The sequence below is a fragment of the Zingiber officinale genome, chromosome 2A (assembly GCF_018446385.1).
Source record: "Zingiber officinale cultivar Zhangliang chromosome 2A, Zo_v1.1, whole genome shotgun sequence".
Classification (NCBI taxonomy): Eukaryota; Viridiplantae; Streptophyta; class Magnoliopsida; order Zingiberales; family Zingiberaceae; genus Zingiber; species Zingiber officinale.
Window position 1 is genome coordinate 177,692,028 of NC_055988.1, and position 72,089 is coordinate 177,764,116.

The window sequence follows — 72,089 nt, forward strand, 5'->3', positions numbered from 1 at the left end:
ACATCTTGAGCGAGTATGTGACAGGTGGGGTGAGTTGCACAGGGACCGGGGATTTACGCCCCGGCTACCCCGAGTTTTGACCCTGCGACCTCATGTGGCAAGCATCTCACCACATATCAACTCGAATGACCTATGGAGTCGAGAACGAGGCTTTTATGGTCATATAATATGTTTACTTTTTTTCCCTATGGGATGGATATTATTAATAGATATCTGAATGAATGAGTGGGAAAGTTGGAAAGATAAAGTTTGAAGGAATAATTGAAGCGTGTGTATAATTGAAGTGTGTGTGGGGGGGACTATCAAAATAATTGAAGCGTGTGTATAATTGAAGTGTGTGTGGGGGACTATCATTGAAGTGTGTGTGTGGGAACTCTAAACACACTTCAAATCGCACTGATAAGAAATTATTATTATTATTATTATTATTATTATTATATAGAGAGAGATTATGTTGGTTGACATTTTCTATATGACTGTGAGTAATAGTCAAATTTTAATTTTTTTAATTTATCTTTTATCTGTATACAATAGTTTTCTCTTTTTCTTCTTAAATTAAAATAAAATTTTATCTTCTCATCTAACAAATTACTTTGCAAGTGCGTGCAATCATAAAAGAGAGAAATGATAATTTTATTTTAATTTTAAAAAAAAGAAAGATAAATTATTTTTAAGAAGAAAGAGAGAAAAATTATTGCATATAGATAAAAGGAGATTAAAAAAATTAAATTTTCATCGCGGTCGCATAGAAAGTTTGGGAGCATATCATCTCTATATATATGGGATATATCAAAATCAAATAGCATTCAAAACACACTAATAAGAAATTATTATATATACGATAATTTTATATATATGGTCAGAATTTGGTCAGAAAATTAATTAAATATTATTAATAATATTTATATATAATAAATTACTAATTAGTCCTTGATGGTCTCTTACGGTCGGTAAGAGGGAGGTGAATTACTCTGGACAATAAAAATAAACAAAATACTTTTCTCGAAACTTATAGCTTTATTAAAATAAACACTTGTAAGAAAAAGAAATAAATTAACTAAAGTCAGAGACACAGAAGAAATTAATTGGTTTGCAATCAGAGGATTGCTAATCCAAAGTAATTAAAGTTCACTATCAAAATCTCCTTTAGGTGGAGAAGCATCTTACATCGTTGACAGCTCACACAGTAGTAGAACAGAGAAAAAAATCGTACGCTGATTCGGACGGTTGGAAGGGTTTCGGGTATTTGGGGATGGATAAAATTTTGCTAGTGCGGGCAAAAGATAAGTTTGCTAGTGCGGGCACCTAGACCAGATCAGGGTGCCCCGACTGGGCTGAACCACCCTCGTCCAAGGCGTACATCGGGGGCGCCCTAGCTGCCCCAGGTGATCCGAGCGCCAGGAGCAGAGTGAACTTCCAGTTGACTTTCTGTCCCGATCTTTCACTTCGGTTTCGCTCGTTTGGGTGATTTCGGCCATCCGGAATAAGCTCACTCGAACTCATTTTTCGACCTTCTCGAGCAATCTTCCACTCCAGCTTCTCGTCCCTCGAAAATGCCATGCACCTCCTTCTCATCCGCCAGCGTACTCTTCCGCAACACCTCGTCCCTCAGATGTACTAACCCCATCGACTCTCTCTCGTACCTTTCTTTTCGCTAGCTACGTCTTTTGTTCGACTTCCTGTGCTCCTAAATTTCTGCACATTTAGACATAAGGCATCAAAAGATAACATGACATAACTTGACTTGGTTGATCACATCAAAACTACCACAGGGTACTTACAATTTTCCCCTTTTTGATGTGAGCAATCCCAAATTAAGTTTGGATAAATCAAACACAAATAATAAAGAACTTGCAAGTAGACCTGACCACGGTTCAGAACCGCCGATTCGACGATTCCAGGCAGGTCGACCCTTAACCTTAACCGCCCAAGACGGTTACGGTTCACGGTTCGGTTCACGGTTCAAGATTAATATGTTAAAAAAAATTAAAAATTAAAAATTAAAAATTAAACATTAAACATTAAAAATTAGAAATTAAAATTTATTAAAAAAAGGGCTTGCACTTATTTAAGTTGCCTACGTATCCCTTTAGGGGAATCAAAGCCCACGTATTTTTTTTACATTTTTATCCTTTTACATTTTCATTCACTTCCATTTCCTGTTCCTGTCGTATTTGTTCCTTCAGTATCAAAATCTTCAACTTCGTCATCTGAAAGTTGCATTCCTTGGATTCTTTTCTCCGCTCTGGTCCAATCGTCCAGTAATGCTTGGGCTTCCAATGAGTCGGGAGACAAAGTTGATCGTCGTTCATCTAATATGTTGCCGCCGGCACTGAACGTCTCTCATAACAACAATTGACACTGGACAAGCTAAAATTTCTTTTGCGATCACGGAGAGAACAGGAAAGCTTTGAGCCTTCATGACCACCACTTTAAGATATCGAAGTTTTAGCTATCTGCTTCATTAAAATCAAAAAGTCGTAAAATAATTCTCAAGTTCCTGTGTGGAACTTGAGGATCCCATGGACGTTTTGTCCGTTCTTTTAATAAGAGTTGTGCTTTTGTAAGTTTTAAATTACTACTAGTAGTTTGTTGAATTTCAGAAATATTAATTTGTGTTCCATATTTTGCATAATATTGATTATAAATATCATATAAATAAATTCTAACATTATATATAATATTAATTGGATCAGGGGAAGAAGAATCTTTAATTGGAATTAAAGCGTCATAATATAAAGTTAACATTTCTTGTAAAACTTCTAATTTAAATCTAGGATCTAAAGCAAATGCAATTAAATAAATTTCAGGAATTAAATAAAAATATTTTTCCCATTTAGTTTTCATAGCTAAGATGCAAGGAGATAAAGATTCATTATTAATATGTTCATTTAAAACTAATACTATATTAGAAAAATTTTCTAAAACTAATTGAGCAGTGGGATAATAAACACCGGAAAGTTGTTCGGTTACATCATTAAATACTTTTAAAATTTCACAAATACTACTACAAATATTCCATTGTTGTGAAAATAAATATATATTAGTATTAATGTTTTGTGCAAAAAATGAACATAATAATTCTTTATATTGAAATGAATCTTGTAATAATTGGTATGTTGAATTCCAACGTGTTGGTACATCACGTGAAAATTTTTTAGGTCTCATTCCATTAATTTTACAAAACCTACCCCATTGTTTCATTATAGATGGATGAGACCATAAATAAGAAATTGCAATTCTAATTGGTTTAATATAACTTTTTAAAATTTTTAAACCATCTTGAACACATAAATTTAAAACATGACATACACAACGAATATGAAAAAATAAACCTCCAATAATAGGTTGACAAACAAATTTTAGATCATCTATACAAGCGGTATTAGAGCTAGCATTATCTAATGATATTGAAAATATTTTATGAGTTAAACCATATTCTTCTAAAATTAAACATAATAATTGTGCGATATTATGAGCATTATGTGATTCATCAAAAACTCTATAAGCTAATAATCTTTTTTGGAGGTTCCAAGAGTTATCGATCCAATGACAAGTCACACTCATATACGAATGTGTTTGCCAATGATCACTCCAAATATCGGAACATAAAGAAACTTTATTATCTAATTTACTAAATTCATCAATTAAATTCTTTTTCCTTCTTTTACTAATTTTTTAATTGTACGAGTAAGTGTAGTCCTAGGAACACGTTTAGCACATGTGATCCTGTCCGAACGCTGACTCAACGGACGCTGGGCACGTGGCGCTCTCCGGTGGTCGATGTAGATCTCCGGCTAGGCTCGCGAAGCTCCAGCGAACCTGCACAGAAGTCGGGCCGGGAAGGGGTTCCCGGCGACGACCCTCCGACGCTCAAGTCAGGCTAGCAAGTGGTAAAGAAAGGGGCTCCCAAGCTAGTAGAATGCATACCTCCGGCGAAATCTGCAACTCTTTATATACAGTGATGAAAGAACCCCTACACGCCTACCGAGGCACGTACGTGTCCTCAACCCATGCCTCGGTACGTACTTGTCAGAAAGCTTACCTGACGCCATACTGCAACAGTCCCATCGCGCCTTCGATGGGACAACAAGACACCCCGTTGTCAGACTAGGAGTATGACTTAGCCGTATGACTTGACTGCTGTCAGAAGATGTTCCTGTTCTCCTTTACCCACCGCCGGCCGGGACGTACGTCCGTCCGGCTGGACGGAGACCATCATCCGGATGGCCTTCACCCCCTGCGCCGTCCGGACGGCACGCCCCTCGCGTCTCGCCTGTCGTTCTGGGCGAGGGCCTTCCGCTCGGCTCTTAGACATTGTTTCATTGAGCGTCGGAACCCCAACTTTAGTCGGGGCGCCTATTGCCTCAGCTATTCCCAACTTGATCCGCCTATCCGGTCGGCCACTTGGCATTTTGCCTCCAGTGTGGCAGGGACCCCTCAAAATGGGGGTCCCCCGTTCTAACCACCGGATCACTTGCCTCCCCCTCGAGTCTAGTCGAAGGAGGCGAAGTCCGACTGACTGGACTGCCGATCTGATCGAACAATGATCACGGCATTAAGCCGCTCGGCCAGGCATGGGGATACTCATCCGTTCGGCGGTATCTTGTCCACGCCTTGTGTTTTCTTGGAATTCATGCCCGATGCTCTCCCTTACTACCCATCACGTGCGCTGCGCACGGTAGGGGTAGCTCATTAAATGCGGCCAATGTCCTGCTGACACGTGGCGATCGTGCGTTTGTCAGCGTATGGCGGTGGCGTCACTTCCGATGGGACAGGCGCCGTTTGAAATGAACGGCTGGATGATGATCTCGTTATCAACGACCTGGATCGGATGGTGGAGGTTGCTCCCGGGTGGCGATATAAAGCCCACGACTCCGTTTCCGCCGCATTATTGCTTCCTCCTCCTCCGGCGCTCCTCTGCCCGTCTTTTTCTCCGGCGACCTTGCTCCTCAACTCTTCGGCAACCCCAGGCCCCTGTCGATCATCTTTCTTGCTTGTAAGACCCTCTTTCTCTTTTCCAACGTTTTCTTCTTGCTGTTAATCGTTTCCTTCAGTCGGTTTTCCTCCATTCCTTGCTTGAACCTTCCCCTTTTGTCCCGCATTCCTGTCTTTCGATCATGACCAGTACTTCGCAGTCAACCGGTGGTGCTCCGGGTCTCTGGTATTCGTCCATGGAAAGTCGTTTTGACGAGGAGGACGCGTTGCGCCTCGCTCGGACTTACGATATTCCTTCCGACTACCAAATAGTATTAGCCACACCAGCCGATCGGCCTCATGAACCGCCGATCGGCAAAGTTCTTTTTTTCCGAGACCAATTTCTGGCCGGACTACGCTTCCCACCCCATGAATTTTTCTTGCAAGTCTGCAATTACTTCCGCATTCCGCTCGGCCAGGTAGTTCCCAACTCTATCAGGCTGCTGAGCGGAGTAATAGTTTTGTTCAAACTGAAAGGCATCCCCTTAGACCCAAAAAATTTCCACTACTTCTACTATCCCAAGCAGGCCGAGTGGGGAACTTTTGTTTTTCAATCTAGGATAGGTTTCGTCCTCTTCGACGGCATGCCGAGCTCCAACAAACATTGGAAGGAGCATTTCTTCTATATACGTTTTCTTGAGCATTTCTTCCGAGCTCGAGATGATGCACCTCCGCGGCCTCCTTCCATTGTAATTGAAAATTGAAAACGAAAGCGTGTAGAGATTAGAAAATACGAAAATGAGATTAAGAGTAGAGAAGATGTGTGTGAAAAATGATGAAATGAGCTCTCTATTTATAGAGTTTTGATAGTAACGGACACTAAATCATAGCCATTTGATCCATCAGAGTTGACATAGACATAAAGTCTTGACAGATCAAGGTTGATCAAATATTATATAATAAGAAAATTCTTATAAAGTAAACTTTTGAAAGTTATAACTTTTAACTCAGATATCAGAATAAGATGATTTTGGTACAAAATGGAGCTCGTCCAGATATCTATATTTTTACTTGGTCAACTGACTATACCAATCGATTGATAGCTTATTTTCAGTGAACAAAATACTTTCGAATCAATTAATTGGTAAGGTAAAAAAATAGCAGTTCTGAAGGTTTAAACGATCGGATCCAAGAATGGAGAATTTTTTGATGGGAAGCTTTAAGTATTGGAAATCAAGAATGAAGAATTTTTTGATGATAGATATAAAGCAATTGTTTACTCTAATGTAAAGATTTGAAGCTCTAATAAATACAAAAGGAAAACTTCTTCGAAGGATCAAATGGAGTGAGGAACAAGTTCAAAATGATAGGATTTGTAAAATCTAAGCCGCATAATCTCTAGAAACCGAATAAGAACTTAGGAAATACAATAATAAGTATGGATCTTGTTTAATCAATAAAATGACATAGCATAATGAAAGTCGATGGTAGTTGGGTTTTTTTTTCTCATACACTTAATAAGACTTCATTCGACTTTTCTCTTCAGTCGAACATAAAGGATGGACATCTTATAGTAATCGAATTTACCTTGAATGGTGTATTGGATTCTCCTGAGCAATATAGTTGAATTTACTTCTTGGAGGATGAATGTAGCCGGGCAATACCCTCGAAGTTTGCAAGGCAATATTACTTAGAGTTAGTAGAGCAATCTTATGAGGTTCGATAGACGACATCCTCGAAACCTACAGAGAAATTTACAAAGAATCGTCGAGCAATAACTCTGTGTTCCGTAGAGCAATCCTACAAATGATCGCCCAACAATAACTCTGCATTCCATAATCTTACAAGGACTGCCGAGCAATAAGTTTGCAATCTGCAGAACAATATTATGAAGGATTGCTGAGCAATAACTTAGAGTTCCACATATTGACCTTAAGGTATGCACCGAGTAATAACTTTGTGTTTCACAGAGCAATCTTATGAAGGATTTTCGATCAATATTATTAGGTTAGTAAGGCTAAGAACTCACAGGGCAATAACATAGGGCTCCATAGAGCAATATGGCTAAACAAGTGCTTCATCATCAAACTTTTAATTATCAATACATGATGATAATTGAATGGAGGAATGTTAGAGATGGTTCCCTTGATTCCTTCTTCAGAATACGTGGTAATTTGTGAATGGTGGATGAACATTTGTCAGAGATTGTCTCCTTGAAACCCTCTTCATCTTATGTGTCAGTCATGGATTGGGTGCATGATAACAAACCATCACAACTGCATCTTCACTGACTTAGGTGAGAATAAGTGGAAATTCACAAAGATAGGTGACGTGGAGATTCCTTTTCTGACAGCTATATAAACACATCGGATGGTAACTTCTAAGTACGATAGTCTTCTTCTTCTAACTAGTAGAGACAACTCTTTCTTCTTCGAATCCTTCCTCCTTTACCGCTTTCTCTCGTTCTCTTTTTTGATCGATTACGGACTTGAGCATCGGAGAGGGCGCACCGAAGGAGCCGGCCTGACTCTAACCTATGTTATCATCTCATATCCATTCGTCCACATGAAAGAGGAAGACTTATGGAGAAGGAGTTTGAGCTAGTAGAAAAAGGAGTCATCAAATTGGTGTCGTCTGTGGGAAATTCCAATAAAAAGCTACTATGACTCAATTCGGCTAAGCAACAATGGGAGATCAGCTGAAATACTCGGTTGGGTCTTCTCAACCTTCCTTGCCTAACCCCAACGAAGACAGTTAGGATTCTAAACTACGTAAGAAGATCTCTTGATTGGTGGCAACAATTTTAGAATTAAGAGGTTCGACGACCAGAGAAGGATCTCTGCCCATTTGAAGGAAGAGAAGCATTATGAGTTTACTACTTTGTTCTTAAGGCATTTCGCCAGTTCTAAGAGATATGCTCCAACTCCACACAGTTTATTTAATCTCAAACAAAGACCTCAAGAGACTTTGAGAAAATATGTTCAATGCTACACTTATATGACCTGGGAGATTCCTTTCAATGGTTCCTAAAATATTAATGGGAGCTTTTGCAAAGGGTTTAGAGAGGGAGATTTTTTTTCATTCTCTCTTGAAAAAACCTTTGGCAGATTATGATGCACTCCTAGTACAGGTAGAAAAGTATATAAATGTCGAAGATGCTCAATGAGATAAGCAAGAATAGAGAACCGGGGGGGGGGCTCACCTTGAAAATTTACACCTTGAAAATGTAAATGAACAACCACCGAAGAAAGAAGAAGAAATTGAAATCTTGAGCCCTCCAATATTAACAAGTCTTACCAAAGTCGGATTCTCATTATGTCCGATATCCATTTGACCTCAACTTGTAAGGACTTCTTTTGCCCGACTCCGATCAACGTTGATCCACTAAGACTTATTCGTTGCTTAATATCTGATCAATCTTGACATGTTGGGACTTCTCATTGTTTAGCACCTAGTCAATCTTGACCTATTGAGACTTCACGTCTCATGTCAACTCATTATTGGACTTTTGACCACCAAGTGTTCGGTCAACCGTGACCTACTTGGACTTTCCGTCTTATGCTAACTCCATATTAGACTTCCAACTGTAAGTCAACAATGATCCACTTAGACTTTTCCACTATCAAATATCTGTAATTTTTACATACTTAATTCTTTCATAACTAACTAATATATTGATCAATTTTCAAGTATTCTATCAACTTTAACTTAAGTCTTACTCAACCAACTAATATATTAATTGAATATCAAAATATCAATTCAAATCAATTTACGCTAAGTCAACTATATTACAAATAACTACTTGATAAAAAAAAATATATCCTTAGTCAACTAGATCAGATTGTACCAATAACTACTTGATAAAAAAATTATCCTAAGAAAAAAAATAATAAATATTAACTATTCATAACGTCAATGAAGGTTGGTAGGCTAGATTGTTGATACAAGCTCATAGCATATTGTCAAACAAGTGGATGCAACAATTACTGAGTGAAATTTATTATTATAATAAAAGATTGATTATTTTAATACTAAGTGTCTCGGTCTTTAAATTATATAAAGGCGTAAATTATTCGATCAATTTATCAAATAATTAAGGGCGCAAAAAAAATTTCTCTGAAAATATATAGAAAAATCGATCATTCTTTAATTAACTGGCATTCCATGAAAATTTAATCATTGAATCTTGCCAGAAAAAATGGTGCTATAGTCTTCTTAGAAAGCCATTAAATCTTATATGAAAAAGTGAACAAAAAATTTGTCCCAGGACTTAATCCTTGATTAGTAGTGTGATAGAAGGATAGAAATAGAAATTCACGAATTTCAAAAAAAAATAATAAAATAATAAAAAATATTATTAAAAAATATTAAAAAAATATTATTTCAAATTTTACCAAATTCGATATTTTATCAATACTAATAAACCGTGAAAAAATGAAAATGAATTTTTTGAAAATAATTTTGGAGGGAAAAAATGAAAGGCAGTTGTACCTATATGAGCGAGAAAACGACAAAAAAAATGCTTGAATGGTAGTTGTTCCAATTAAGAGCAACCCCGCTCTGATACCAATTATTGGATCGAAAGCGCTAGAAGGGGGGTGAATAGCGCTCGTGACTTTCACTCGTTTCAGATTTGTAAAACTCGAGTAATGACGCAGCGGAAATAAAATAATCACATAGAGAGACACGATGAGTTACTTGGTTCGGGCCTGTGGCGACTCCTACTCCAAGGTCTGCGATCGTTGATCGCTTTCAGTGGGCAACAACTATAGTATCGTAAATTCAGTACAATTTGATATTACAACTAAGAGTACTTAGAAATAATGATACCGACAACAAAGAAAAGTAGAATCGCATCTCCTGGTTGTCGGGGCGTAGCTATAGCACTCCAAGGTCGTCTCTTGAGCAGCCAACAGTCAAAGGATAGCTTTTTAATTGATTATTCAACCTGCTGCTCGAAGCCTCCTTTTAAAGCCTATTGGAGGTGCCTCCAAGACCATCCAAGGCGCCTCCAGGCCTCCGAGTCACCCGCGTGGATCACTGCTGAACTCATCGCACCTTATCAGCTTGAAGGCGCCTTCAAGCTACTCCAAGGCGCCTCCAGCTCCATATAAAGCGCCTCTAGCACGGCTTCGCGGCCAGCTCATATTCTGCATTCGAGGCGCCTCCAAGCTCTATGGAAGCGCCTCGGACACTATTCATCCGAGGCTTGCCTTGCTCATTTGTCCCTGCAAAGTATGTTAGTTCACCCAACATACACATACCCTGCAAGACAAAGTTAGCACACATAAAATATGACAAATTAAGTGATTTGATAGTCATCGGACTATCCGGGTCTGATTTCGGATTTTCGACCGGAAACCCTAGGTCGACCCGACGCCTATTGTTCCCTCTACGGGGAGCGCGCTCTCACCTACTCTCCTCAGGAAAGATTACCTGGTGCCTGTCTGGTCCTCCAGACCGACTGGACTTTCCGCCTAGGGTTACCACCCCCTAGGACCTAGGGTTACCGCCCCCTAGGGTTTTTCTCCACTTAAGGTTACCGCCCCCTAGGACCTAGGGTTACCACCCCCTAGGGTTTTCCTCCACCTAGGGTTACCACCTCCTAGGACCTGAGGTTACCGCCCCTTAGGATTTTCCTTATGACTAGACATGTGGTTCTCTGGGTGATTTCTCATTTGATCAGACTGTGTTTGGTCCCTAGTATCTGATCGACAAACGTCGTTTGGTCGGTATCTAACCATGTCAAATAGACGGTCGGTTCTATGACCCACTCTCTGTGCCGATCGAGACGATAAGCCGCAATACTTTGGAGAATTTTCAAAATGTGCTTCTTCGGTCGGCTACGATCGCCGTCGACATCATCCATATTTCTCGAAGCTCATGCAAATCCTTGACAATTATGGCCAAGCACGCGACCATCCCTTTTTAATTAAGTCCATTAAATGTTGCCTGGTAACAGCATGCCACATGTCTCACTTTCTACCGCTGCACGCTTGACAAGATAGGCGGATATCTTCTGCTGACGTGACTAGGGCCTTTTCGAATTCAACGGTCAGATTTTCTCCTAGGTTTTCGAAACCTTGGATCGGACGGTTGAGATCGATCGACCGTAAGGTTTATAAGCCTCGCGTGTACCTTTGTCTTCATCACTTCGTGCCTTCATCTACAAGTCTCGCCACCACGATAGTCCGCTTCATCTCCGGTGATCTCCATTGTAGGCTCCTTCAAACGCTTTCGTGTTGGTGCAGTGAGCACCATGATGATCGAACCTGAGTTTTGATTATGATAAAGGGTTTAAAGTTAAACTGTGGTGTTATCTAACAAGGTTCATAGAGCTTGCAGGAAAGTCCTAAGTGATACTTAGGTAAAAGTCCTAGCTGCGGTTCAGCAAGGTGAAAATCCTAAGGGGCGGTAACCTTAGGTCCTAGGGGGTGGTAACCCTAGGTGGAGGAAAACCCTAAGGGGTGGTAACCCTAGGTGAAGGAAAATCCTAAGGGGCGGTAACCTTAGGTCCTAGGAGGTGGTAACCCTAGGTGGAGGAAAACCCAAGGGGGTGGTAACGCTAGGTCAATCAAACTTACAACCTCCTTCGACTAGATTTGAAGGGGAGGCTTGTGATGCCGCGGTAAGGAAGAGCCTACCTGACACGAGTCAATTGCTACGGTGTAGGTCAAAATCAAGGCGGTCAACAATAGGGAAGCGACTCATCAGTCGATCAGAGAGGCTCTTGTCCGATCGGCCATCTGAGTATATAGTATAATTAGTCCAGTTGGCTGGAGAACAAGCTACGCGGGCCGGGAGCCCGAGTCGAGCAAACCACTCGTCGAGCTCGAAGAATGACATTAGCATATACACTTAATGAAGCAATAAAATGGATAATTAAATAAAAGAGAAAATCAAATAGAACACTTCATCTATCATTAAATAAGAAGAAGTCAAGACAAATATATCCTCTGTCAGTAATCAATATCATTAAATAGGGAAAGATGGAGGGTCATCAGAAAATGTATAAAAAGAGCACGCCGGGTATGAAGAAGGCAAACAAATCTTTATCCTGAGTACTTGCTATTTTCCTCCTCTATTTCTGACTTGAACAGAGGGCCAACGCCAGAGACCCCTTCCCTGATTTTAGTTTTGTTTTACAGATAACGAGTTCTTCATCTAGAAAACAAGGTCTTCATCTAGTTAGCAAAACTACCACCTCCTCAGCTATCTAGATTCTTGTCTTCGGACAGGATCAATTATGAACCATGATAAGAAGGATTTATATTTTATGAATAATTAAATGAAAAATTAATTATTTAGCTCCTCGTGAGAAAAAGACCCTTCTAATTCCTTAATGCGGTTTTGAAATAATAATAATAATAATAATTAATCTAGCTAGTCCTGGGATGATCAAGGAAGTGTTCACGATGGACGGTCAAGAAATTTAGTATCCTTTAGTTGCGTATCCTATTTGGATCAAAAAATCTTGTAAATTCATTATAGCTGGAGATTAAATTATGAGTATCTGGATGATAATTTAGATGTTCTACCATTGTACTATAGCTCCGGGGTTAATGTGGTTTTGACCAGATAAATATGGATAAGGTTAATAAAAATTAAATTTGAGAAATATTGATAACAATAACAAATGTGCACATTTTTAACTAATGATTAAGCCCATTGATTAATTGTTAAAAAATATGAATAGACTTAAGAGAGATGGATGGAAAGGTCTCTTATGTGCATGAGAGTTTAATCTCACATCGGGCAATGAGTGCGGCTGATTTATATTGAATGATAACTATTGAATTTTTTTTTTTTATCATAACCATTGAAGTTGTGAACGTTTACGAGGAGAAATTATCCATTGTGTGCGAGCCAAGCTGCAAATCTAGCATTCATACGGTACTCAACCAAGATGACTTATATGTAAGTATAATTTTATTAGTATAATTATTCTCGGGTGAAGATTATCAATTTAATTAAACTCGAGTTACTTCGAGCTTGAGTCTTGATTTTTGACAATATAAGAGAGTTGGAAAAGTCCTAACTAGAAGTTAGAAAATGAAAAATTAATTATAATTGGTGATTAGATAAAGGAAAGTTTAAGTGGATCAAAACGGATCACATGTTGATAAAGAAAAGCTCTAATTATGGTTAGACAAAGGAAATCTCTAACTAAGGTTAGGTAGGGTGGAAGTCTACCGAGTGATTAGTCTTAACTGAGGTTATGCAAAGTTAAATTCAAGTGGGTCAAGGAGGATCACATATTGGTAAAGGAAAGTCTTAACTGAGATTAGACAGGATGGGAAGTCTACCGAATGACTAGCCATAACTGAAGGTTAGACAATAGGAAACTCCAAGTTGGTCAAGAAGGATCGTACTAGGTGATCGAAAGTCTAATGATAAGTTGACAAAGGGAAGTCCAAGTGGGTCATGGAAGATCAGACACTTGGTGAAAAAGTTCTGGCGGGTCAAGATTGATCAAATATTTAGACAATATTGGAAAGCCCTAACAGGTCATGATTGATCAGATGTTGGACCAGGGAATCCTAGACTCGAATCAAGTGAGTAAGGATTAAACAATCGATTAAGATAATTAATTAGCCCTAAGCCAATTAATTAAGGTAATCGATGGGCCCATCCAATCAATTAAGGTAATCGATTGACCCATCAATCGATTGGAGTGTTATTTTTGTGAAGTACAATGGCTTTCGTGCGAGAGTGTTGAATCGATTGGAAAGGTGTCCAATCGATTATGCTGTATATCGCAAAGAACATAGGCTTGGTGAATTGATTTAGGCAATCAATTCAGCCTTTCTCAATCGATTGAGGCTTTTGTCGTGAGATAACAGAGTTTGGAAATTGATTAGGCAATCGATTAAGTTACTTTCTCTTGCAAATCGAAAGCTTCTGAATTAATTGGGATAATCAATTAGAAATTGCTAAATCGATTGGTACGACTGATCAATCGATTACAAATTTGAAAAAAAGTTGTTCTGCAGGCTAAATAGTCGCATGATGATGTGGCAATTGATTGGGAAGAAAAACTAATCGATTGGGAGGTGAAAAGTAGGTTAAACAACATCCATATAAAGGAGAGTTCGTCTAGGATTTTCACCGCCGATTCTTGGGTTTTTTTTAGAAGAAGTGTTGCTGTATTTTCCATCACCAAGAGGCAATCTAAAGCAAGAAAAGAGTAAGTAAAGAAAGGTTATTGTTGTAAAATCGTTTTCGATTTCATTTGTAACTTAGTTTACGTTTCTTGTGTGTATTCTCGTGTTTGACCTTGTACGAAGCTTCTTCACCTCTAGGAAGGAGGTTTTTATAGTGCATATGTGATTGAGAAGTGGACCCTTAGATTAGTCATCTCAAGGAGATGGATACCAAGTAAAATTAATGTATTAACATTGCTTCAAGTTTTCTCCTACAAATCATCAAAGAAGCAATTGAAGTTATGCTCTCCCTCTAGCTCTCTATGTGTCCTAACAGACTTGTGCGCTATGAGCATGACCTGTAGCATCAAATGATGGATTGATTAAAGCAAAAATTTATCCAAACGGATCAACCTTCATATTGCTGCCCGATCCATTTTGCTTCCTACATTAATGCTCATTTAATTCGATAAGAACAATCAGTGCTTAGATGTCCAGCATAATCTTGAAACACATGCCTCACGTCTCTCTTTTCCACTTGACTCGACAATCAATAACTCAGTCAAGTCGGCACTCAGGGAGCTCGAAACTCGGTTGATTTAGTAGCTCAATCATCCCAAGCAACTCATTCTTTCTTACTTGACAATTTGAGATTATTAGTTCAAGTCATCTAAAAAGTTAAAATTGAAAGTAAATTCTCTATATATGAGACAATTTCTTGAACAATCTTAAAACAAACTTGTTCTGTTAAGATGATCATAGAAAATGTTAATGCTCAACATGTGAAGCCCCCTTCTCCCGATTGAAAATGTTTCAATCAATCACGGGACGACGCCAGAGAAGTTCATTGGGTTGAACTTTGAGCGGTGGCAACATAAGATGTTCTTCTATATATTTGACCACGCAAACCTGGCCTGATCTTGATGGAGGGGTCTCCCAAGCTTACTAAGGATACTAATAATGTCAAGAGTCCAGCTGGTTATTAGTATAGTGGAAGCATGGAATCATTCTGAGTTTTTATGTTGAAACTACTTCTTTCACTATCTTGCTGACTCGATGTACGTTTGGTATAGTATGAAGAGAATGACTAAAAAAATGTGAGAGTCATTGGACAAGATATATAAGATGACGGAGGATGTATGGGTCGATTCTTAAATTAAACTACAAATGATTGACTTCAAAACGATGATCAATCATGTCCAAAAGTATCATATGTCGATCTTACTCGAGATTCACTCAGAAGGCATGGTACTGAGTGAAACCTTCTACGCGTGACAACTATCATTATAAAGCTAACTGGAACCACATCAAGAGCTACTTGAAACATAAGCGGGATGAATAAATGTCAAGAAACTTGTCGTTAGATTTCGCATTAAGAAAGATATATAACAATTGTTTAGAAAAAAAATTGTTGATCTCGATCTAATGTGAAAGCTAACATGATCGAATATGGTCAAAATTCGAAACGGAAGACCCCGAATCTTAATTCCTAACTAATTACATGCATGTTTATTCTTAATCAATCCATTTTATTATTAATAACTCGATAATGTAAACATGCTCACGAGAAATTGAGTTGCAGATTAGACATTTCACTTTCACTCCATTGAGAAAAGAAGAGACGATCGATTAATGCGCGACATAAGCATTGTACTCGACGATAAAGTGTCCCGCCGGAGCACCACTCACGAATGTAGTAATGGCGTAGCCCCTCGCCATTCGAAATTTTCCGGTGCCGCCGATGATGCTACGCTCGGTGGCTCCCTCCAGCGTCGCCCGACACACCACCGCGAGTGAGCTACCGTTGTACTCTCCGTCCGTAAAGACGAAGTTGAGCAGTCCGAGCCAAGCCATCTGGCTGCTAAGCGACACCTCGGGAGCTATGCCTTGGGCCCGCCCAATGAGCTTCGAGTCGGCAGTCGAGCCTTCTCGTAGTTCGTCGTCGAAGACCCCAATGCTGCCAAAGCCGCCGGGGTTGCTAGTGGTGGACTTTACGACGGTGATAGCGGTAGCGTTGGGGCTGTTGTCGTTCTCGTGGACGAAGAAATGGAGGTGAGTGGTGAAGTCTCTTGCCTGAGCCTGAGAGGTGGCCACAAAGAAAAGGAGAAAGAGGAGCGAAGCTTGGAATGACCAATAATAAGCCATATCTTGTAAATATGCACAAGTTGAGAATTAGAAAATGACTGATATTGTGTATATGTATATATATATATAATTAAATAGTGCATGCCAACTATCATGTATAAAAATTATATATATTTTGACTTTATACTTTTGAAATATAATTCTAATCAACTTGTATATATGTTTAATTATGTAGTTGGTGGGGAGTCCTATATAAATATAAATATTAATTATTTTGAAGTTGGTGAGGTTTTTTTTGTATATTTTAATTCCAACCTGTGGTAGAAGACTTATTATTATAATTTTTTTATAATGTCTAGATGCCTTTGACTATTTAGTGTCAACTTGTTAAAATAACCCTATTGATAGCAACACAACAACTAAGGATTTAAGGTTAAAATGCTCTTGCATATGACTATAAATATGTGTTTAATTTAAATTATCATGTATAATATTGATTATATGATTATCTGGTAATCACATAATCAAGATTATGAGGAATAAAATATAACCAAATGTTGTTTGGTTCAACCTAAGTAATGCAATAAAAATTTATTTGTTTGAAGGTTTTAATGAATACCTTAGTTTAATATTTTACCGTATTACCCTCAGTTACAAAATTAACTATATATTATTATTATTATTATTATTATTATTATTATTTATTATGTTTTTTTACTTTTCTTTTTCTTGTATATTTTTTTACTATTTTATGTGTTTTTTAATTTTTTTTTAATGTTTTTATATTTTTTATATTATTTATATTATTTATATTTATATTTTTTATTTTTTTTACATTTTTTAAATTTTAAATTTTATTTAATTTTCAAATTTTTATAAATTTTTTATTTTTAAAAAAAAATTAAAATTTTTAATTTTTAAAAATTTTTTAAAAAAATTAAAATTTTAAAATTTTAAAAAAAATTTTAAAACTTTTAAAATTTTTAAAAATTTAAATTTGTTATTTTTTAAATTTATATTTTTTTAAAATTTTTTTAATTTTTTAAATTATTTATTTTTAAAAATTTTAAAATTTTTTAAACATTTTTTTTATTTTTTATTTTACATTTTTTAATATTTTTGTACATTTTTTCTCTTTTTTCCATATTTTTTCTTATCGGAGGGAATTTTTCGTAAAAAAAATTCGTTAATCCCGGAATCAAGAAAAACCTTAATTTTCTGAAGTTTTTCGATTCCAGGCTGTATGATCCTTTTGCTGACATGTCGGGTATGGAACATTACTCGGAAATCATCGAATATCTAAATCAAACAAGGTTTTTGTTGATAACCTTGGATGGATAACCAAGATTATCAAGAATAACCCCGAACCAAATACACCCTAAGAGGTACGGATTAATAAGTCAGTACACATAATTGATATGGTATAATAATAGTTAGGTAAGCTGGAATGCTAGATTACTGATGTTAATTAAAGAATTAATAAGTCATCAAAGTTATGATTTTTTTAAAAGGCAAAAAATAATTGATGAATCTATTTTAATTAGACAAGCTAAGTGATTTAATTTTTACATTTCAAATTTGACATAAGCACGTACGGACGGACTTTAAAATAACAACAACAAAAAATAGCTACTAATTATATGTTTATAGCCAATCAATCCATCTTATTATTAATAATTAGATCATGTAAACACGCTAGCTGATCATAAGAAAAGAAATTGAGATAGCAACCACACCAACACACTTGGCTTTATTGTGAACAAAAAACAAGAGAGCTAGACATGTATAATCAATGCATGGTATAAGCATCGCACTCGATGATAATTAGGTTTCCTGTTGGAGTGCCACTCAGCAATGTATTGACGGTGTAGTCTCTCGCCGATCGAAATATTCCAATGCCGTCGATGTTGGCTTAGAAACTATTGATATCACATCCAAAGACACGTACACATACTAATGTGAAAAGTGAATAGAGCGAGGAGGAAAATAACTGTTATAATACTTTCTTATAGTCACCATAAACTAACACCATTGACTCGTGAAAATAGGAAAGACTAATTCCACTAATTTATCTCATGAAAATAGGAAAGACTAATTCTACTAATTTATCCAATGAAAATAGGAAATCTTATCACCACTAATGCAAGAGAAAAAAAACGTGGCCACTACGTGTCATGTCCGGATTAATATGCTCACATTACCCCTCCTAATCCTGACATGGCTCTAAATCACGGACGGCGAGTAGTTGTCGCATGACAACTAACTTCACTCCTGGCAATACTTTAGTTAATACATCGGCTCGCTGTTCTCCGGTATTAACAAACTCAACCACAATCTGTCTCTTATCAATACATTCTCTGATAAAATGGAACCTTGTATCTATATGCTTGCTGTGACCATGAAATACCGGATTCTTCATGAGAGCTATGGCAGATTTGTTGTCGACAAACACAGTCACCGGCTTTGGTTCTACACTAGTTAATTCGCTGGCAAGGCTCCTTAACCACAAAGCATGACAGGTTGCAATTGTGATTGCCATGAACTCTGCCTCACAAGATAAAATTGTCACTGTCTTCTGCTTCTGTGAATTCCAGGACACCAAACTTTCATTAAAATAGAAAGTCATTCCACTTGTGCTTTTCCTCCCATCTAGATCGCCGGCTAGATCACTATTCAAATAGCCGAATATATCAATTTCCTGGGGTCCCTTCATGTAAACAAGTCCAAAGTGAATTGTACCTTTCAAATACCTGAGAATTTGTTTGCCCACCTTGTGATGCATGATTGTAGGCCTCTCCATGTACCTGCTCACCATTCCGACAGAATACGATAGGTCAGGCCGTGTGTGTAGCAAATATCTCAGACAACGAACGATGCACTTGTACTCCGTGGCATCAACTAGAGTCCCTTCCAAGTCTTTATGCACCTGCATCTTGGGTTCCATCGGATGGTTTGTGGAATTACAATCTTCCATCTTGAATTGAGACCGGATTTTCTTGGCATAAGTTGATTGTCTAAGTAAAATTCGGTTCTTCTGTTGTTTTACTTCAATTCCTAAGTAGTAGGAGAGAAGACCCAAATTGCTCATCTCAAATTCCATCATCATTTGTTGTTTGAATTTGTTGATTTCTTCTGTGATCTTCCTGTTAAGATGAGATCGTCGACATACACTCCAACAAGTATACTTGCTTCTCCTTCATCTCTTGTATATACAACATGTTCTTGAGTATATTTTTTGAAACCAAGTTCTTCCAGACTCCTGTTCAGTCACATGTTCCAAGCTCGTGGAGCTTGTCGCAATCCATAGAGGGCTTTGGACAACCTGTTCAGTCACATGTTCAGGCAGAAGATCGTACGATGGAAGTTTCCACTTGCTTGTCAGAGATATGCTCGGGTCATTAAGGTATGGTGTCAGGAACACTTTTCTGACACATCTCTTCAGGGTATGCTTTGAGGAGCGTGCATGCATCGAGGAGCGTGCATGCACTTTCAGGGAGTCCTATATAAAGACCGCCAAGCTTCGACAAAGATATGGATAATCTCTACTGTAGCCACAGTTACTCTGCAATTTTGCTCCTTCGTTTCTTCTTCATCGCCGGTGTTTGACTTGAGTGTCGGAGGCCATCGCCCGGGAACCCCTCCCCAACTCGGCACTGACGTTGTTGTGGTTGCAAGCTTCATTAACAAGGAGTCCACCAACGGTCAACAGGAGCGCTACGCCCCCAGCATCCATTACCTCGACTCTCGGACAGGATCAACACTAATAAGAAATTATTATATATACGATAATTTTATATATATGGTCAGAATCTGGCAAGAAAATTCATTAAATATTATTAATAATATTTATATATAATAAATTACTAATTAGTCCTTGATGGTCCCTTACGGCCGACAAGAGGGGGGTGAATTACCCTGGACAATAAAAATAAACAAAATATTTTTCTCGAAACTTATAGCTTTATTAAAACAAACACTTGTAAGAAAAAGAAATAAGAAAAAATTAACTAAAGACAGAGACACAGAAGGAATTACTTGGTTTGCAATCAGAGAATTGCTAATCAAAGGCAATTAAAGTTCACTATCAAAATCTCCTTTAGGTAGAGAAGCCTCTTACACCGTTGACAGTTCACTCAGTAGTAGAACAGATAAAAAATCATTTACAGGTGTTATTGTTCAACTACTGAAATCAGGGCTATATTTATAGCGCTGATTCAGGCGCCTGGAAGGGTTTCGGGTGTCTGGAGGTGGATAAAATTTTATCCACGATGCAACGGATCGCGACAGCTCTGCAAATGATAAGTTTTCTATTGTGGGAGCCTAGACCAGATTCGGACACCCAGACCGGGTTGAACCAGCCCTCATCCAGGGCATACACCAGGGGTGCCCTAGCTACCTCGGGTGATCCTGCCCCAGGAGCAAAGTCAACTTCCAGTTGACTTTTTATCCGGGTCTTCCACTTCGGTTTCACTCGCTTGGGTGATTTGAACCATCCGGAATAGGCTCACTCGAACTCATTTTTCATCCTTCTCGAGCAACCTTCCGCTCCGACTTCTCGTCCCTCGAAAATGCCGCGCACCTCCTTCTCATTTTTTCATCCTTCTTGACCATTCAGAAGTCCTAGGAAATGTGTTAAATGCATACTTACTTTAGCAAATCTCGGTTGGTTACCTTTTCTCTAAGATTCATGAGTCTGGTGATCAGTGTTGGATCATGAATTTCGATAGAGGAGGGGGGTGAATATCAATTTAAATAATTTTGAAAAGAGTGAGCACAACGGAAAAGTAAATGCAACGCTAACATAGAATCTTTTTACTTGGTTCGGAGCCTGTGTCGACTCCTACTCTAAGGTCCGTACACAAGGGTGCTTTCGATAGGCAATTCACTAGCAATTCGAAAATCTGAATACAAATTGAGTACAGGAATGCTAAGTAAATTAAAACAATACCGACAAAAGGAGTAAACTAAAGAACAGCGTGGTGTCGAAGATTTGCAACGTCGCAGGAGCATAGGAGAGCGAATTTACAGTTGTTGTTTGAGCTTCAGCCTTGACCCTCCTTATATAGGAGGGTTCGGGGCGCCTGGAACCTTCAGGGCGCCTCGATCATGATGTGACTGACCCAACCAGCGAGCTCCACGTGTCGACGCCGCGATCAGGATAAAACTTGCCTCCGGGCGCCCGGACCACCTTTCTCCAGAAAACATCTTCTCCTACAAGACAAGGTTAGTCCGAGGTAAATATATAATGTATATCCTGCAAAACAAAGTATTAGCACAGTTTATAATTTGACAAAAAGAGTATGACTTAGATTCCGTCTTTCCGAGACTGGAATCTAGTCACGATCTCGACTTAGAGTTCCGAAATGGTTTTAAGTCGGATCAGCGCCTAAGTTCCCTTCCCGGGAACGCGTCCTCACAGTCACTCCCTTCCAGTGACTTACCTTTACTTACTTGCCAGACGCCCGGTCAGCCCTTCGACCCGTCTGGACTTCATGCCAGCTATCTGGTCAGCCCATCGACCTAGCTGGACTTCGTGCCAAATGTCCGATCAGCCCTTCGACCCATTTGGACTTAGTGCCAGCTATCTGGTCAGCCCGTCGACCTAGCTGGGTTTCGCGACAGACATCCGGTCAGCCCGTCGACCTAGCTGGACTTCGTGCTAAATGTCCGGTCAGGCCTTCGACCAATTTGGACTTCGTGCCAACTATCCGGTCGGCCCGTCGACCTAGCTGGGCTTCGTGCCAGACATCCGGTCAGCCCGTCGACCTGTCTGGACTTTGCCTGCACACTCGATCAAAGTGTTAGACAACGACAAACCTAACTTAACCTAATTTGTCATTCATCAAAACCTGAGTTAGACCGTTAGTGTTAACCACACCAAAAATCTCCTCCTTTTTTATGGAATGACAACCTGGTCAATTTAGTGAAAAAATATGCAAGTAAAAACAAGCATTTATAGGATTTTTTAAGTTAGATTTTAAATTTGATATTTTGTTGCACTAACTTAACCACCTATCCTTCCCCTTTTGGCATTCATCAAATATAAGCATGGATTAAGTAATTATAAAAAAAAAATACAAGTATAAGTCAGATTAACTTGGGGGAGTTTAACTATAATAAAAGATTTTTGCTTTAAAACAATAGCTAATTTTTGAAAAAAATAGCTAATTTAGAATTATAAATTTTAAAAAGAAATAAATTTTGCTTTTCAGCTTAGTGATTAAAATAACAAAAAGGCTAAGTTTGGAAAAATAACTTAGTAATACGTTTACATATTTTCAACAGATAATTTTTGCAAGTATAAATTTACAAAGGCTAAAGTTGAAGCTGACTTTCAAAGAAGTTAATTTTCAAACATAAGTATACAAGTTCTAATTTTCAAAATTAATTAAATTTTCAAAGTAAGTTTGAGTTTGAAACAATTTTCACTTGTTAATAAAATAATTTTGCAAAAGTAAAAAAAAAAAATCAGATTTAATGTTTAAAATTTAACTCTTAAGTTTATGAGACCAAGTTTTTAAAATTTCAAACTTTTAAAACATAAGTTTATATATTCTAAAATTTAATTTTTCAAAATAAACATGAACTTGAAACATTTTTCGAACATAAGTTTTATAAAGATAATTTTACAAACGTAGACTTTTCAAAAACCAGGTAAAATTCAATGTTCAATATTAAGTAAGATCTAATTTTCAAAGTTAAGTTTTGAAAAAATTTTAAAAATATATTTTTCAAACCTAAGTTTGTATCGTTCAATTTTCAAAGTTCAGTTGTAAAATCCATTAAAACTAAGTTTTTTATATAAAAATCATATTTATTTATTTATTTATTTTTTACCTTAGTTTAATAAAGCTAATTTTCAAAAATAGGTTTATTAAATTGGATTTACAAAAATAAGTCAGTTTTTTTTAAAGATTTAAAATATTTTTAAGAAAGTATTTTTTTATTAAAATTATTTTCAAATTGGAGAAATAATTTTGATACTAAGTATGAAAATAAGTTGAATTAATCCTCCCCTGAACCTGACATAATTTTAAAATAAAATTTTTAAAAATATTCACAGAAAAGTATTTAAAGTGAGATTTTTAATGTATAATTTTTTAAAAAAAAAATTGAGGTAGGATTATCTAAAGAGATTTAAATTTGATAAAAAGAAAAAATTGAACCTCCCCCTGAATTTGTTACTCCTCTTAATTTAATATCTCTCCCTTAAGTTAATACTAAGGTTTGATTATATTAAATTTTACATCCTCAATACATTTTTGTACCTAAGTGTTTTGGTGGATTCAGTATTAGTAACACTTATGTTTATCGAGTATATTATTTATATAAGTATTTTTTATATACTTGGTATAATTTTTTGATAAGAATAAGATTTTTGAAATTAATGAATAATCAATTATTCTTAATAATAAGTAATAAGTAATTTATTACAAACTTAATAATAGTTAATCATTATCAATAGTTTATTGATTAACTTTTATTTTACTTGACTTATCTGATTAAATTTTGTATTAATTGTCTTAATATCAACGGATAATAATTTAGTTTAAAGTTGACATTAATTCGAAGTTAAATTTATTAAAGTTATTAAACATAGTTAAGGTTCAATTTGAATCAATCGTTAATAATGATAACTTATAATTTAATTATAGTAAAATTAAGATTTTGATTAACGTTAAAATTAAGATTTATTGAGTTAAATTAAGGTTAAGAATTAATTAACTGTTTAGTGTAAGTTAAAGTTAATTTTTTAAGTTCTTACTTCAATTATTTACTTATTAAATATTTAATTAAGTTTATAATCTTAAGTTAATCAAATTTTAATTATTTGTTAATCTTAAGTTAATCAAATTTTAATTATTTGTTAACAACATTATTAAGGTTTACTTTAACATATTTTAATGTAATTTGAATTTAATTATTTAATTTTATTTTATTTAACTTTAAGTTTATTTTTAAAATAATTTAACTTAAAAATAATTTTTTTTTTTTTTTGTTAAAAAGGAGAAAGAGAGGTGGCCACAAAGAAAAGGAGAAAGAGGAGCGAAGCTTGGAATGACCAATAATAAGCCATATCTACATGTGAATATGCACAAGTTGAGAATTAGGAGATGACTTATATTGGAGGATCGAGGAGGTACTTTGAGGTGTATATATATATATATAATTAAAAAGTGCATGCCAACTGTCTATCATGTATAAAAATTATATATATTTTGACTTTATACTTTTGAAATATAATTCTAATCAACTTGTATATATGTTTAATTATGTAGTTGGTGGGGAGTCCTATATAAATATAAATATTAATTATTTTGAAGTTGGTGAGGTTTTTTTTGTATATTTTAATTCCAACCTGTGGTAGAAGACTTATTATTATAATTTTTTTATAATGTCTAGATGCCTTTGACTATTTAGTGTCAACTTGTTAAAATAACCCTATTGATAACAACACAACAACTAAGGATTTAAGGTTAACATGCTCTTGCATATGACCACAAGAATGTATTTGGTTTAAGTCATCATTTATAATCTTAGTTATGTAATTATCAGATAATCACATGACCAAAATTATGAAGAATTCAACATAACTTATTATGTGTTTAGTTCAATTGAGATTATGCAATTACTTAGTTTTACATTTACTAATTTACCCTTTAACTTTTTGAATTAATTTAATTGAATGAAAACCTTTTTATCTCTTCTCTCCGGTGACTTCTCTTCTTCCCTGTCGTTGTTTCCAAACTCCAATCACGAGAGTGATGCCATGGAAGTTCTAAATGCTGCAGGCCTCACTCCATTAGCCTCGCTCCACAAGGCCGCTTCCTCTTCCTCCTTAGGCTCAAGATAGCCAAAAAACTAATACTTTGCACAAAATCAACAGATGCAAAATTTCCATGTGAAGCCGCTACAAATCGAATGCTAAAAAGTGAAAAAGAGCACCTTAATGTCCTCGTTCAACACTCCGAATTCTAAATTCAAGATATACAGCTTGGTGTCGGTATCTATGGAGGACGCCCTCGCCGTCGGAGCAGGAAAATCGCCTGCTTGCGCCGTCGAGTACATGCCGTGCTGCCACACCAAGTTGGGAGCCTAGGATCGCAGATCAAATCGGATCGGGTGGTCGGGAGGAAGCCCAAATCTGGCAGTCGCAGGAAATCCCCAAAGCGCGTACCTTCTCGGAGGAGTAAGGGGCGGATCGGTTAGACGTTCGGTTGGGCGCGCGACGGGACGGCCCGCCGGCCTCACGGCCCCTCCCGCGTCCGCCGCCGGCAGTCTTCTTGCTTGATTTGATTATGTCGTTGAGGGACATGTCGAGGGCGCTCGACATCTGCGATGCAGATCTGAGAAGAGGAATCGAGTGACGAAGAGAAGGGACGCGGATAGAGTTCTCGCGGAAAGGGGCGGTAAAGGTTTGTGGTGGGTGGGTAATTTTAGAAAAAATAATATGATAACCCCGGAATCGTAGAAAACCTTAGGCTTTTAAGGTTTTTTGATTCCTGGTTGTATTCCTAAATTGATGGCGTGACGGGAATCACTCATTACCTAAACCAAATAAAATTTTTCTTGATAACCTACCAAGGTTATTAGCGATAACCTTGAACCAAATGCACCTTAAAAGGTACGGATTAATAAGTCATTACACATAATTGATATGGTATAATAATAGTTAGGTAAGCTGGATAACTGATGGTAATTAAAGAATTAATAAGTCATCAAAGTTATGATTTTTTTAAAAGGCAAAAAATAATTGATGAATCTATTTAATTAATTAGACAAGCTAAGTGATTTAATTTTTACATTTCAAATTTGACATAAGCACGTACGGACGGACTTTAAAATAACAACAACAAAAAATAGCTGCTAATTACATGTTTATAGCCAATCAATCCATCTTATTATTAATAATTAGATAATGTAAACACGCTCGCTGATCATTAGAAAAGAAATTGAGATAGCCACCATACCAACACACTTGGTTTTATTGTGAACATTTTTTCTTTTAAATGAGGTACGTAACTAAAAAATATTGGGCTCCTGGACTATCCCTTATGAGCACTTTCCGATTTATCCTAGTGAACGGTGGAAAACTTTAATGGGATTAGATCGATCATCCCAGACTCGACATTACCCAGTCTAGTTCATCTTTTTTTTTTTTTTTTTTTTTTAACTTTATTGTGAAGAACAAACAAGAGAGACATATATAATCAATGCATGATATAAGCATCACACTATGATGATAAGGTATCCTGCCGGAGTGCCACTCAGCAAAATAATTGAAGTGTGTGTGTGGGAGCTCTAAACACACTTCGAAACGCACTGATAAGAAATTATTATTATTATTATATAGAGAGATATTATGTTGGTCGATACTTTCCATGTGACCGTCAATAACATCGTAGTCAAAACTTAATTTTTTAATATCTCTTTTATCTGTATACAAAAGTTTGCTCTCTTTCTTCTTAAATTAAAATAAAATTTTATCTTCTCTCCTATTATTACATGTAACAAATTACAATGCAAGTACGCACAATCATAAAAGAAAGAAATGATAATTTTATTTTAATTTAAAAAAAAAAAGACAAATTATTCATTTTAATTTAAGAAGAAAGAAAAAAAATTATTATATATAGATGAAAGGGGATTAAAAAAATTATATTATTTTGATAAGGTATCAAAATAATTGAAGTGTGGGTGTGGGAACTCTAAACACACTTCGTACTAATAAGAAATTATTATTATTATTATTATTATTATTATTATATAGCGAAATTATGTTGGTTGACACTTTCCATGTGACCGTCAATAACATCGTAGTTAAAACTTAATTTTTTAATATCTTCTTTTATCTGTATACAAAAGTTTTCTCTCTTTCTTCATAAATTAAAATAAAATTTTATCTTCTCTCCTATTATTACATGTAACAAATTACAATGCAAGTACGTACAATCATAAAAGAGAAAAATGATAATTTTATTTTAATTTTAAATAAAAGAAAGACAAATTATTCATTTTAATTTAAGAAGAAAGAAAGAAAAATTATTATATATAGATGAAAGGGGATTAAAAAAAATTATATTATTTTGATAAGGTATCAAAATAATTGAAGTGTGTGTGTGGGAACTCTAAACACACTTCAAAACACACTGATAAGAAATTATTATTATTATTATTATTATTATTATTATTATATAGAGAGAGATTATGTTGGTCGACACTTTCCATGTGACCGTCAATAACATTGTAATCAAAACTTAATTTTTTAATATCTCTTTTATCGGTATACAAAAGTTTGCTCTCTTTCTTCTTAAATTAAAATAAAATTTTATCTTCTCTCCTATTATTACATGTAACAAATTACAATGCAAGTACGCACAATCATAAAAGAGAGAAATGATAATTTTATTTTAATTTTAAAAAAAAGAAAGACAAATTATTCATTTTAATTTAAGAAAAAAGAAAGAAAAATTATTATATATATAGATGAAAGGGGATTAAAAAAATTATATTATTTTGATAAGGTATCAAAATAATTGAAGTGTGTGTGTGTGGGAACTCTAAACACACTTCAAAACACACTAATAAGAAATTATTATTATTATTATTATTATTATATAGAGAGAGATTATGTTGGTCGACACTTTCCATGTGACCGTCAATAACATCGTAGTCAAAACTTAATTTTTTAATATCTCTTTTATCTGTATACAAAAGTTTTCTCTTTTTCTTCTTAAATTAAAATAAAATTTTATCTTCTCTCCTATTATTATATATATATATATACGGGATATATCAAAATCAAATAGCATTCAAAACACAGTCATACGAAATTATTATATATATAGTCAAAATCTGGCAAGAAAATTAATTAAATATTATTAATAATATTTATGTATAATAAATTACTAATTAGTCTTTCATGGTCTCTTACGGCCGGTAAGAGGGGGGTGAATTATCCTGAATAATAAAAAAAAAATACTTTTCTCGAAACTTATAGCTTTATTAAAACAAACACTTGTAAGAAAAAGAAATAAAAAATAAATTAACTAAAGATAGAGACACAGAAGGAATTACTTGATTTGCAATCAAAGGATTGCTAATCCAAGGCAATTAAAATCTACTATCGAAATCTCTTTTAGGTGGAGAAGTCTCTTACAGCGTTGACAGCTCACACAGTAGTAGAATAGATAAAAAAATTATTTATAGGTATTATTGATCAACTGCAAAAAAAATCAGAGCTATATTTATAGCACTAATTCGGATGCCTGGAAGGTTTTCGGGTGTCTGGGGGTGGATAAAATTATATCCACGAAGCAACGGATCGCGAAAGCTCTGCAAAAGATAAATTTTCTAGAGCGGGCGCCTAGACCAGATTCGGGCGCTCGGACCGGGCTGAACTAGCCCTCGTTGAGGGCACACACCAGGGACGCCCTAGCTGCCCCGGGTGATCCGATCGCCCGGATCAGAGTCAACTTCCAATTGACTTTCTTTCGGGTCTTCCACTTCGATTCTACTCGCTTGGGTGATTTCGGCCATCTGGAATAGGCTCACTCGAACTCATTTTTTGACCTTCTCGAGCAACCTTCCGCTCCGACTTCTCGTCCCTCGAGAATACCACGCACCTCCTTCTTATCCGCTAGCATACTCTTCCGCAATACCTCGTCCCTTGGATACACCAAGCCTGTCGACTCTCTCCCGTGCCTTTCTTCTCGCTAGCTGCGTCTTTTGCTCGACTTCCTGTGCTCCTAAGTTCTTACACACTTAGACATAAGGCATCAAAAGATAACAGGACCTAAGTTGACTTGGTTGATACATCAAAACTACCACAAGGTACTTACAATCACCCCCTTTTTGATGTGAACAATCCCAAATTAAATTAGGGTAAATCAAACACAAATAATAGAGAACTTGCAAGTACACATTTTGCATTTAAGAAAAAAATATGAAAAATCAACCTTCTCCCCGACTTAACCTCTAATTCTATCCTTTTGATCACATTAAAAATAGGGGTAAACATAAAATGACTTGAAAATTTAAAACAAAATATAAGGTATAAAAATATAGTAGCTATCATCCAGAAAAATAATCCAATTTAAATTTTGAAAATCTAGATTTTTGTAATTTATAAACAATTTTTGGGAAAAAAATATTAGAATTATGTTTAATTGTTTGAAAATTTTTGCAAAAAGCAGAAATATCCAAAGTCGTGAAAAAAAATTCATGAAGTTATGAATTTCATATAAGCAGTAAAAAAATATTTTCTAAAAAGGTTAAATTTTTGAAAAAATATATATTTAAAAATACTTTTCATGTTTAAAAATTATGATAAATTTTCTGAAAATGTAGTAGGACATGCATTTTTTACCAAAAAAACTAAATTTTCAAGAATTAAATTTTAAAAATTTTTAATATTAAAAATTTATATTTAGATAAATAATTCATAGAAAATTCAAAGACAATCAAAAAATTTCAAAAAAAAGTTTTTTAGATAGAAAAAATGATATAGTTTCACTAAAAAACAATGTTAGCAAAGATAACCCTACGAAATAATTTAAATTAAAAATATAAATTTTGTTAAAAATCATAGAAAAATAGTAAAAAAATAAATTTTTTTCTGTAGATGAATATTTAATTTCTCTTTCTTAGAAAAATTAGGATCAAATTTATTTCAAATAAAAATTTTTAAAAAAATTATTTTATCAATTCTAAGCAAGAAAAAATGTTAAACTAATTCAAATGTAAGACATGCATTAAAAAAATAAATCCAAGCATGATTTTGAAATCCAAAATAGGTTCTTTCCTACTAGATTAATTAAAAATTTTCTAAGGATATATTTTGGTGAAAATTTTTTAACTTGGTCCTTATGATATCTAAAATATCAATTAAGTTCTGAATTATTTCTATAATTTGAAGGAATAAATGTTGAACATGCAAAATTTTTCAAACTTTGTATTTGTTCTTTTAAATTTTCATTTTCAATTTTTAGTTTATCGAAATCTTCCAAACTATGAGATGCTACTAGGTTTCCTTTTAAATCATTATTTTTTTTTTAATAATTTTTTATTCTCAATTTCTAATTTACAAGAAGTTTTAGGTAGGATTTTTATAAACTTGTACAACTTATCAGGAAGTAGAGACCGTACCTGACTTACCTCGTCGATCCCTTGATCTGAAGCTCCCCATATAGTGTTGCTTTCTTTTGACGTTGCTCCCCCTTCATTGATGCTCTCGATGCTTATTGCAGAAGAGCTTGCTTCATCTTTTTATTCTGGGTGACTTGTCATCAATGCAAGTCTGGTGTAGGTTTTGATTTATAATTCTGATGAAGTTTCGTCTCATGTCACCTTTAGGTTCTTGTGCATTTCTGGGTTGGTCTTTTGTCCTTGCTTTTGTCCTTGTCCTTATTCTTTAATTTTGAATAGTTGTCTTTCACGTGTCCTTCTTCATTGCAGTGGTAGCATCTTACTTTTATTTTCCTCATTTTACCCTACACTTGATTAAATTTATTAGTTTTAAATAACTTTTTAAATTCTTTTACCATGTACGACGTTTCGTCATTGTCAAGGGATGTCTTAGAAGCTGGTTCGTCTATTTTTTCCTTTAAGGCAATGTTGTGCTTTGATTCCTTCTTTAGATTTGCATTTCAAGATTCGTGAAGTTCAAAAGTTAAAAAAAAATCTTCTAAATTACTCACCTCTAAGTCCCTAGAGATGAAGTAAGCATCTACTAGGGTTGACCATTCAGAAGTCCTAGGAAATGCGTTAAACACATGCTTTAGCAAATCTCGGTTGGTTACCTTTTCTTTGAGATTCATGAGTCTGGTGACAAGTTCCTTGATTATTAAGTGGAGGTGTGTGACGGTTTTTGTCACACCCTAGGTAGTCCCTGCCAGAAAAAATTTCGGCAGCATCTCCCATGTACGGGTGACAATATAAAACTATTCTACAAAGCTCTCAGGGCCACATATACCTCGACCAACACAGTCGGAACAATAACAATAAACATAACTAAACAACCATGCATTTTATATATATTTCAGCCTCTAGCTGACACAACCACGCAGTTTATATTTGAAAACCACCTACTCCACTACAATGATGGAAACCTTAAAACCATGACAGAGAAACCAACACAGCAGAAAAAGAAGTGTAGTAGACCAAAAACTCGATAAAACTCCTCGAGTACAAACATACACATCACACACATATATATGAAATGTAACAAGGACCCAAAAGACTAAAGAGTAGAAAACCGACGCGACGCTAAGTGGGGACTAGCGACTGAAACCTCATGACAGCATCAACTTGAAATGGTAATATCAACGGGGTAAGTCAAATCCTCAGCGGGTATTGGGCTGACATGCATAATAAGAAATAACTAATAGTAATAAATATGTGTACAGTCTCCTGGAGTAATGGAAAATGCAAACTATAAGAAAAGAAGAAGATGTACTCACCTAGGCCTCCTATCGAAATAATAAGGTCGTCAGACCAAAGGTAATATGTCCCTGTATGCATGTCAAACATATGCATCCATCTAATATACAACAAATAAAATGTAGCAAATACAAGCAATAATGAAATCATGCATATGATGCCAATGACATGGTCACCCCTGACGCCAATCAGTCATCTCACACACGATGGTGAGACCGAGTGGGTTAGGCTATGACAACTGTGCACTTTGCCGTCACTGCTCCTGATGAGTGACCGAGTGGACAGGATGCTGTCGGAGTACACCTATCCTCCTACCTCAAATCATAAGTGAGGGAGCTCAATGCTCTCATCTCCCTGAGACAGTCCAGAGGAGGGATCACTACCGGCTACCACGCTGTGTCACACTACCCATGAACGGACCAACGGAGCCTAACAGAGCAAAACGGCCACACACTCTTACTAATATACATCTAACCCATGAGTGGTTGTGTGTGTAGATCCATGTAACTGGCGATGTGCTCAACAATAATGGAGCTGTCAATCGTTCAGCATGCAATCATGCGAGATGGTGCAAGCCACTAAGCATGAAATAATCAGATCTAGGTACATATGTCAGATATGGTAAATGACTAGTCCGGTGTATCGTAAGGCATGATATGTCACTACCTCTATGAGCATAAATAGTCATGGCAATAAACAAGATGGTATAAAATATAAATGCAGAACAGATAAAAGCATGTAACATGTATCATGTAGTGACATAACAAAGCAAAGATAAACATAATTATTACTAAAGGCTATAACCTACTATGCATATCAACATGACATATCAAAAGAGATAAGTCAAGGTACCCGCCTAAAAAATGGAGATCGTATATGAAATAGATCCCATGTCGAGACGCTCATTTCGAATCAAAGTCCTACAAATCAAATGTATAATTTAGCTACATTAATATATATCAAGCAGCTAAATCAAATTCCTATTAAACCAAGAAACCCAAAGTCGTCATTTAATCTCGGTTAGCTCGATAAATCGGATCCAAATCGAACCCTAGTTTAAAATCCAACATCTAACCTCACCATAATAAGTTGAATTAGGCTAAGCATAACATTAACTCCATAACTCACATACCAAGATGCACAACTATGAATTCACCATCGAAGAAGCTTACTGCCCGCAATGATGGTTGGAATTAGGCGAAGCTACTACCTCCATCTCAAATACACAAATCAATGCTTGCTGCCCGAAATTCAACAAATGCTAAAATGCTACAGATCAGATCTGCAACCCTAAATAGAGATCGGATGAGTACTATGGCTAGAAATAAGATGGAAATAAAGAACAAGGGTATAGAAGCTCACCACAACATCTCGTGGGCCGAGAAAAGAGCATGGTGTCTACTGTTGGAATTCGATAAAGGGAAGATAGCGCAGCGGTGGATAGATTGCTAGGGTTCCACCATCGATGAGCCTTCAACCACTGCTCTGATTCGGTCCTCAAACCGGAGGGAAAAACCTAGATGGCAGTCAACCGAAGAAGTGGGTGTCGACGTCGATCGGGAGGAGGAAGAGGAACGACGAGAGTGAGATCGGAAAAGAGGGTATGCAAAAAGGGTTACACCGGTTGTTGGGCTCGTGATGATCGCCATTGCTCCGGGCGACGATGATCTAGGGCAAAGCCATGAGGAGGAAAGGAAGAAGAATCGACGGATGGAAGAGAGGGGAGGAAGAAGGAGAAGATGGTCAGCGGTGTTGCGAGAGGGTGAGGGAGGCAGCGGCGCGAGAGGGAAGGAGATCGACTCGGGTGTGTGGCAGGCGACAAGATGAAGAGAAGGGGAGAAGATGTTGGTGCAATATCCCTCAGGTCAAGGTTGACCTAGTTGACCAAGCTTGAGTTTTGGTCTGGGTTTCGATGTTTGACAATACAAGGTTGATTGAAGAAGAGTCAAGTAGGTCAAGGATGACCGGATACTTGACTGGGAAGTCCTAACTGGGATGTTAGGCAGAATGAAAGACCTGGTGTGTGAAGCCAGGCAGAAGAAAGTCCTGGTGAGTGAAGCCAGGCAGAAGAAAGACCTGGTGAGTGAAGCCAGGCAGAAGAGAAGTCCTAGTGAGTGAAGCTAGGCAGATTGGAAATCCTAGTGAGTGAAGCTAGGTGAAAGACCTGGTGAGTGAAGCCAGGCAGAAGAGAAGTCCTAGTGAGTGAAGCTAGGCAGATTGGAAGTCCTGGTGAGTGAAGCCAGGCACAGGGAAAATCTAGATGGATCAAGGATGATCGAATATCTAGTGTTTGGAAGTTCAAGTAGGTCAAAGGATTGACTGGATACTTGGCACGAAGAGAAAAGTCCAAGTGGGTCAAAGGGATTGACCGGACACTTGGTGCGAAGTCCTAGCAGGTCAAAGGAGTGACCAGATGCTAGGCATGATGTACCAACAGTTCAAGGTTGACCGGATGTTGGTTTGAGAGGCTTGGGCCTTGGTTTGGGCAAAAACCAAGAGCTGGATCGATCAGTGGATCGATCCAGGCTTTTCCCAGTGAACAGAAAGCCTCTGGATCGATCAGTGGATCGATCGAAAGGTCCCAATCGATCAGTGGATCGATTGGGACGCTGCTGCTTTGCACGATAAGAGCTGGATCGATCCATGGATCGATCCAGGCGTTTTTCCAGAACACAGAGGCGCTCTGGATTGATCCATGGATCGATCCAAAGCCTCCCCGATCGATTGGGAATAATTGAATCGATCGGGATCCGACCGTTGCGTCGTATTTGAGCTGCAGGCGTGCGATGGCTGCGACATCTCTTCACCGACTCATCTCAGATCTTCACCAGCTTCTCCACAGCTCTTCTCAAGCTCGAGATCGCCAGTTCTTGAAGGCTCTTGGAGGTTCTTCCAAGTCAAGAGGCGGATCAAAGCAAGAAGAAGAAACTAGGGTTAGGGTTTTTGCTCTCATTGAAAGCTTGTAAGCTTGTATTTCACTACCTTTCCCTTTCTTCTTGTATTGAGTCTTGTAGGGCTTCTCCGCCCTTGGTAGTTACCATAAAGGAGAGTTTTATTAGTGGAGGGTGTGTGTGTAGGTGTGGATCCTTGGACTAGTCACCTCTTGTGAGGTGGATACCAAGTAAACCAACCTTGTTAGCGTTGTGTGATTTGTTTCTGTATTTTCCGCTGCGCATCTTTGAAGAAACAAGCAACGCCGAGCAACGCCGAGCAACGAGCACGCGACGAGCTATTCACCCCCCCCCCCCCTCTAGCTACTTTTGGTCCTAACAGAAGAATCGGGAGGGGAGACGTGCGGGGGAAGGAGATGAGTTAGGGCACTGGTTCGGCGACAGGAGAAAGAAAAGAACAAGGAAAAGAAAGAAAAGGAAAATCCAACTTTTCCTCGTTCAAATGGGGTAGCTCAAATAGGCTTCCCATGGCCCAATATTTATCCCCGTAACCTACATTATACGACCTCCGAAAAATTCTCAGAAAATTTCCAAAAATTTTGAAAAATTTCGTTAAGGTTATTCCTCTATTTAACCTTATTTTTAATTAATTTTTTGTTGCCTTATTTTACAGTTTCTCCTTCTTCTAATCGGAGGTTGCAGATCTGGTTTCGAAGCAAGTCTCGTTTCGCAAGTTTGGCTTCGAACGTCCTTTCGTGTAGCTCTAAGAACTTCTTCCAAAGTTCCATTGTTGATTTGTAGGTGCCAATTCTATTGACTTCTTGCGGAGGTAGCACGGTCAGTAGATGAAATTCGGTTCGTCCATTTGCTACGAAGTCTGTTTTCCCCTTCTTGGTCCATTGATGTTCTTCTTTGTCCTTCGGTGCTACAAAATCATATTTCAAAATTAATAATAAATCAAAGTCCATTTTGAAGAATACGTCCACATTTCTTTCCAAATTGCGAAATCCCCCTTAAACTTAGGCGGGTAGATGCTCAGTCCGGTCATCTCAAGTGCTTCAATTGACGGTTAATCCTTCTGAAGTGACATCACTCTAATACCAATTGATGGCCCCTTGTAGCCATTAAGAGGAGGGTGAATTTCCCTAGACAATAAAAATAAATAAAATACCTTCCTCGAAACTTATACTTTATTAAAACAAATACTTGTAAGAAAAAGAAATAATAAATAAATTAACTATAGAGACGCTGAAGAAATGACTTGGTTTGTAATCAGAGGATTGTTAATCCAAGACAATTGAAACTCACTATCAAAATTTCCTTTAGGCAGAGAAACCTCTTACCGTGTTGACAGCTCATAAAGTAGTAGAACTGACAAAGAAATCATTTACAAGTGTTATTGTTTAACTGCTGAGTTAGGGTTGTATTTATAGCGTTGATCTGGGCGCCTGAAAGGGTTTCGGGCACCTGGGATGAATGAAATTTTATCCATGACGTAACGGATCATGACAGCTCGGCAAAAGAAAAGTTTTCTGGTATGCCTGGACCTGATCCGGGCGCCCGGACCGAGCTGAACCAACCCTCATCCAGGGCACGCACCAGGCGTGCCCTGGCTGGCCCAAGTGATCCAGGTGCTCGGACTAGGTCTGGGCGTCCGAAGCATAGTCAACTTCCAATTGACTTTCTGTTCAGTTCTTCCGCTTCGGTTCTGCTCGCTTGGGTGATTTTGACCATCCGGAATAGGGCTCACCCAAACCTATTTTCTAACATTCTCGAGCAATCTTTTGCTCCGGCTTCTCGTCCCTCAGAAATGCCGCAAGCCTCCTTCTCATCCGCCAACATACTCTTCCTCAGCACCTCGTCCTTCGGACGCACCGAGCCCATCGACTCTCTTCTGTGTCGTCCTTCTCGCTAACTACGTCTTTTGCTTGATTTCCTGTGCTTCTAAGTTTCTGCACACTTAGAAAAATGTATCAAAAGACAACAGGACCTAACTTGACTTGGTTGATCACATCAAAACTACCACAGGGTACTTACAACCCTTAATTAAATTATTAATTATCTACTTTTTTTATAGAACTTAAAACTAGCTGGAATATTTATTGGGAACTTGAAACTGATTAGAAAATTTATTGGGAACTGTTAATGATATTTACTCATAAAAATTAATAATTAGTTCTTAATTATACTACTTTTTTCGATGATGACTTTAATTAGTTTAGAAATAAAATTGATCTTAAACTTAAAAATCACAACATCAATTCTATTCTTCTTTTTCTATATAAAAACTATAGAGATCGAAAACTTTAGAAATAAGGATTCTTTGATGATAAAAATTTTTAGTTCTGATGATGAAAGCTTTTTCAAGAAAAATTCATAGAATGAACACTAATCCAACTCAAACGAAGTCGACAGTACCCAGATTGTGGAAGGATTTTCGAATAATTTAAATATTGAAGTCGGATCTTCGCCTAATATGATATTTGATAGTATTGATAGTATGTTCACAACTTATCAAGAACATGCTCGACTCAAAGACTTTAGCATTGTGAAAAGAGCAACTCACAAGATTAGTGGAGAAGATAAGTATGTAGTGATTATTTGTGATAGGGGTAGAAAACGATAGTTTGGAATTTCGTTAAGGGGAATAGATTGCCCAGCTAGAATTAATATAATCAAGGAAGTAAATGGGTGTTGGGTGGTTTCAAAAATATGCATAAACCACAACCATGATCTCAATCCTGAAATGTCAATTTTAATGCCAAGATATAGGTCTTTGTCAATGAACATGAGGAGACAATTAGAAGCTAAAGAAATTGTAGGCCTAAGGCCATGCAAGAATATTAGGCTACTAGAAGTTCAAGTTGGTGGACCTGAGAATTTAGGATGTCTTCCTAAAGATTGTAGAAATTTTATCGAGAAGAGAAGAAGGTTGAGACTTGGTGATGGAGATGCTGAGGACATTCACAAGCTCTTTATAACAATCCAACTGATGTAACGACCGCCTTTCTCATACCCTAACTTAGGGCACGAACATTACTTTTATCTTTGTTTATTTTAGACCTTGTTATTTGCACTTCGCTCGATTCAGAAATCTAGTCTAAACTTGTGTGGCACACGACCGTGTAACCTTTCTAGAAGCTAAACCTTACATGACCGTGTATGACACATGACCATGGGACTTTTGCATAGACTAAACTTTACATGGCCGTGTGTGGCACATGGCCATGTGACTTTTGCAGTGACTAAACCTTACATGGCCGTGTGTGGCACATGGCCATGGGACTTTTGCATAGACTAAACCTTACATGGCCGTGTGTGGCACATGGCCATGTGACTTTTGCAGAGGCTAAGCCTTGAATGGCCGTGTGTGGCACACGACTGTGTAACTTTTCCAGAGGCTAAGCCTCACATGGCTGTGTGTGGCACATGTCTGTGTAACTTTTCCTGATGCTAAGCCTCGCATGGCCGTGTGTGACACACGGCCGTGTAACTTTTCCAGAGGCTAAGCCTTGCATGGTCGTGTGTGGCACACGACCGTGTAACTTTTCCCGAAGCTAAGCCTCACATGGCCGTGTGTGGCACACGGCCGTGTAACATTTCCAGAGGCTAAGCCTCGCATGGCCGTGTGTGGCACACGGCCGTGTAACTTTGGCCGAGAGGGAGAGAGTTGGGGCCGTGTGACTCCACACGACCATGTCACGGGCCGTGTGGGGGTCACCCCCTGCACCCCCAAAGGGAGTGATTCTCCCCTTGTACTCCTTTCTTGGCTTATCAATCTATCCCATTACTTTATGAGGAGACTTTGACAACTAATTACTAATTACTAATTACTAATTACTGAACATTCTTCATACACAATACTCCAATAGTATGTTTATGCTAAGAGAAAATGAAAAACTAGATCCATCAATACCAAAATCTAGCATTTTCAAGTACTAGCAAGTTCCAAGATCACTTTTCATTGTTCCGTCACACACACCGGCAAACATTGCTCCTGCTACCCACTCCTTACTCGAGCTTCCCTTTACCTTTATATGTAGTATAAGGAAATGTAAATCTATAAGCAAACTCTTAGTTAGTACCATCTACTCACAAAACCATGTATTTAAGAGAACACGCTTTTTAAAACTGCTTGGAAAGAAAACAACCAAGCATGCACTTGAGTATAGTTCATGCTAAAACTCATGCTTTGTAAATATGCACATGATATGTATTTTTAAAACAGGTTTATAGTGCAAATCATCAACTTCAACCATGCTAGTAAGGTAATGAAAACAGAAATCTTGGCATATCATAGAGTTCATCAGTGCTACACTTTATAACTCAAGTTCTCCACTTAATGATGATTTTACTTTAACAAACCAATGAACTTGGAAACTTTATAATACATACTAGTGAAAATAATAATGAACTTCTTTGGGCCCGACAATGTACCACTTTGTGCGCATCCTTAATAAGATCCGAGGTAGCTAATTCCGAACCCATTAAGGTACTACTAGGCGAACTTATGCCTAGGGCAATCTAGGAGCCCATCCCATGGACCTTGGTCCAGTATATGCCACTTCAAAGTAAAATACTTTCTTTTAATACTTCTTTCTTATTCTTGCACTAATTTATTATTTAGACAAACACCTGGTGTGCACTTTAACCCCGTACTTGTAGGGAAGCACTTTAGAGCCCTTGAATTTATGCTTCTTAGTCCCAAACTAGATGGGAAGCCATTCAAGACCCTCTACATATGCTCTTAGTCCCAAAACTTAGAGGACATCTTTCATATCATAGCATGTGCATAACATATCATAGCATATAATTCCTTTAACATGCATAATCTACATTAACTACCACAAAAGGGTCTTTTCACATGCATAACGTAACAACTCATACTGCAGGTGAGAGATACTTACATCCTTTTGCTATTTCTTACTTTTACACCCTTAAGGTTTAGGGAGAACAACCTCTCCAACTGGACCTTTACACGCGTACCACTTCCTTAGGAAAACCCTTCTCTTAGATTTTTCCCCCTTGAAAATCTTTAAAACGTGGAACCCTAGGGTTCTTGGCCGAACTTGTAAAGAAGAAGGGAAGAATTCGGCTAGGTTTGGGGAGAAGAGAAAATGAAGAGATTTAGGTTTTAATCTCATCCCTCACCTTTTATACTTAGTGGAAGTTGAAGCATCTCTTCCTCCAAGAATCTGCTTATAAGGAATTGTTTCATATTACTAATGTGATGCTTTACCACCACCCTATTGGCAACTTAAACTAATCTCATGTAAGAGGTCTTGGGTTCAACTCTAGCTTGGGCTATCTTGGCCGACTGATTATGATGTCGCCTGAGTATGTCTTGGTCGACCTATAAGACCAGCCGTCTTTATGCAAATCCTTGTATTAAGATGCCTTGTTCTATATTGAATGCTATGTAGAAATCCATTCAAGAAATAATAGAATGCTTAGATGTGTTGGGAATCTATTTCTCGAATGGATTTCTACCTAGCCTTCAATCGATCAGCTAAATCATGGAAGAATTTTTTTTTTTTCCATGATGATTTTTTCCCCACGAGTGGTTACTTACAAAATTAGTAAAGTCTAACTAGTTAGAACTGAAGTGTTAGAATTACTACTCGACCAATCTTTTTGATAAACACAAAAATTATCTCCATAACAATGTAACTTTTCTTTTATAAACACAAAAAAATTCTCCTTAATGCTTTGAATCCATGCACAATTCATAATCCATAATTCATAATGCTTAATAACGCCATCTTTTATTCTTTTTCTAAGCATTGACGTCTCAATTCCTCTAGAGATAATCCTCCTTCAACAATATTTATAATTGAAGTCTTCGCTCCTCAAATAATATTTAAAATAGTTGGGCCGAAGGTGTGATCCGTCAAATGAAGCAGTGGCCCTTTTTTTTTAAAAAAAAAAAAAAAAAAAGATATTTCAGTTGCACGTAATCGATGAGGCTTACATGATGGAAGGATGTGTTTTTGCCATAATAATGTGTGCACGCCTGGACAACTAAAAGGATTCGGGTAACGTGCTTTTATATGAGATGACGATGCATATTATGGTAAGATAATTATATTTCATCGTATCCGGAAGTGAAAAAGATGATAAATTAAGAATGTAATTAGCAGGTGAAAGAAGTGAAGATTTCATACAGTCCTCTAATATAAATAGCGTTAGTGTCGGATCGAGAAAAGATTTCCGATGTTAATCCTCTAACATTTAAGTTAATGATCCTCATAAATAAAATAGTATAAAACTATAGCTAGAGCGTGTGAAATAACAAAATTATATATATCTCTATCTGTAGATGGGAACTGTTTTTATAGTGTCAATGTAGTATTTGTGCACACATCACAAAGTGTATGCACGTTTTTCCAAAATATCTTAAGAAAAGGCAAGTCAAAAAGTATCTCTAACATCTTTTCTTAAATGAGCATGCAAATCCCTAATGTGATATGCTATAAGTTTCTAAAATACGATTTACCTGTGAAACATATTCTATTGTCAATGACACAAGTTTCCAAAAATGTACAATGAGATATGTAGATGAGCCCCACCATTGGCCGACTGGCTCCCGCTCGGATTGGCTATTCCCGTTCGGCTATGCGGCTCGGAGCTGCTGACTTGTCCCCTTCTCCGCTTCACGATTGGTAGTAGTTACTTTCGTCTGACCGATTGTAAATCCTGATCGATTAGGATTGGAAGCTCATTGCTTACTACTTACCTCTTAATTATAGTCGTCGCTACCAAAAAGTGTCCTTTTAGCACCCTCGCTCGGCCGACCAGGGCTCCCATTTGTTCGGTCCAGTCAGTCGCCCAAGACCTTTGACCCTCTTTTGATCTTGATCTCCATGTCAGCAGACGTTTTCCTCCTCTCACCCTTCTTTAGTAGGACCCCTTTTTATCACCCCATTAATATTTATTTTAGATGTTTTTTTATAACTTATCCGTAGGTTATTTAGGTTCTTTACATGGAGATAAATTTATAATGACCGTTACAATAGGTAGGAGGTGAGAAAAATATTTTTTTGAATTACGACTTCACCAATCTTTTTGATAAACACAAAAAAAAAATCTCCTTAACTATGTATTTTTTTTAATAAACACAAAAAAAATCTCGTTAATGCTTTAATCCATAATTAATACTTAATAACACCATCTTTTATTCTGTTTTTAGGCCTTGACATCTTAATCCCTAGCTCTACCATGATAATCCTCCTCGAACAATATTTATAATTGAAGTCTTCCCTCGTCAAACAATATTTAAAATAATTGTGCCAAAAGACAGTCATAAAATGATGGAGTGTTGATTTGATAGGGTAGAAAGGAGCGTTAAATCGGTAAGACCAACTAGAGTAAAATAGGACATTGGGTCATCCGACTAGGCAGGAGGATCAGATCAATAGATGACTGAGCAGGATGATCGAATTGATAGATCGGATTCAATCTGACTGAGCTAATGGTGTTGAATCGATGGAGCCATTGCCTCAGGGCTAATTAGGAGCCAAAAGATGAAGCCATTCATCTCGGGTATGTTGAGTGAGGGATGGTCTTGTTGACTTATCTTGATTTTGACCTCCGACTAAGCTATTGACCTTTTATGACTATGTAAGAGGTGATTTTGACCTCCGACTATGCTATTGACTTTTTATGACTATGTAAGAGGTGAAGTGGAAGTTTCCCCGGCATCACACATATTTTAATTAGACAAGTGATTTAATTTTTACATTTCAAATTTGACATAAGCATGGACGGATTTCTTTTTTAAAAAAATCGCTTTTATAGCCAATCAATCCATCTTATTATTAATAATTAAATAACGTAAAGACGCTCGCTAGCTGATCCTAAGAAAAGAAATTGAAATAGCCACCACACCAACACACTTGGCTTTATTGTGAACAACAAACAAGCTAAGAGAGGCATAATCAATGCATGATATAAGCATCGCACTCGATGATAAAGTGTCCTGCCGGAGTGTCACTCAGCAATGTATTGATGGTGTAGCCCCTTGCCAACCGAAATCTTCCAGTGCCGCCGATGATGATTCGCTCGTTGGCTCCCTCGAGGGTCGCCCGATCCATCAACATGAGCGAGCTGCCATTGTACTTTCCATCCAAAAAGACGATGCTGAGCAGGCCGAGCCAAGCCCGCTGGCTACGCGACACCTCCGGAGCTATGCCTTGGGCTCGTCCGATAATCTTGGAGTCGGCACTGGAGCCTTCTCTTACTTCGTCGTCGAAAACCACAATGCTGCCGAAGCCGCCCGAGTTGCTGGTAGTAGAGTTGACGACGGCGATAGCAGTGGGGTTGGGGTTGTTACCGTTCTCGTGGATAAAGAAATGGAGGCGGTGAGTGGCGATGGAGTCTCTCGCCTGAGAGGTGGCGATAAAGAAACAGATCAGAAATAGGAGCGAAGGCTTGAATGAAGAATAATAAGCCATATCTAGTACTTATCAATATGCACTAGTAGAGAATTAGGAGATGAGATGATTGATACCGGAGGAGAGGTGTGGTTATATACATCCACGCACACGCATAGTTCGTGTGAGAAGGAGGTTTTTATGGTCATATAATATGTTAACTTTTTCCTATGGGACATTATTAAATACATATCTGAATGAATGAATGCGTTGGAAAGTTGAAAGGATAAAGTTTGAAGTAATAATTGAAGTGTGTGTGAGTTCGGACTATCAAAACACACACTAATTGATATGCTAAGCGATTCTTCATTCACAATCGTGAGCGAAATTTGACATGACCAGTTAACTAAAGTAGCCAAAATTTAATATTTTTAATCTTTCTCTCTCATCTATGTACAATAGCTTTTTCTCTCTTTTCATTTAAATTAAAATAAAATTTTATTTTCTCTATCCTATTATTACATTCAACAATCACATTGTCGTACTGATATAACAACGTTGTAGTTACTACTATGCAGTAGGTACTACAACTTATAGCAGTTGCTATACAGTAACTGCTACAACTTGTAACAGTTACTATGTAGTAACTGCTATAATTGTGCAGTAGCTGCTACAACTGTTCAGTAGCTGCTAGCAGTAGCTACTACAACTTATAATAGTTACTATGCAGTAACTGTTATAACTTGTAGCAATTATTATGCAATAACTGTTATAACTTGTAACAGTTATTATGCAGTAGCTGCTACAACTTGTAGCAGTTACTATATAGTAACTACTACAACCATACAGTAGTTGTTATAACAGTGTAACAACTGCTACAACGGTGCAGTAGTTGCTACAACGTAGTATTTACACAATAACTGTTGCACGTTGTTGTAGTTGCAATACATAGCTGATACAACGCAGTAGCTATACAATAATGGCTATACATTGTAGCAGTTATTACATAGTAGATGCTATAACATGTAGCGGTTATTGTGTAGTAGCTGTTACAACATTACAGCAGCCTCACCACTTTTAAAAATCAGCACTACAGTGATTATTACATGCAATCATATGAGAGAGAAATGTTGTTTATTTTAATTTAAGTGGAAAGAGAGAAAAGTTGTTGCATGTAGATGAGAGACAGTGACTAAAAAAATTAAATTTTGGCTACGTTATATAGTCCATGTCAGATTTCGATCACGGTCGTACATGAAGAGTCGCTTAACATATCAATTCGCTCTCTCTCTCTATATATATATATAATTCTAGTTAACTTGTACACTTAGTGTGGTCGGTGGGAAGTAGTACGTTATAAATATAAATATGAATTAAGAGTTTTTTTTTTAGATAATTGAATTGCACGCGATGAGGCTTACATGATGGAAGGATGCATCTTTGTCATAATGTGTCCCCGTCTCACTTAACTATTTAGTGTCAAGTTGTTAAAGTGACTCTTATCAATATTAATACAACTAAAAGGGTTTGAGGAAAACGTGCTTTTACACGAGATGACGATTGATATGAATAAGCAAAAGATGTAAAAATAGATAATTATTAACTATGTATTCTTTGATAACATCAACGGAGCTTAGTGTTTTTTCTTCTAAGAACGGTAAAAATATATTGAAACTAAGAAAGTTATATGAAAGTTTGATGCATTAGATGTCTATGAAATTATGAAATGATAAATATGAGTCTGGATTTGAACAAGCATCCTCTCAATATAAGACACTTCACTTCTGAAACGAAATTAATTCCGAACTTACTATACAAGAAAAATGTCCTTGAGCCAAGTGAATGCTAGATTGTTGTGTAGCTCGCCACCACAGCATGACACCCATGGTAGTATGCCCAAATCAGGTAAGGTTCGATATATAGGATTTCATCGCCTATAGAATTTTTGCTATATATGTGTTTGTCACCTGTTGCGGTTCTTCAAACCTTCCTCCTAGCCATTAGGGGGGTCATCACGCTAATGGTCAGTTTATTTGGGAAAGTGAAAATTAAAATTAAGGAAAAATTTCTGTAGTGGAAAAGTTTTCGTCGTTTACTTTATTAAAATTTTTAGATAGAATAGAAACATAATCCATTAATGGATAGTTTTGGAGACAAAATTGATCATCTCAAAGTCGGACAGAAAATAGCCATTGAAAAAAAATGACGCATGTACCCTTTTTTATTTACAAAATTACACCATATACCCAAAAATGACGTATGTACCCTTTTAACTCACAAAAATACACTATGTATCTAAAAAAATGATGTATGTGTCCTTTTTTATTTATAAAATTACATTGCATGTATCCTTCTTTCTCTATCAAGATAAATAAACATACAAAGGAAAAGATTTCTTCATCCTTTCTCTTCTCTTCCTCCAAAAATAATTTTTTATCATAAATTTCTTTCCTTTACTTATCCGTACTTTAGAATACACATAGCATAAGTGTACACAATATTTATTAATTAGTTAAGTTTATTATGAACACTCAGTAATGAGAATTTAGGAGAAATTTACATTTTATTGATATTTAGATTTGAGAAATATTGATAACAATAACGATAAATTCCATTAGTTGATATGATATAATAGCACATCATACTAATGTGGATCTTGTTAAAGATCCACATCATACCAACCAAAACGCTTGCCTAAAAACAGTATTGTTTTGCTCTGTGATCGTGCTTCTGACAGCGACAATCTCTTCATCGACCGACGTCTTCGGTTGCGGTTCTTCGGGAGATCACTGTGAGTGATTACCGTATTATTTTATCTTTACTTAGTTTCGATTTTCATACTCTCAAAATTATCAACAGTTACTTTATTTTAAAAGTTGTCCATGAGAGTTTCAAAATTATTGACATATCTTTTCCAATTTTTTTTAAACTTGTCTAATAGAATAACGGCCTCGAAGGTATAGAATATGTATATGTTCAGGATGAATGAAACATTTTACGATTATAAAATGATATTCCGACCTTTATGACCTCTTACACGGATTATGACAGGTGGACAAGAAGATAACATGATAGTTAGGATTAACGTGATAGTCAGATAGTAAAAATCAAGATGATATGGTAATTATATCTCATTTGATTTTGATTAATCATCCAATATTAAAGTTCTTAAATTCAATCAAATCGAATTATAAGCGGGTCGGGAAGAGACGGTCAACTAGGAGAGACTGTCAGCCCTTAAGCCGAGCGAACCGAGGAGTTTAGTGCCTTAAGGGCTGTCAAATCTTAAGGCGACCAAGATTAAAGTCGGCTGGCTCCACGGGCCGACCAAAATGACTGACTCACTACACAACAGATCAATCATAGGTATAGTCAAGGGGAAAATTAAACTCCTTACTTCGTATGAGCCCTCATGTACATGTCCGGGTGACCCTGATTGCCAGTCATCCTAATTAATTTCCAGGCAACAATGTGTATGTGTATCCATTCGATCATACAATTAGACAAGTTTATATGCCTTGGCTGTACAGAAAATTGGTCGGGAAAAGATATGATGTAGCTCAGTTAACATACTGACCAAACCTCTCAGAACGTATCTACGTTTCTCTTGGTAGCCCATTATATGCCCAATAGGGTAGAAGGACGACTGGGCCTGCAACACTTATCCTTATATTACCACCCGGACGAAATTCTAGCAAAGCATAGGTTATCAGGACTTCCCAAGAGCATAGGGTGCTATATTATTTCTCAAGCAAATTCTTAACATGATTAAAGCATTATATCATTCTCCAAATGAATATCTCAAGACTATGCAGAATATAGCCGAGCGGCTCAATGACCAAGGCAGGTATATAGGCGACCGACCTTAATGGCCGACCAAGATACATGCAGTATAATACACAACAGAGCAGATAATGCAGAATGCAACCGAACATCCCAATCAGGCGGCTGGCTTAAGGACTGACCAAGAACGCAACCGAACATCCCAATTAGGCGGCCAGCTTAAGGATCGGCCGAAAACACAATCAAACATCCAAATCAAGCAGTCGGCTTAAGGACCAACTGAGATATTCAGTAGATAATATCTTAACAACCTATCATAATAACAACAATATGTCAAAGAATATTCTTTTGGAACCTTCTTTAGGGACCATCTTGTCCCCCTGTCAGCCGACCACTTGTAATAGCATATTTTTTCATTAACCTCAATGATAACAAAAACTATAAACGATAAAAGAGATATACATGTAGGTAAAAGGATAAGGTCGGAAATTGGGTTCAGGTGAGCCCTATTCCGGATGGTCGAAATCACCTAAGCGAGCGGAGCCAGAGTGGAAGACCCGGACCAAGACGAGCGAAACCAGAGCAGAAGGCCCAGACTCCGAGCGCCCGGAACCCTTCCGGGCGCTCGGAATCGAATTTTATCTAGATCACGTTTGCCCATGATCCATTGCGAAGGAGATAAAGTTTTATTCCCTTTAGGTACCTAAAACCCTTCCAGGTGCCCCGACCAAGGCTATAAATACAACCTTGGTCTAGTGGCTGAAAAACAACAAGCAATTACTGAAACAACACTTGTGCGTCTTTCTATTTTGTTTAACTTCTTCCTTTCTTAGCTTTTATTGTTGTAAAGAGGCTTCTCCGCTTGAAGGAGAATTTAGTGTGTTTCACTTCCTTGGATTAACAACCTCTTCGGTTGTAACCAAGTAAATTTCAATGCCTCTTTCTTTTTAGTTCATTATCTATTCTATGTTTATGCAAGTGTTCTTTTAAGTTCAAGAAAAGTTTTTTTTTGTTTTATATTTTTAGAGGGGCTATTCACCTCTTTCTAGTTGGCCAACGGTCCCAACCGCATCTACTATTGTTCTTCATCCACTTGCTTAGGCTTATACTAATTTGAGCGTCAAAGGACCTTCGCTAGGGACTTCCTCCTGGTTTTTAAGTACTGATGTTTTGTTAGATCATTTCCATGTGCACAGGATCAGAAGGAAACTTCTTCTCAGAGGAAAAGGTCTTCTGTCAGTCAACCATCGATCCACCGTATCCAACGCGTTATCTCTGTAGTTTTCAGACAGGATAAAATTTGACGTCGTCTGTGGAAACTTTCACTTGAATCTGAGGATTAGAGATGGAGGGAGTTAGAAGACTCACTACTATTACTTTGACATAAGAAGACCTAGATCTAGTCATCCACGCCCGAGCACAAAGATTACTGCAATAACAACAACAACAAGGAGCCACTGGTGGTACTCTGCCTCCACCTAATCCTAGGGCATCAACAACATCCCACCAGAGGGAGAAAGGAGCTTGGGAGGAAGGCCCGGATCATCTGTCGCAAGCGTCTCACTCACTTACTCCCCACCATCATGTGCTTTTTTGCACGCTGCCTGAGCACTTGGTCCAGGAAGGATGGCACTAGGAATCCTCGGGAGAAGCGCCTGCCCGAGAGAGATGAAAGGGAAAAGCTCCAGTAAGGTGCAGGTCCCCCGAAGACATTAGCATCCTTTTCTCTCAAAAGGTCCTAGATGACAAGCTGCCAAAGCATTATCAAACTTTGGCGATAGGGGAATACTCAGGGTCAACTGACTCTGAGAATCATCTCCTTAAATTTGAGCACGTTGCTCTTCTCCATTAATTTACCGATGGAGTAAAATACCGAATGTTCTTTACCATATTTGGTGGCTTGACGCAAAGGTGGTTTAAGCGGCTATAGTTGAATCTATTTATAGTTTCAAGGACTTCCGCAAATCCTTTCTTCACCACTTTGCCAGTAGCCGAGGTTATCAGAAGACTCCCTTGAGTCTTTTCTTAAACAGGGCGCAAGGAATCACTGAGAGTCCACATTAAAAAAAATACAATCAAGTAGCAATGAATGCCCCTTCCACCACTACTGAGATTCTGATGTGCGCCTTTTCTCAGGGGCTCAGCAATAATGACTTTTTCATCTCCTTAGTGAGGAGGTCGCTCAGGAATTTCGATTATCTGCTAGACAGGGCTACCAAATTCATCAATGTCGAAGAAGCACGGGTCGTTGATAAGATCATTTTTGTCGTAAAACGATATCAAAAGAATTTAAGTATTGAACCCCTCTAACTACACTAATGCAGTATATAAATGACTTAGGTTGTCTCCTAACGAATATAATGATAGGATGGTAATATAGGATTGTGGGTTATTTATGTTTTTAGATTTTTAATATGGAAATGGGGGTTTTGAATTTTGATTTTAAATCTAACATAAGAGATAGTAGAACAAGTATGAAATTTACCCTAACAAAATAAACATCCTATCTACCCATTAATAGTAATCTCACAATGCATTGTCACTCTATGCCAGGATTTCACCATCAATGGAATTAAACTAAGGAATAAAATAACAAAATATTAAATGAAACATAATATGGTAAATGAAAGACAATGCAAGTAATAAAAGCTAAGTCTAACTTAACTACAATTGTAGAAAATAAAAGGCAAAATGAAGTAAAGTAGTAATGAAACTAAACATGGAACGAAACCTATAACATGTAATAAAACCTAAGTTAATCTATCCTAATGGCATTTAATCAAAACTAGAACTTAAATAAATTGGAAGAACGAGACAAAACAAGAATTAAACAAGCTAAAATGCATCAAATTAAACTTAACTAATGGTTGAAACAATTCATCAAACACGTTATGTGCATGAAACTATTTAAGCATAGTACGTGCAATTCAAACACGGAAAATCAAATCCAATACAAGTATTTAACCACAATTAATAAACATGAATAAAACTAAGTTACCACTCCACAATCCATACTCAACTTTTAATTCCAAGGACTACCCTTGCCGTCACACAAGGGTCCGAAGAAAGAACCCCTAACTCCGGAGAGCGGTGGGGCTTGCTTCGACAACGATAATGATAATGAACAAATCTTTCACCGAAGAACCTTTCTGATGAAAGTTGACTGGAAATAAAGTGTTAGAGTGTATACTGAAAGCCTAAGCTTTTGTAGACATTTATTTTGAATAAAGAATCACATTTGGTCAAAATTATCTACATTTGTTTGTATTTGTTCAATTAATTTATATTGTAGATAACATAGTATGTGGTGTCACATACAGAAAATAATGTTATCAGTACCTTATAAATTATAAACAGTAGCTCACGACCAAAATGGAAAGGAACAAACCATTGGAAGGTCGTAGTGTAATTAGGTATTAGTTTATCTTAACTATATAATTACACTAGTACACTTAGAGTGTATTGAGTAGGACCATCAGAGGTCGTTTCTTTTATATTGACTTTATAAAGGAACAAGATCTTAGTTATTATGGAAGTGTGTGCTCTTAATCCTAATATAATAACAAGCACATATATTTGATATTTATTTCTTTAATTTATCAATGGGTGAGATTTAGTTCGATAAATCAATAAGTCCGATGAGTTGAGAAATGATATCACTTATAGCGTGTGTTGTTGATTATAGAAAGAAACTGTGTCCTAGTGATCTAGGTTGATAATGTCCCCAAGAGGAGCTCATAAGGATTGCCATGTTAAACCCTGCAGGTGGACTTAGTCCGACATGACGATAAGGTTGAGTGGTACTACTCTTGGACTAAGATATTAATTAAATGAGTTGTCAGTAACTCACTTAATTAGTGGGCATTCGATATCTTAAACACAGGGAGACTAACACACTCATAATAAGAAGGAGCCCAAAAAATGTAATTTGGGATTGGTGCGGTAGTTCAATAATAGTTCTCTAGTGGAATGAATTATTATTGATAAAATTAAGTTGTGTGTTCGGGGCGAACACGGGATGCTTAATTTTATCGGGAGACCAAAACCAATTCCTCCTCTCGGTCCCTATCATAGCCTCTTATTTATAGAGTACTATACACACCTATACCCACCTTCATACCCGTGTTGTAGGGGCCGGCCAAGCTAGTTTGCGGACCAAGCTAGGGCCGGCCAAGCCTTGATCCATGGGTGGTCGGCCCTAGCATGAACCCAAGCTTAGGTGGCCGACCCTATTAAATTAGAAAAGAATTTTAATTTTAAAATTTTCTTATGTGGAAGATATAATTTATTGGAGAGATTAAAAATTAAAATATCTCTTTTATAAGTTTCTACAAAAGATTAAGAAAAGAGATTAAATTTCTTTCCTTATTTGTAGATTGAAAGGATATTTTATTTTTTTTTCTTTATAAATTATTCACATGTTGAAAAATTAAAATTATAGAAATTTCTTTTTATCAACCATGAAGGGATTTTAAAGGAAAATTTTATTTTTTAAAATTTCCAGAGACAAATAAGGAATTTTAATTGGTTAATTGAAAATTGTCTTATTTGTTCTTCCATGAGGTGGCCGACCATGACATGGGTAATTAGGAAATTTTATTTAATTTTTCGTAATTAATTCATGTCAAGGAAAGTTAAGGAAATTTTATTGTAATTAGATTTCCTTATTTTCCAAAACTAAGGATTATAAAAGAGGGGGTTTTGGGTGCCTTCGTGGTAACAACCTCTATTATTTTTCTCCCTCTTTTCTTCCTTGGTGTGGCCAGCCTCTTCCCTTTCTCTTCTCTCCTTGGTGTGGCTGAATCTCTCATCCTCCTTGGAGATCAAGTGGTGGCCGGATTTTAGCTTAGAGAAGAAGGAGAGAAAGCTTGCATCCCTTGGAGCTTGGTTGGTGGAAAAAGATCTTCATCCTTTGGAAGCTTTGTGCTTGGCCGAAACTTGAAGGAAGGAGAAGAAGGTGCTAGGTGGTCCTCGTCTCGGAAGATCGTTGCCCACACAACGTCCGAGATTAGAAGAGGAATACGGTAGAAGATCAAGAGGTCATTATCTACTAAGAAAGGTATAACTAATATTGTTTTCTGCATCATGTTAGTTTTATCTCCATGTAGAAATACCAAATACAAGAGGCATGCGATTCTAGTTTTTTCGAATTAGTTTTCGAAATTGTGTTCTTTTGATTTTTTTTTTCTTTTCCTTGTGATTTGATTGTTCTTAGATGTTAACCTAGGGTTACTATGGGAAGGTTAAATATTTAATTTCCTTAAAAGGCTTTGTCTAGTCGGTGGTGGTTGCTCCCATATCCAAGAAGGTCATGTGCCTCGTCATGCAGTACTGGAAGCCGATTTTGGAAATAGATATTTAATTGTCTTCGTGACCTACGTGATTTGGATCAAACGTGTTAAGTTTTGCAGAAGATCCAAGTCTAAACCTAAACGAACATATAAATTAAACTTAGGATCAAACGTGTTAAGTTCCGCAGGCGATCCAAGTTTAATTTAAAAGAACACATGGTAGCTAAGAAAATGTTTAGACCTTTGTACAAAATTTTTGTACAGTTGAACCGTTAGGTTTTCCGAGTAGCAACCTGTTAGCTAGAGCCTAGAGCCAATCATTTGATGATTGTATTTTGGACTTATTGTATCATATTTTATATAAATAAAGGCATTTGGATTTTGGTTATTATACTTACTTGTATTGGTGCCAAATAAACTAAATATAATAATGTCCTTGAGTAGACGGTTCTCACCTATATCAATCGGTTAGTTGAATCGATAGTGAGATGATATAGGGAACACTACTCTTAATCATTCCTAGTCGAGTATTAACATTTAGGGACAATGTTAATGCAATAAGACTAGCATGTAGGTCAACTCGATGACTTGATCTCACAAGTCATGGATATAGAGATATCAAGTTGACACATGGGTATACATTAGAGAATGTATACTGAATGACCCGCCATGAGAAAGTATCATGGATCGTTATATGAGTGTCATATACTTTCTCATGTGGCTATTAGTATGACTACTAGTCCTTAGACCTGAAGTCACCATAGATCCCTACATAAGGAGTTATGTACTTTGGTTTCGTCAAACGTCACCCATAACTGGGTGGACTATAAAGGCGATTACTGGATATATAACAAATTATGCAGAGGGATGTGAGTGATGTAGATGAGATCTATCCCTCCTATATGACGGGAGAGACATCGGTATTCTTGATAGAGTGAGACCACGAAGTGCATGGCCATACCCAAATGAGTCAATATAGGATATTGAGCTCATTTGATTTAGTGAGTCTACTTGGAGTTCAAGATTTAGATTGGTCAGAGGATGACACGGTCTATGCCTCACATTGATCAATCTAGATGTCTAGGATAGAAGGACACTTGTCATATTTTGTGAGGAGTCACAATTAGTAGTCACAAGGTGATGTCGGATCTCGACATTCTTGTAACTTGGGTAGTAATAATGTGTTGCTAGATACCGCTCATTACTTATGCTCCTAAATGGGTTTAGGGCATTGCCAACGTTACAAGAACCTATAGGGTCACACACTAAGGACAATTAGATGGAGATTAGGTTCATATGATGAACCAAGAGGATTAGATTCATTTGATGAATCAAATTGGATTAAGAGTAATCCTAATTGGGCTAACTTGAGTTGGACTCAAGTGGATTCATGTATTCAATGAGTCTAATTTAGATTATGACTCATTAAATCAACTTAATTTAATGAATTAGATTCATTATATTAAGTTGGCTTGAATCGAATGGTTATATTAGATCAACCATGGAAGAGATTTGGTCAAGTTTGACTTGACTTGAGAGAAAGATTAAAAGTCAAGTTTGACTTGACTTTATGCCACCTCATTGGTGAGTTGGCATTGATGTGGACCAATGATGTTACTCCACATCATCATGGGTGCCACCTCATGGAAGTTACAAAGCCATTCTCTTTAATGACTTCACATTAATTACAATTAATTCAATTAATTTGGGGTTACACATGGAGAAGTGGCCGGCCACATTTTTGAATGAAATGGATTCATTTTTCATTGAAGTGGTATTATTGCATCTTCTTCCTCTCAAGCTCTCCCTCTCCTCCTTCTTTGGCCGAACCACATAGGTGCTAGCACACCTTGGTTTTTTGGTCACCTCCACCTAGTGTGTTCATGTGGATACGTGTAGAGAGTTGTCTACATTGACAACTTCGAGATCCGGCGTACCGAGGACGAGCGGGATACGCAAAAGGGCACGCAACATGGGTAAAGATCTTCATCATGTAGATCTAGAAGTTTTGTAACTTGTACTCGTATGTTTTCAAATTTTTCTTCGCACGAGATCCGTTGGCTAGGGTGATTCGGGGTTTCCGCGACGCGAAAAAGCGGTTTTCGCGGCCCGAAAAATCCAACAGTGGTATCAGAGCCACGTGCGAAGCTTGTACGAGTTTAATTTGATTTTTATGAAAAATTAAAGCTTCTGTACATTTCTGTAAATTTATGATTTTTATAGTTTTTAGAGTAATATTTCTCGTAGAAGCGAAGCACAAGTGTTTATACACTTGTAGGCTTCAACTATCGAGAAGTTTTTCCCAAAACGGCATCGTTTCGACCCAAATCTTTTTGGGACAGCGGGATAAGGTGCTCTTGGATCACTTAGGAGCAACTCGCGATGGTTAGATCGCGGGTAGGGGTACTGCCCCTAACCGCACAAGGGGATTTGCTCCGCGATTGCGCCCGAAATCGCTAATCGGGACCGCCGGGAAAAATTTACTCATAAAATCTGTAAAATTATGAAAAATTACAGAAAAATTACAGAAATATATAATTTTGAATTATATATTAATTTTGTGATAGTCATGGCCCAAAGACCCAATTCGATTGGACAATTATGTTGTAATTCATAATACGGCCTGCGTGCGGTTATGTGATGTGCGTGCTTGTATTTTATTTTTATTTTATTTTTCGTGACCTGCGCGTCGTGCCTTTCTTTTATTCTGGTTGTAAATTAGATTTAGACTCGAATGTAACTCGAGTTTCAAAATTGTAATGTACAAAAAATTGGAGCTGTGGAAGGTCCACTCGAGACGGAGTTACGAGGAAGGCGCGAGCAACATAAGGTGGTCAAAAGGAAGGCGCTTGAGAAGTTGACCTTAGGTTGACCATCCGGTCTTCTCATTGGCTTGAGAAGATCGTAGTAGGGCCATGACTAATCACAAAACTTAGTTAATTACTTGTGTATATGATGCATGTTTAATTAAGTAATTAATTAGTGCCTAGCGATTAAGATTAGATCTAAATCGTGCACAAGATGCACCCTTACGATTAGATTAGATCTACATCGTGTACAAGATGCACTCTATCGATTAGATTAGATCTATTTCGTGTATATGATACAACATCATTTAGATTAGATCTAAATCACGACAACTCAAAATGCCTACCATGCCGTGATACCTACCACTACCTCGATCGCATGATGTTGTTGAATCTGCCAAAGCAGAGCAACACATACTATCTTGGTAGGGTACGGAGGGACAATCTTGGTCCCGCCTATCAACGCATGGGTGAGTACAAACTCAATTAGATTGATTATTCCTAGTTTACTCGGTTGGATCGAGTACAACTATAGGCATTCTTCCAATGGTTGGAAAGGTAGGACAAAATCACTTTTATATTAATTCTCGGGCGTATTAGCCAAAGCTAACTCGAGTTTTAATATAAATGCGGATTTCATCCTATAAACAAGAGTTGCATAGAGATGTAATTGGTAATCGTTACCTACCGATCATACTAAGTCTTGGGCGTATTAGCCAAAGCTAACTCAAGGGTTAGTATGATGTGGATCTTGTCCCACATGAATTATAGAATTCAGTGGGAGCATCATTTAGTTAAAGGCCTAATTAAATGATTAAGAATATGATATTTATTTCTGCTTTTATTCTGTTGTAGATAACCATGACGTCAAATACGAACACCTTCTCCCTGCGATCTGTCCTTGAGAAGGACAAGCTTAACGGAGCAAACTTTCTGGAGTGGTACAGGAACCTGAGAATAGTTCTCACTCAGGAACGTAAACTGTACGTTCTGGAGCAGCCCATTTCGGAGGCTCCTCCTGCCACTGCCCCGCGAGCTGACTGAGATGCTTTCAAGAAGCATCAAGATGACGCATTAGATGTGTCCTGTCTAATGCTCGCGACCATGAACTCTGAGCTTCAGAAGCAACACGAGTTAATGAGCGCTTACGATATGGTTGAACATCTTCGTCAACTATATCAAGGACAAGCGACGCATGAGAGATTTGAGATCTCAAGGGCACTGTTTCGACGGGGCTCCTGTAGGCCTATATGTACTCAAAATGATTGGGTACATAGAGAACCTACAAAGGTTGGGGTTCCCACTTGGCCAAGAGCTAGCCACTGACCTAATCTTGCAATCCTTGCCGGATAGCTACAGTCAATTCATTCTAAACTACAATATGAACGAGATTGACAAGCCACTGCCTGAGCTGCTTAGCATGTTAAGAACTGCTGAGCTAAACCTTAAGAAGGCTAAGCCCAACACTGTTCTGATGGTTCAGAAACATAAGGGCAAGGGCAAGCCCAAAGGCAAGGGAAAGTCCCAAGCCAAGGGCAAAGGCAAGGCACTGAAGCCTAAAGGAGGGGTCGCCAAGGATGCTACCTGCTTCCACTGCGGTCAGACCGGGCACTGGAAGAGGAACTGCAAGGTATACTTGGAGGATCTTAAGAAGAAGCAAAGTGAGACTTCCACTTCAGGTATATATGTTATAGAAGTCAATCTATCTATTTCTACATCATGGGTATTAGATACTGGATGTGCTTCTCACATTTGTACTGATGTGCAGGCGCTGAGAAATAGCAGGGCATTGACAAAGGGCGAGGTGGACCTACGAGTAGGCAATGGAGCACGGGTTGCTACTGTTGCTGTAGGGACTTACTTTCTATCTCTGCCCTCTGGGCTTGTACTAGAGTTAGTCGATTGTTGTTATGTGCTTGCATTAACTAAGAACATTATATCAGTTTCTTGTTTGGACAAGAAAGGTTTCTCGTTTACTATAAAGAACAAATGTTGTTCCGTCTATTTAAACGATATGTTCTATTGTAGTGCACCTCTGATAAACGGACTCTATATTCTAGACCTTGAGAGCCCTATCTATAACATAAATACCAAGAGGTTCAAGTCAAATGACATGAACCAAACCTACCTCTGGCACTGTCGCTTAGGTCATATAAATGACAAGCGCTTATCCCAGCTCCATAAGGATGGTATGCTGGACTCATTTGATTTTAAATCATATGAGGTATGCGAGTCATGCCTACGAGGCAAGATGACCAAGACTCCCTTTAGTGGGCACAGCGAGAGAGCAACTGATTTGTTAGGACTCATACATAGTGATGTATGTGGCCCTTTCAATGTTGCTACTAGAGGCAGTTACAGGTACTTCATCACATTTACTGATGATTTCAGTAGATATGGTTATGTGTACTTGATGACACATAAGTCTGAATCCTTTGAAAAGTTCAAAGAATTCAAGAATGAAGTACAGAACCACCTTGGCAAGAGTATTAAGATACTTCGATCCGATCGAGGTGGAGAATACCTTAGCCATGAGTTCCGTGACTATCTAGCTGACTGTGGGATTCTATCCCAACTCACTCCTCCTGGAACACCACAGTGGAATGGTGTATCCGAAAGGAGGAATCGTACCCTATTAGATATGGTACAATCGATGATGAGTCACACAGATCTTCCGACATACCTTTGGGGCTATGCTCTAGACACGGCAGCTTTTATACTCAACCGAGTTCCATCCAAGGCCGTGATAAAGACACCATATAGGATATGGACTGGGAGAGATGCCCAGGTGTCTTTCATGAGGATTTGGGGTTGTGAGGTTTACGTTCGACGTCAAGTCTCAGACAAGGTTGGACCCAAATCTGACAAGTGCTACTTTATTAGATATCCCAAGGAAACTAAGGGATATTACTTCTACATTCCCAGTCAGCACAAGGTAGTTGTGGCAAAGACTGAGGTCTTTCTAGAAAGGGACTTTGTTTCTAGAAAGACTAGTGGGAGCGCATTCGATCTTGAAGAAGTTCAAGATGCGAACAATAGCACTAATGCCTCGATGGAAATTGAACTGGAACCACAAAGTGTTGTAGATGATGTTCCACAAGGAGTTGAGGAACAACAACCAGTTCAAGTAGACATTCCTCTTCGCAGGTCTGATAGGGTACGTCGTCAGCCTGAGAGATACTCATTTCTCTTGTCTGACCATGATGACATTGTGCTCATAGAGGATGAGCCTACCACCTATCAGGAAGCTGTGATGAGACTAGATTCCGAGAAATGGCTAGAGGCCATGAGATCCGAGATGGAATCCATGTACACCAACCAAGTTTGGACTTTGGTTGATCCACCTGAAGGGGTAAAACCCATAGGGTGGAAGTGGGTCTTTAAGAGAAAGACTGACATGGATGGACTTATTTATAAGGGTCGCTTGGTAGCTAAAGGTTTCAAGCAGATTCATGGTATTGACTATAATGAGACCTTTTCTCCAGTAGCGATGTTTAAGTCCATTCGGATCATGCTTGCTATTGCAGCCTACCATGACTATGAGATATGGCAGATGGATGTCAAAACCGTGTTTCTGAATGGAAACCTGCTCGAGGATGTGTACATGACACAACTTGAGGGTTTTGTAGATCCACAGCATACTAGTAGAGTATGCAAGCTGCATAGGTCCATTTATGGACTAAAGCAAGCTTCTCGGAGCTGGAATCTTCGATTCGATGATGCAATCAAACAGTTTGGTTTCATCAAGAACGAAGATGAACCTTGTGTCTACAAGAAGGTTGTAGGGGATATAGTTGTCTTCCTCATATTGTATGTGGATGACATACTACTCATTGGGAAGGACATCCCTATGCTTCAGTCTGTCAAGACCTGGCTAAGGAGTTGCTTCTCAATGAAGGACTTAGGTGAGGCATCCCGTATTCTAGGGATACAGATCTATAGAGATAGATCTAAGAGATTGCTAGGCCTAAGTCAGAGTACATACATTGACAAGGTACTCCTTCGGTTTGCCATGCAGAACTCCAAGAAGGGATTTCTGCCGATGTCACATGGCGTGAGTCTTTTAAAGACTCAAGGTCCCTCTTCTAGAGAAGAGAGAGACCGCATGGATCAGATCCCTTATGCCTCAGCCATAGGATCGATCATGTACGCCATGCTATGTACTCGACCTGATGTCTTGTACGCTTTGAGCATGATGAGCAGATACCAGTCAGATCCAGGTGAAAGTCACTGGATAGCGGTCAAGAATATTTTTAAGTACTTAAGAAGGACTAAAGAATATTTCTTGATATATGGAGGCAATGATGAGCTAGCTGTAAAGGGTTACAGTGATGCTAGCTTCCAGACCGATCAGGATGACTATAGATCGCAGTCGGGGTTCGTATTTTGCATTAATGGTGGTGCTGTGAGCTGGAAGAGTTCGAAGCAGGACACAGTAGCAGATTCTACGACAGAGGCCGAGTATATTGCTGCATCAGAGGCAGCAAAGGAGGCAGTTTGGATTCGCAAGTTCATCACTGAACTTGGGGTGGTTCCTAGCATTGCTGACCCTATTGAGCTCTATTGTGACAATAATGGAGCTATAGCACAGGCGAAGGAACCTCGCTCACACCAGCGGACCAAACACATACTACGGCGCTTCCATCTCATTCGAGAGATCATCGAGAGAGGAGATGTGAAGATTTGCAGAGTACCTACAGAGGCTAACATCGCAGATCCCTTGACCAAGGCTTTGGAACAGAGGAAGCATGATGGTCACACTAGGTCATTTGGGCTTAGAGCCTACACTGATTGGCACTAGTGCTAGTGGGAGATTGTTAGCTAGAGCCCTAGAGCCAATCATTTGATGATTGTATTTTGGACTTATTGTATCATATTCTATATAAATAAAGGCATTTGGATTTTGGTTATTATACTTACTTGTATTGGTGCCAAATAAACTAAGTATAATAATGTCCTTGAGTAGACGGTTCTCACCTATATCAATCGGTTAGTTGAACCGATAGTGAGATGATATAGGGAACACTACTCTTAATCATTCCTAGTCGAGTATTAACATTTAGGGACAATGTTAATGCAATAAGACTAGCATGTAGGTCAACTCGATGACTTGATCTCACAAGTCATGGATATAGAGATATCAAGTTGACACATGGGTATACATTAGAGAATGTATACTGAATGACCCACCATGAGAAAGTATCATGGATCGTTATATGAGTGTCATATACTTTCTCATGTGGCTATTAGTATGACTACTAGTCCTTAGACCTGAAGTCACCATAGATCCCTACATAAGGAGTTATGTACTTTGGTTTCGTCAAACGTCACCCGTAACTGGGTGGACTATAAAGGCGATTACTGGGTATATAACAAATTATGCAGAGGGATGTGAGTGATGTAGATGGGATCTATCCCTCCTATATGACGGGAGAGACATCGGTATTCTTGATAGAGTGAGACCACGAAGTGCATGGCCATGCCCAAATGAGTCAATATAGGATATTGAGCTCATTTGATTTAGTGAGTCTACTTGGAGTTCAAGATTTAGATTGGTCAGAGGATGACACGGTCTATGCCTCACATTGATCAATCTAGATGTCTAGGATAGAAGGAAACTTGTCATATTTTGTGAGGAGTCATAATTAGTAGTCACAAGGTGATGTCGGATCTCGACATTCTTGTAACTTGGGTAGTAATGATGTGTTGCTAGATACCGCTCATTACTTATGCTCCTAAATGGGTTTAGGGCATTGCCAACGTTACAAGAACCTATAGGGTCACACACTAAGGACAATTAGATGGAGATTAGGTTCATATGATGAACCAAGAGGATTAGATTCATTTGATGAATCAAATTGGATTAAGAGTAATCCTAATTGGGCTAACTTGAGTTGGACTCAAGTGGATTCATGTATTCAATGAGTCTAATTTAGATTATGACTCATTAAATCAACTTAATTTAATGAATTAGATTCATTATATTAAGTTGGCTTGAATCGAATGGTTATATTAGATCAACCATGGAAGAGATTTGGTCAAGTTTGACTTGACTTGAGAGAAAGATTAAAAGTCAAGTTTGACTTGACTTTATGCCACCTCATTGGTGAGTTGGCATTGATGTGGACCAATGATGTTACTCCACATCATCATGGGTGCCACCTCATGGAAGTTACAAAGCCATTCTCTTTAATGGCTTCACATTAATTGCAATTAATGCAATTAATTTGGGGTTACACATGGAGAAGTGGCCGGCCACATTTTTGAATGAAATGGATTCATTTTTCATTGAAGTGGTATTATTGCATCTTCTTCCTCTCAAACTCTCCCTCTCCTCCTTCTTTGGCCGAACCACATAGGTGCTAGCACACCTTGGTTTTTTGGTCACCTCCACCTAGTGTGTTCATGTGGATACGTGTAGAGAGTTGTCTACATTGACAACTTCGAGATCCGGCGTACCGAGGACGAGCGGGATACGCAAAAGGGCACGCAACAAGGGTAAAGATCTTCATCATGTAGATCTAGAAGTTTTGTAACTCGTACTCGTATGTTTTCGAATTTTTCTTCGCACGAGATCCGTTGGCTAGGGTGATTCGGGGTTTCTGCGACGCGAAAAAGCGATTTTCGTGGCCCGAAAAATCCAACAGATCGCGGTTTTCGCGGCCCGAAAAACTCGTACCTCATATGATATACACTTAGGCACGTCTAATAGTATCCTCCCCATCGGAGTCACTGCTATTATTCGTGTGACCAAAGGAAACCAACTATTAATTTTATTTGTCAAAAAGTTAGGTTGACAAAATAATAAAATTAATGGGTTAAACCCTCCTTTTACAAATGTTGAATTTGTATACGTGCACACTATCGTGGCATACAAAATTCACGGTGTTTTGAGGTGTTGGTTAATTTAAAATAGTATTGTTTGAGGAATCAATATTATTCTAAATTTAAAGTTCTAACCAAAAGTTATTTGTGATTCTTAGGATGACTTTCAACCCACTGGCCATCATACTAAAAGAGAACAGACTTATTGGTCCTAACTACATAGATTGGAAAAGGAACCTGGACATTGTTCTTACTGCTGAAAGCTATAAGTTTGTACTAACTGAGCCTTGCCCTGATACACCCACTGGTGAATCTACCCAAGAGGAGATTGAATATCATAAGAAATGGGTAAAAGCAGATGAGATGGCGCGGTGTTACATTTTGTCTTCAATGCCAAATGTATTGCAACATCAGCATCAAGATTTACCAATAGCTTATGATATTATGAACAATCTCAAGGAACTCTTTGGTTACCAGGATCGGACCTCTAGGCAAGAAGCCATGAGAAAGATAATGACGGCCACCATGCAAGAGGGTACTCCCGTGAGGGATCACATCCTAAAGATGATGGCTTATCTAAATGAAATACAAATCCTTGGAGGAGAAATTAATGGGGAAACCTAGATCAATATGATCCTCCAAACGCTACCTAGAAGTTTTGAGCAATTCCGCCTGAATTACAATATGAATAAAAGGGTATATTGATTGGCAGAACTACTGACAGAACTTCAGGCAGCAGAAGGTTTGTTTCGTCACAATTCTCAGATTAACTATGCTGAAAATGGTTCTACTTCTAAACCGAAAGGAAAGAAGAAGAAGAAACAAGTTAGCTCAGCAAAGAAAGTGAATCAATCTCAGAGTTCAAGACCTAAAGCTGGAGTGAAGAAGCCGAAGGGCAAGTGCTTTATCTGCAAGCAGTCAGGGCATTGGAAGGCGGACTGTCCTCGTAGGAATCAAAACAACAAAGGTATATCTCATGCTCTAGTTGTTGAAACATGTTTAGCGGTGTTATCTACCAGCACCTGGTGTGTAGACACGGGAGCCACTGATCATGTCTGTAATTCTTTGCAGGGGTTCCAGGAAACCCGACGACTATATGAAGGAGAGATAACCGTCTACATGGGCAATGCTACTAAAGTGGCGGTTGTTGCAGTGGGAGATGTCTACTTATCTTTTGATAGAAATAGAAAATTGATTTTAAAAAATTATCTTTATGTACCCAGTTTTAGAAAGAATTTAATTTCAGTTTCTAAACTGTTTTTGGATGGATATTCTGTTTCCTTTAATAACAATGTAGTTATAAAGAGAAATAAAGTGATTATCTGTTCTGGTGCATTAGTTGGCAATTTATATACTTTAAATCCAATTTCTCCCACAAAGCAAAATATGGAAATTTATAACACATCTTCTAACACTAATAAGAGAAAACAACCTTCGGAGATGAACCAAGCATATATTTGGTATCTAAGGCTTGGTCATATTAACTTAAGTAGGATTCAAAGGCTTATAGCCGATGGACTCTTGGGTTCATTAAAGTTGGAAAATTTTTCAATTTGTGAATCTTGCTTGGAAGGTAAAATGACCAAGAGGCTTTTTAAGGCCAAGGGGTATAGAGCCAAAGAAGTGTTAGAATTGGTTCATTCTGATTTGTGTGGTCCTATGTCTATCCAGGCGAGAGGTGGTTTTGAATATTTTGACTCTTTTATAGACGATTATTCAAGATACGGATACATTTACCTAATGCGCCGCAAGTCCGAGTGCTTTGATAAGTTCAAAGAGTACAAGGCTGATGTGGAGAAACGACTAGGTAAAAGTATCAAGACAGTACGGTCTGATCGTGGTGGCGAATACCTCTTAGGAGAGTTTAGGAATTACTTATCAAAAGTCGGGATTCAATCCCAATTGTCCGCACCTGGTACACCTCAACAGAATGGTGTGGCAGAACGAAGGAATATGACTCTTATGGAAATAGTTAGATCGATGATGAGTTATTCAGAATTACCAAATTCGTTTTGGGGATACGCTCTGGAAACGGCAGCACACATTTTGAACTTAGTACCTTCTAAATCAGTATCTTCTACTCCCATAGAATTGTGGAATGGGCGAAAGCCCAGTCTAAGACATATTCGGATTTGGGGTAGTCCAGCACATGTGCTGAAACCACATGCTGATAAGTTAGAATCTCGTACAGAAGTTTGCGTGTTTGTGGGTTATCCCAGAGGAACGAAAGGTGGTTTATTTTATAGTCCTAAAGACCAGAAGGTCATTGTTAGCACCAATGCCCAGTTTTTAGAAGAAGACTATATAATGGATCACAAGCCCAGTAGCAAAGTTGTTCTAGAAGAACTTAGAGAGGGCACGTCTACTTTAGTATCAACAGTACAAGTTGAAGTACCACAAGAGACTACAACACGTGGCATACATGATACACAACCACAGACGGTGCCTCGTCATAGTGGGAGAGTTGTGAGGGAACTTGAGAGATTCATGTTTTTGGGAGAGTCTTCAGACTTGATCCCGGGTAAACACAAACTTGATCCCCGAACATATGACGAAGCACTCCAAGATATAGATGCAGCATCTTGGCAAAAGGCAATGAATTCTGAAATAGAGTCTATGTACTCTAATAAGGTCTGGGAGCTTATAGAACCACCTGATGGTGTAAAAGCCGTTGGATGCAAGTGGACCTACAAAAGGAAAAGAGTGACAGATGGGAAGGTAGAAACCTTCAAAGCTAGGCTTGTTGCGAAAGGGTACACTTAGAAAGAGGGAATCGATTATGAGGAGACCTTTTCACCAGTAGTCATGCTTAAGTCTATACGGATACTCTTATCTATTGCCGCTCATATGGATTATGAGATTTGGCAAATGGATGTCAAGACAGCTTTCCTTAATGGAAGTCTTGAAGAAAACATCCATATGAAGCAACCAGAAGGGTTCATTGAAAAAGGCAAAGAGCATCTAGTGTGCAAGCTCAATCGGTCCATTTATGGACTGAAGCAAGCTTCAAGATCTTGGAACATCCGGTTTAATGAAGTAATCCAGTCATATGGATTTATTCAGTGTCCGGATGAGTCTTGTGTATACAAGAAGTGTAACGGAAACGTGGTGATATTTCTTGTACTATACGTAGATGATATTTTGTTAATTGGCAATAATGTCAAGGTATTATCGGACGTAAGGGTATGGTTGTCCAAATAATTTGATATGAAGGACTTAGGAGATTGTGCACACATTCTTGGGATCAAAGTTATAAGGGATTGCAAGAAAAGAATGTTGTGTCTATCCCAAGCTTCATATATAGATACAATCCTTGCTCGTTTTAGTATGCAGAATTCCAAGAAAGGTTTCTTACCTTTTAGGCATGGAGTGGCTCTATCTAAAGAGATGTCTCCGAAGACATCAAAGGAGATAGAGGACATGAAAGGAATTCCTTATGCTTTAGCTGTAGGAAGCCTTATGTATGCAATGCTGTGTACGAGACCTGATATCTGTTTTGCCGTGGTCATGGTTAGCAGATATCAGAGTAACCCTGGACAAGGACATTGGACTGCGGTAAAGCATATATTAAAGTACCTGAGAAGGACTAGAGATTATATGCTAGTTTACCAAGCAGACGATTTGCTCCCTGTGGGTTACACAGATTTAGATTTCCAATCGGATAGGGACAACAGTAAGTCTACATCAGGCTATGTGTTTACTTTAGGAGGTGGAGTCATTTCATGGAGGAGTGTTAAGCAGAAATGCGTTTCGGACTCAACCATAGAAGCTAAGTATGTGGCAGCCTCTGAGGCAGCTAAAGAAGCAGTATGGCTCAAGAACTTTCTAATGGACTTAGATGTGATTCCTGATTTGCCCAAAATCATCACAATTTATTGTGATAATAGCGGTGCAGTTGCAAACTCGAAGGAATCACGAGCCCATAAGGCAAGTAAACATATAGAGCGCAACTACCACCTGATACGAGATATCGTGAAGCGAGGAGAAGTTGTCATCACCAAGATTACATCAGCAGATTGTTGGCGCAATTTCCAGTAGGTCAAGGTTGACCTAGTTGACCAAGCGTAAACCTTGGTCATGGTTTCGATGTTTGACAATACATAAAGACATGTAGACATGGACAATGCAGGTGCAGTTGTCCATGCGGAGAGATACTGATCAGGGTCTGATCAGGTTGGATGAAGAAGAGTCAAGTAGGTCAAGGTTGACCGAATACTTGACTGGGAAGTCCTAACTGGAATGTTAGGCAGTTCGGAAAGTCCTAGTGAGTGAAACCAGGCAGTTCGGAAAGTCCTGGTGAGTGAAGCCAGGCAGTTCGGAAAGTCCTGGTGAGTGAAACCAGGCAGTTCGGAAAGTCCTGGTGAGTGAAGCCAGACAGTTCGGAAAGTCCTGGTGAGTGAAGCCAGGCAGTCGAGAAATTCTGGTGAGTGAAGCCAGGTGAAAATCCTAGTGAGTGAAGCTAGGTGAAAGTGAAAGTCCTGATGAGTGAAGCCAGGCAGTTGGGGAAAATCCTGGTGAGTGAAGCCAGGCAGTTGTGAAAGTCCTGGTGAGTGAAGCCAGGCAGTTGGAAAGTCCTGGTGAGTGAAACCAGGCAAGGGAAATCCAGATGGGTCAAAGTTGACCAGACATCTGGTGAAAAGTCCAAGTATGGAGACTTGGCACGGAGATGGCACGAAAAGTCGGAGAGGGCTCGGTAGCTCGTTCTCCGGACTGTGGTCAGAGAGGGCTCGGTAGCTCGTTCTCTGGACCGGACGAAGTCGGAGAGAGCTCGGTAGCTCGTTCTCCAGACTAGGTCAAGAGAGGGCTCGGTAGCTCGTTCTTAGGACTATTTAGGGTTTAGGGCTGGAGCTCTAAACCTGGATCGGTCTGGTGACCGATCAGTAACCACACAGTGAGCTTCTGTGTGTTATCTGATAGGTTTGGAGACCGATCAGAAGGTCGATCAGAAGGAGGCAACAGGCTCAGGAAGGAACAGCTGATCGGTCTGGGGACCGATCAGGCTAGGGCCTGATCGGTCCCCATGACCGATCAGATAGGCTCTGGACCGATCAGGGTGGAGCCTGATCGGTCCAGGCCTAGCCGTTGTGAGTCAACGGCTAGGCTATTTCGGGCTTCTGTGTTCTGGCCTTTTTGCCTTGCAGGTTCGCAGGTTAGCTTAGGATATCAGAGGTTATAAAAGGATCGAGAGGCAATACAGTCTGATTACTTCTTCCTCTTCTTCCTACTAACTGCTGAAGTATTTCTGCTTGAGCTTTGTTGAGCTCTTCTTCGCTGAAGCTTCGCGTGAGCTTCCCTCGACTGGGACTTCAACTGGACAGTTGGTGCTGTGGTTGGATTCCCGTGAAGTTGCTGCTTCATCCAGTCGACAAGAAGGCAAGCTAGGGTTATTACATTTTTGTATTGTACTTAGTTTCTTGCTGTATTCTTGTACTCCTGTTTATCTTGCTGTTGCAAGACATTGTGGTGAGGTTTCTCCACCCAGAAGGAGTGATTATTAGCCGGTTTTCCGGGGTCTCATCCACCGATGGATTGAGAGGATTCGTCCACCTTATGGACACGCCGAGGAGTAGGAGTTTCATCTCCGAACCTCGTTACATCGCTGTGCTTGAGGTTTGATCTTCTTTTCTTTCTTTCTTTGTTTTATTTTTCGCTGCGCTAACATCAACTTGTAGAAAGAAACGCGAAGAATTTGGGTCGGCTATTCACACCCCCCCTCTCTAGCCGAGTACGACGATCCTAACAAGTGGTATCAGAGCAAGGTCGCTCTTCGTTGGATCAACACCCGGGGGAGCACGAGATAGAGAATGGAGTTATTTGGAGAAGACGTCACAATTCCACCTTTCTACGATCGCGACGACTTCGCGTTTTGGAAGGTAAGAATGAAGTACTTTCTCATGACTAACCTTGAAAATTAGAGTTGTGTTCAATTAGGTTTCAAGCCTCCGATGGACAAGAAAGGAGAAACCCTAGAGAAGAAGGAGTGGACCAAGGAACAAGTCCACCAATCCCTAGTCAACGATGAGGTATTGAAAATTTTTGAATTTTCTTTACCTAATGATGTTTTGTGTAGGATAGGTGGATATAACGATGCCAAGGAGTTGTGGAACAACTTGGCAAAGTTCCATGAGGAGAACTCCACTTCAAGTCATGAAGAGGAGTCAAGTGAGCCAAGTAGCTCACTTCATGGAGGAATGGATTTAGAAGTTGAGGGCCACTCAACATCTAAAGAAGAAGAGGAGGAGAGTTCTTCTTCAAGTTCGGAGCAAGAAGAAGAAGCTTCTACCTCCGGAAGGGATGAAGGAGAGAGCGTTCATCCATCCTCAACTCTAGGTAACTCAAGCCATTTAGTTTCTAGCAAATTACACATAATGTGATTTGAGTGTAGGGAATTTGGACATTACAAGAGTAAATGTCCAAAGAGGGTTAGAAAGACTCCACCGGCACCAAAGGTCAAGGAAGCCGGAGTCCCAACACGCAAGGGCAAGGAGCACGTGGTGTGCTTCCAATGCAAGCGAAGGGGACACTATAGGAGTCAATGTCCGAGGGGGAGGCAACCTCACAAGGACAAAAGACCGAGCACGTCAATAGGGGGAGCGAAGGCAAACCCTAAGGTAACATTTAAGTCTCACTCTTGCAATAAGACACATGCTAGTAGTTTTGTTGCAATTGTTAATAATGATAAGCATGTTAACTTTAGGAACCAATATATGTGCTTAGGTGCTAAACATGTTAGCCTAGGTAAGGACAACACTAGAAATGTCAATCCTAGGATTAACTCATCTAAGGTTAGGGAGAACCTAGGTAGAAATTCCAAATCAACTAGACACATGCCTAGGAATACCTCAAAGAAAAAGGATAAATTAAAGCTTGAGGTATTAGAGAAAGAAAATCTAGTCTTGAGGTCAAGACTTGACTCTCTAGAAAAGGCTCTTAAGGATTTGACTCTAGGGTCTAGGGGTCAAAAACCCAAGTCCAAGGACAAGAAAGGTTTGGGTCACAAACCTAAGTCCCAAGTGGTCAAGCCCACTTATCACAATGTTCCATTAGATTATGGAACAAAATCTAGGGCAAGGAAGACCATCACCAAGGTCACAAGGGGAGTCACCCCTAGAGTTGATCTTGATGAGTCCCAAATGACCAAGGCTTTAAAGCCTAGGAGGGTCATTAGAAGGGTTGCTAGGGAAGTCATCCCTAGTAAATACTTAGTGAACCCAATGAGCTCCAATAGGTATTGGGTTCCTAGGAGCGTGATTTCATCACGCTAGATTAGTTAGGGTGTGCCAACCTTACTTGAATAGGTAGTTAACCTAATCATGGCAAAAGGTGGCACTTTAGGATTTTTCAAGGTATAATCAAGCCTTGAAAATGAAATTAAGAATTATTCCTAAGGTGATTAGAATGTGCCAATCAAATTTGAGGAGTTTTCTAGAGTCAATCTAGTTGGCACGTAGTGATCTAAACATCTTTGGTATATGATTTGAGGTCTATCACACTTAGGAATATAGAATTTATGGCAAAATGATCGAAATTATCAAAAATGGCAACTAAGGCTAGAATTAGGTATTTTCTATACCTTTACATGTTATTTGCCATATATTGTTTGTCATATGCCATGTCATGACATCATATTTATTTTATGATCATTTAAAATGTCATGATAATACTTAGGTTAGTTTAAATGTCATGCTTTATTTAAGTTTCACACTTTATGCCATGACATCATGACATTGGCACATGTTTCATTTATGATATCATTATATGTCATGTCATCATCTCTTCTCTTGCATTTAGGATCAATTAAATTGACTTAAGGATAAACAACACAATTTGATATGGAGATCAAGTTGTTGTTTTAGAAAATGCATGAGAACTTAGCCTAAGATGACCTAAACCCATATCTCACATCAAAATTGACTTGAATATGTTTGATACACCTTAGATGTGTGTGAGATATTAGGATGATGAGTTAGGATCAAGGTGCATGGTTCTTGTACCTAGATGAACCTAATTCTAAATGGGGGATCATAGGGAAAGCTTGTGTACAAGTCATGTACATTTAGCCCTAAGATTGTGGTCCCAAATTAAAGGGTTTAAAATCATTTCAAAATTGATTTGAAAAACCTTGATGAAGCTTTTCTAGTAATAGCCTTCATCATTGAACAAGTTGATACAAAGATGACTTAACTTTGAGTTATTTCAAAGTCTTTTGAACTTTGTATCAAGATTGAAAAATGGAAGCTATTTTCATAGAAAACTATTTTTCCTTGATAGTATATGTTATGAGGAATGTATCCTCAAAGTTTTATAATTTCTGAAATTTTCTGAAATTTTGTAGGGGTTTCTGAATTTCGGAAGGAAATTTAGAAACTGATATCAGAGGTTGTGGACCGATCAGAAGGGAGTCTGATCGGTCCAGGCAGTTGTGGATCGGTCACTGTGACCAATCCAGGGAAGACCTGATCGGTCTGGTGACCGATCAGGGCGTGCCAGTTTCGACTGTGCTGTCTGAAATTTCTAAAATTTCAGCAATGAAGTTGGTGTTTTGGATTTCTAAAGATTTGGAACTCTCCAAGACATTGTTGGTGCAATGGTCAAGGGGAAGTTGACCTTTAGGGGGAGTTTTACCTATTAGTCAAGAGGAGTTGACTTTTAGGGGGAGTATTTTACTCGTTGAAATTTTTGAGGATGAGTGATATGGGATTATCACTAAGTTGATTGTTGAATTTAGTATCAAGGGGAAAATTAAGGGTTTCAATGAAAGGTATGAGACTTTCATTAGGAAGAAACTCTTGACCTTGATTTACTCCTTTTTAATGTGTGTCAAAAAGGGGAGAATGGAGAATGTCTAGAGAATGTTCAAGGAAGAACATTGGAGTTAGTGGGAGAGTTTGTTGATCACAACGAGTGAAGTTGTGAACAACGATAACTTGCTCTTCAGGGGGAGAGTTTGTTGATGTGTGCCAATAGGGGGAGAATGAAGGGTTTAAGTTAGGCCTTCATTATCTAAGAAGGAGGTTGCCTTCTTAGAAGGAGAATGTAAGGTTGTAACTTATGTTTCATTACCTAGTGGCATGAAGAAAGTTGAGGCTATTGGATTAGCCTAACTTAAAGGTATTGTCAAACATCAAAAAGGGGGAGATTGTTTACGCAATTTCCAGTAGGTCAAGGTTGACCTAGTTGACCAAGCGTAAACCTTGGTCATGGTTTCGATGTTTGACAATACAGAAAGACATGTAGACATGGACAATGCAGGTGTAGTTGTCCATGCGGAGAGATACTGATCAGGGTCTGATCAGGTTGGATGAAGAAGAGTCAAGTAGGTCAAGGTTGACCGGATACTTGACTAGGAAGTCCTAACTGGAATGTTAGGCAGTTCGGAAAGTCCTGGTGAGTGAAACCAGGCAGTTCAGAAAGTCCTGGTGAGTGAAGCCAGGCAGTTCGGAAAGTCCTGGTGAGTGAAACCCGGCAGTTCGGAAAGTCCTGGTGAGTGAAGCCAGGCAGTTCGGAAAGTCCTGGTGAGTGAAGCCAGGCAGAAATTAGTTAGTGAAGTGAGGCGGTGAAAATCCTAGTGAGTGAAGCTAGGTGAAAGTGAAAGTCACAGTGAGTGAAGCCGTGCAATTGGGGAAAGTCCCGTGAGTGAAGCCGGGCAGCAGGTGAAAGTCCCTGGTGAGTGAAGCAGTTGGAAAGTCCCGTGAGTGAAACCAGTAAGGAAATCCAGATGGGTCAAGGTTGACCGACATCCGTGAAAAGTCCAAGTATGGAGACTTGGCACGGAGATGGCACGAAAAGTCGGAGAGGGCTCGGTAGCTCGTTCTCCGGACTGTGGTCAGAGAGGGCTCGGTAGCTCGTTCTCTGGACCGGACGAAGTCGGAGAGAGCTCGGTAGCTCGTTCTCCAGACTAGGTCAAGAGAGGGCTCGGTAGCTCGTTCTTAGGACTATTTAGGGTTTAGGGCTGGAGCTCTAAACCTGGATCGGTCTGGTGACCTATCCAGCGATACGAGTGATCGGTCTGGTGACCGATCAGTAACCACACAGTGAGCTTCTGTGTGTTATCTGATCGGTATGGAGACCGATCAGAAGGTCGATCAGAAGGAGGCAACAGGCTCAGGAAGGAATAGCTGATCGGTCTGGGGACCGATCAGGCTAGGGCCTGATCGGTCCCCATGACCGATCAGATAGGCTCTGGACCGATCAGGGTGGAGCCTGATCGGTCCAGGCCTAGCCGTTGTGAGTCAACGGCTAGGCTATCGGGCTTCTGTGTTCTGGCCTTTTTGCCTTGCAGGTTCGCAGGTTAGCTCAGGATATCAGAGGTTATAAAAGGATCGAGAGGCACTACAGTCTGATTACTTCTTCCTCTTCTTCCTACTGACTGCTGAAGTATTTCTGCTTGAGCTTTGTTGAGCTCTTCTTCGCTGAAGCTTCGCGTGAGCTTCCCTCGGCTGGGACTTCAACTGGACAGTTGGTGCTGTGGTTGGATTCCCGTGAAGTTGCTGCTTCATCCAGTCGACAAGAAGGCAAGCTAGGGTTATTACAT

At 38.3% G+C, this 72,089-nt stretch overlaps 3 protein-coding genes across 3 annotated transcripts; all 3 read right to left on the reverse strand.

Annotated features, from left to right (window-relative positions):
- Positions 1-15,689: 15,689 nt before the first annotated feature.
- On the reverse strand, positions 15,690-16,205 carry LOC122044319 (pterocarpan synthase 1-like). Its single transcript, XM_042604823.1, has one exon. The coding sequence runs from the start codon at positions 16,203-16,205 to the stop codon at positions 15,690-15,692; it is 516 nt and encodes a 171-aa protein (XP_042460757.1).
- Positions 16,206-24,899: 8,694 nt separating this feature from the next.
- Positions 24,900-25,479, reverse strand: LOC122044320 (THO complex subunit 4A-like). Its single transcript, XM_042604825.1, has 3 exons — positions 25,324-25,479; positions 25,092-25,220; positions 24,900-25,007 (listed from the first exon to the last, which is right to left on the reverse strand). The coding sequence occupies exons 1-3, from the start codon at positions 25,477-25,479 to the stop codon at positions 24,900-24,902; spliced, it is 393 nt and encodes a 130-aa protein (XP_042460759.1).
- Positions 25,480-42,414: 16,935 nt separating this feature from the next.
- Positions 42,415-42,930, reverse strand: LOC122044321 (pterocarpan synthase 1-like). Its single transcript, XM_042604826.1, has one exon. It carries the CDS (start codon positions 42,928-42,930, stop codon positions 42,415-42,417), a length of 516 nt encoding a protein of 171 aa, XP_042460760.1.
- Positions 42,931-72,089: the final 29,159 nt, after the last annotated feature.

Coding starts and splice junctions, on each gene's coding strand:
- LOC122044320 (XM_042604825.1), bottom strand. CDS start 25,479: ATGTCGAGCGCCCTCGACATGTCCCTCAACGACATAATCAAATCAAGC. Junction 25,221..25,323: donor CCCCTTACTCCTCCGAGAAG/GTACGCGCTTTG, acceptor TTGGTGTGGCAG/CACGGCATGTACTCGACGGC. Junction 25,008..25,091: donor TGTTGAACGAGGACATTAAG/GTGCTCTTTTTC, acceptor GCAAAGTATTAG/TTTTTTGGCTATCTTGAGCC.
- LOC122044319 (XM_042604823.1), bottom strand. CDS start 16,205: ATGGCTTATTATTGGTCATTCCAAGCTTCGCTCCTCTTTCTCCTTTTC.
- LOC122044321 (XM_042604826.1), bottom strand. CDS start 42,930: ATGGCTTATTATTCTTCATTCAAGCCTTCGCTCCTATTTCTGATCTGT.